Here is a 71,701-nt window from a genome sequence, read left to right as displayed (position 1 = left end):
AGTATACTTACATTTTTGGAACCAAGGAAAGAAAAGCTTTCTTTTCCTTCAGAGCTGAAGGTCTTTAAGCAAAGACCTTTGTCTTTTTCCACTGATGACCACTTGTCAGGGTATTCTTATGCAGGCGTGGGTTGGATTAGGGAAGAGAATACTCTTCTAGAGAGAACTAGAGAGCTGCCTTCAGGGGTTTGGAAAGTTAGCATATGTCACAGGGATCCCATTTGCTCTGTTTGGTCCCAAAGGACCGAAGCAGGGACAATAGATGGAAGTTACAATGAGGCAAATTTAGGCTTAGTATAAGGAAAAACTTCTTTTTAAAAAACAAATAGTATCTTATTTTTTCCAATTACATGTAAAGACAATTTTTAACATTCACTTAAAAAATTTTTGAGTTCCAAATTTTCTCCCTTCCTCTCTCCCCTCACTCCTCCCTAAGACAGTAAGCAATTTGATATAAGCTATATATGTGCAATCACATAAAATACATTTCTATATTAGTCATGTTGTGAAGGAAGAAATAGAACAAAAGGAAAAAACCATGAAAGAAAAATAAAGTGAAAATAGTAAACTTCGATCTGCGTTCAGGCTCCATAGTTCTTTCTCTTGGATATGGATAGAATTTTCCGTCATGAGTCTTTTGTAATTGTCTTGCATCATTGTATTATTGAGAAGAACTAAGTCATTCACAGTTGATCATCACACAATGTTGTTGTTACTATGTATGTACGATGTTCTCCTGATTCTGCTCACTTCACTTTGCATCAGTTCATGTAAGTCTTTCCCAGTTTTTCTGAGATCTGCCTGCTCATCATTTCTTATAGCACAGTAGTATTGAATTACATTCATATACCACAACTTGTTCAGCCATTCCGCAATGGATGGGCACATCCCCTCAATCTCCAATTCTAAGGAAAAACTTCTTATCAGTTAGAGGTGTCTGGGAGTGGGAAGGAAGTGGTTTATGTTCCCTCTCCGAAAGTCTTCAAGCAGGGCCCGGACGGCCACTTGTTGGGTGTGTTATAGTGGGGATACTTTTAGGTGTGAATTGGACTTGTTGGCCTCTGAGGGCCCTTCCAATTCTGAGATTCTTTATTCCTTCGCTTTTCATATTTTTTTTCAGAATTTCACTCCCTTCTGTGGCTCCTAGTGGGTGTGGAATAATTCTGAGTTATTCACATCTTCTTTCCTTTCTATTTGAAAGTCTTTCTCCCAGGTATTCGTAGAATAAGTTGTTTGTCATTGAAATTGATAAATGAGAGTTGAGAAAAGACCATTAGCATTGACAATTAAGAGATCATTGGTAACTCTGGAGAGAGCAGTGTCAGTTAGTGATGAGGTCAGAAACCAGATTGTAGAGGGTTTAGAAGAGAATAATAATAAATAACTAGCTTTTACACAGAAATTTCAGGTTATCAAAGCATTTTACATATATAATTTCATTTGATCCTCATAACAAACCTGTGATCCTCAGCACAAACCTGTGCTGTTATTATTTCCATTTTGCAGATGAAGAAACTGAGGCACAAAGAGGTTAGGTGACTGGACCAGGGTCACACAGCTTGTGAGTCTCTAAGACTTGATTCCAAATCTAGCACTCTATCCACTAGCTATCTCACTTCCTCTGTAAGAAGAAAGGAAGCTAAGGTAAGTATGGACGGCTCTTTTGATAAGTTGGCTGAGAAAGAGGGGAGAAATAGAGGGCGATGGCTAGTGAATCTATGAGTAACCAGATTATAGAAAGAACTAGTGAATAGACAGGAACCAAAGATTAGTGAAGTGTTGGATGAGATTGTAGTAATCTACTAGAGAAGGTGGGAGAGGGTGGGATTAAGGGTGCATGTAGAGACATTGTTCTTGGTAAGCAGGGGCTGCTCTTCAGTGGCTGGATAAAGGAGGAGGTGGAGCGGGATTGTTTTGGAAGGGCATGAGAGAGGCAGCTGGGGAGAAGGTGTTCACAGCAAATGGCCTGAATTTTCTTGCTAAACTATGAGGCAAGGTCTTTATCTGATAGGGTAGGTAGAAAGGGTGCCATACGAGGTTTGAGGAGAGAAGAAAAGATTTGGAACAGCTGCTGTGGTGAGTGGGCTAGAATATCAGGGAGGAATAGAAGGATTGCCTTGGTGTGGTGAGGGTTCAGTTGAGGTTAGATAGCACACATTTGTAGTGAACTTACATGTTTGTGTGATTTCCTCTAGCTCCATTCAGGAGCACGTGAGTAAGAGAAGAGCAGGTAGATAATAGGAGTAATTCAGTGTTGGAGATGACAAGGTATGAGTGTTGAAAGAACAAGAGAGCAAGGGATTTGAGAGTAATAATAATGACAGCAAACATTTATATAGGTGTTTTAAAAGCTGGGCCTGGAGTCAGGAAGACCTGAGTTCACATCTGGACTTAGACACTTACTAGGTGAATGACCCTGGGTAAGTCGTTTAACCTCTGTGTTTCTCAGTTTCCTCAACTGTAAATTGGAGATAATAATAGCACCTACCTCTGAGGGTTGTTATGAAAATCAAATGAGATAATATTTGGGAAGAGCTTAGCACATAATAGGTACCTAATAAATTCTTGTTTCCTTTCCTAAGGTTTCAAGTTTTACATATATTATCTCATATAATCCTTACAAGAACCCCGGGAAATAGGTACTATTATTATCCTTGTTTTACAGATGAGGAAGCCAACACTCAGAAAGATTATGTAACTTGTCTAGGGTCACACAACTAATATAATATATGAGAAAGGATTTGAACTCAGATATTATGACTCCAAATCATAATGGATATTTTGATAAAAACAACAACAATAACAATAATAGATGACATTTATATATTGCTTTAAGGTTTGCAAAGCATTTTGCAAATTTTATCCTCACAATAACCCTGCAAAGTAGGTATCTTTTAAAAAAATATTCTGCATTAGCCATGTTGCAAAAGATAGCACACAAAAAGCAAGAAATATTAAGAAAGTGAAAACAGTGTTCTTCAATCTGCACTCGAAGTTCATCAGTTCTCTCTCTGGAGGTGGATGGCATTTTTTTATCATGGGTCCTTTGGAACTGTCATGATCAGAGTAGCTAAGTCTTTCACAGTTGATCATTATTCCAATATTGTTATTACTGTGGTACTATTATTATCTTCATTTTAAAGATGAGGAAACTGAGGCAATCAGAAGCCAAGTGACTTGCCCAGGGTAACAAAGCTAGTAAAGGACTGAGGCAAGATTTAAAATCAAGACTTTCTGACTCCATGTCTAATGCTCTACCCACTGTAGCATCTAGCTACCTGGTTAATATGTTAAGTCCTTGCAAGATTCCTCGACTGAGGCAACAACAGAGATAGCTTTGTTCAATGATCCCTTTCTTGTTCATCATCTTGCTCCAAATATAGCTTAAAAATCCCTTTGTGTTACCTATATCATATTTCAAAAGACTTAGCTCTTGTACATTTTAACCTTCCTGATATGGTTCTTATAGGTTCATGCTGTTCTTTTGTACTTATTCCTGCTTCTGTTCCTGGTAAAGAAGTGATGTTTCTTTGCGAGAATCAGATGAATTGGTAATGGATATTGTCAGCAATACCCTTTTGTGGAAGGTTTGTGTGCCTAGGAGGTGTCCTTTTTCCCCCTTCACATCTTCTTAAAGAGATATGACGTTTCCTTGACAACGTTAACTTCTTAAGAATGTCAGCATAGAAAACTTTATCCTGGCATTGCTAATTACTGATTTGTCTCTTTGTTAAAGTATCAACTTGCCTTGTTGTGAGTATCACTGAGTTACCTCAACCTTCATAATGAAGTTCACAATGTCCCAGTAGTTGGAGCAGTTTGGGGTAACAGAGGCTTTGACCCAATAGTGATTTTAAAATCAATGGCCTTCATTATGAGTGCATTTTAACTTGGTTAAGCTAAAATGTGAAGCCCAAAATGTGATACCCAGGGGGATGAGGGGATGAGGAAAGGAAGTGGGGTTCAGGGTCAAGAATGTTCTGGGTCTCAATCACTAGAGGATAATCAATAATTGTCAGGCCACAGCAGTTAGTTAAGCATTTATTAAGAGCTTATTGTTGTTGTTGTTGTTCATTTTTAATTTTCAAATAAGATCAATGATATCATGAATGAGTGATGTCTTGACTTGCTCATGAGGTAGTTAAGCAAATCTCTTCAGTCTTCAGTCATTGAAGTCCAGTGGCAAGACAAAAGTCGAGGTGACTGGTGATGCTCTGGGATGCAGTGAAGGACTTTGGCGTCTTTGTTGTCTGACCAAGCTCTAAGCGCTCCATAGCATCTGCTTCAGCTGCCTTCATGGTCATTGGAACAAATTGTTTTCATCTGCCCATTCTATTGGGAAAAGTCTTCCCATGCTTGGGGTAGACACCCCATTAACTCACCAACAGGTTTGAGGCCAGTAGGTCACCTTCAATTTGGTTTAGCCCATCTGCTGAGATGGTTTTACCTGACTGTGGCTGCTGGCCATGCTACAGCATCTTGGAGCCACAGGTGAGAGTTGGGTGGAGGTGGACACCAAAGGTGGGTGAGCAGCCCTGAAAGGGCTCTGCAAACCTTCACACCACAAGTGCTACTCCTCCCTGAACACCCCATATACCTCATTAAGTACTTACTATGTGCTAGGTAATGTGCTAAGTACTGAGCATACAAAGGCAAAAACAGTTCCTGCCATCAAGGAGGTCACATTCTAACGAAGGTCAAAACATGTAAACAACTATATACATATATGTAATATATGTGTCGTATGTTACAGACATGCATATGTATATAATATATAGAAAGTAATCTCAGAGGGAAGCTTAGTACTGGGGATACAAAGAAAAGCAAGAACACAGTCCCTGCTGGGGTGTGTTGGTAAATGTTTAACAATTGACTTTCCTTTTTAAAAAAATGTATACATGCTGCATGTTAAAATTTTAATTTGTATTATTAACATTTTCTCCATCACTTTCTTAGGTCTAGACAATCAATAAATCAACCCCTAATTTGTAGTGCGTGCTGATTCTTAAGTGAGAAATGCTCACACTGAAAATTTAACAATCAGCTACCTGTTTGAGCTCCATTGGTCCCTCAAGGAGCTCATAGTCTAATGGGGGAGACAATATGCCAAAAATTATACTCAAAAGATATATACAGTGTATATAGAATGCAATCTCAGAGGGAAGCCTCTAGCAAGGGCAGGAAGAACTGGGAAAGGCCTTTTGCAAAAGGTGAGATTTGGGCTGAATCTTGAAACAGGCCAGGGAAGCCAGAAGGCAGTTGATTTTATAGACAGAGAGATCCCAGGTATTGTCTAGGTGGTCCCCGCTATAGAAGTTTCTAGCACAGAAGACTATCATGGAGATGAAGAGAAAGAGTGTGTCAAGCATAGGGACAGTCGGTGAAAAGAAACTGAATGGGAAGATGGAACATCAGAGAAACATGAAGATCAGTGTCCCTCTATCATATAGTATGGAGAGGGGAGTAAAAGAGTAAGGAAAATTGGAAAGGTGGGAAAGGGCCAGGTTTTGGAGGGCTTTAAGAGTCAAAACAAAGGATTTCACATTTGATGCTACTGGCGTCAGTGGGAAGGTAATAGGGAGCTACTGGCATTTCTTGAATGGAAGAGGGGGGAGTGTGGTAACATGGTCAGATTTGCACAGCAGGAAAAGGAAAGGGCTCTATGATTCTGCAAGAAACTTTTTTTTAGACTTGAGGCCCCCAGGCTATACTCAACTTTAATCCATTTTTCCTAGTTGTTAATGGGGGTTGCCTGGATTCAGTCCTTCCAGTATCAAGACAATGGGTTTATAGAGAAAAGTAAGGTCTTACTCAGTTGCACCTGATTGGTTTCCCACATCTGATGTCACAGATTGGGAGATTCCAGGGACTGTAGATGGCTCCCATTGTAGAAGTTTTCAGCACAGAAGAATCTTGCATGGAGGATTGTGGGAAAGGGATGAAGTAGGGATGCTTGCTAGGACAGGGGGCACATCTAGGACGTAGGTAACCTGTTGCACATGAGCCCGATGGATCTTAAAGTAACCCAAGAAACCAGAGGTTTTTCAGACTACTACATGCAGCTTATATGTTGCTGCTGATCAGTCCATACCCTCATTTTATAGATAGAGAAACTGACTCCCATAGAGATGAGGTGATTTGCCCAAGGTTATACAAGTATCAGTGGTAAAGCCCAGAATTTGAAGCCCACTGATTCTAAATCTTTGGACTTTGTATTTAAGTGGGAGAGCACAGACAGATGGGAGAAAAATCGAGCTGAGAGAGACAGAGCCAAGTCTATCAGGCATACACAGACTTTGGCTCCCTGGGGGAGGCTGCACATTGATATATCCCATCTAGGGAATCATGTGACCTTAAAGATGGCTGTGGGTGGAGGCAATAATGGAGGAATGAGTAGTTTCTGGGTCAAATTGAGAGCTGCAGGAAGGTAAGATGGCAGCAGGACAGCAGCAATGGAACAGTGATGGAAGAGTTCTTGGACCAAGACTTCTGGACCCAGAGGAGTAGTTGCTACTTTACACCAAGGTCCTGGATCAAGCAGCAAAAACGTGAACCATGATGTGGAAGAGCAAACCTGCACCTTGCCCTCACTGGTATTGTGAGTTATGTGGATTGTGCAGGTCTGAGGAAAAGGCAATAATACTGTAGTATACATTACAGTATATACCAGGGACAGTTTTGAGAGCAGAAGAGCTCCCTAGGGGAGGGGAGGCTTGCTAAAGTAGCAGTTTCATAGACCATCTAACAATCCTGGGTGCTTTCCTTTCATGTTTTTGGGTTCAACCTAGGGTAGTACTATGAGTTGGGAAGATTATCTAGGCTTCTTGGGATGTGGGGCTTACCGAGTTGGGAAGAAGAAACATTTTGGCTATTTATGGGTTTGGATAGGTGTCCTTTGTTTTTACGTTTTTTTAATTTTTGTCAGGTTAAATAAAGCTTGTCAAATATTCAAAGTGTTGTTAGACTGGGTGCCTACATGGCAGCTATGGGTCTTTTTCCTTTTGTTGTGCAAACTGGGACATGATGTTCCCAGGGGAAACCATAGGTGAGCACACAGCCAAAGAAAGATTTGTGAAGAAACCTCTCTAGATTGAACTTGAGCCATGTAAACCCAGAGTTGTAGTTCTGGGCTTTGGGTTATATCTATATGTTGTACCATTGCTACAATGATACCTCCCTGTTATGGGAAGTCCGAGATCATGAAGTAATAATTATAGTAGGGACATGTGGGTGATACCAGGGTGGAGCCAGGCATTGTTGACCCTTACTGATGATATGCTCATTAATATTATATTAATGTGTTAGGTAATGGCACAAGGGAGGAGGGTGGAAGGAATTTAAAGCTTTCTGGAAAGAAGAGGCCATTTTGGTTTGGAGGCCATGTTGAAGGCGCTTGCAGGTGATATGAGCCCTGATTTGATCTTGGCAATGCCACTTGGATGCCCGGATTGGGCTTTGGAGTAATCTAGGTAAAGGATTAGTTTAGGTTAAGAAAGTCAGTGTTAGCCAGATTTATTGATTCATAATTATTTAGCACTCTGATAATTTTTATACCCTGTTGTCTGTGTTTTGTAGGCTTGGTGGCAACTTGGGATTGAGATGGGGAGAAAGATCATGAGTACTCAAAAACAGATGGCATCCAGAGCAAATGAAAATCTAGGGAAGTGTATAGAGGAAAGGATGAAAGTGTGATAAGTTCTAGTTTTCAGAGTTGTTCAGATTGGTAGAACTGAAAAAGGGACCAGGATTAGGACACCCTAGACCAAGAGCAAGGAGGAGATTTAGGGGGATCTTGTGTGGTTCTTCACATGCTCCTTTGATCTGAGTTCACCAGAGAGCTTCCCTGTAAAGAAACATTAGTTTTCTTTCCATCCTGTCTTTCATGCAAGGTATGTGCTGTCCCAGTAGATTATGTCTATCCACATGGGATTTGTAAATGTATAGACAAGAGGCTCGAGGGGAGGCACTGAACCTGGAACCTGCTCTTCTGGGGACACTGTATAGTTCCAACCTTCTGGCTGTTCCATGAACGAGATACTCCATCTCTTAGCTCTGGGCATTTTCTCTGACTATCTCTCATGCCTGGAGCATTCTCCCTCCTCAGATTCACCTACTGTCTTCCCTGGCTTCCTTTTAAATACCAACTAAGATCTCATCTTTTATTAGAAGCCTTCCTTAACCCCTTTTAATTCTAGGGCTTTTACTCTGTTAATTATTTCCTATTTATCCTGTATATAGTTTACTGCATGTTTATCTATCTATATATGTATCTATCTATCTTTGCATGTTGTCTCCTTCATTAGATTATAAACTTCTTGAGGGCAGGGACTATATTTTGCCTCTTTGTGTTTTCCCAGTACTTATCACAGTGCCTGGCACATAGTAGGAACTTAATAAATGTTTATTGATCGATTGTCTTGAGGGTATCAAGAGAAGGGTCCATGAATCTGGTTTCTTTGTTCTCCTCTGAAAGAGGGGTACTGGAATAGAATCACATCTCTCTGCTCCCCTAAATACTACTGGTCTGAAGGCACAATTGGTTCAGAACAAAAAGGGTGCTAGCTTTCCTGGTGGCTAACCCTGAAAGGATGGGAAAGGATAGCTCTTGGTTTATACTCACCACTTTGATTTCTTCCCACCAAATACTAGTTATAGTAAAGACAATTACAGATAGTGAATTGTGAGCAAACCATTTATCCAAGAAAACAGATGAGAAAAATTATATAGATTAGAATATACCAGAAAATACGCTGAGTGAATGGTTCTCCAAAAGGGGAAAATGATAGCAGCTCAAACCTGATCTCACCCAAGGGGAAACTCCCCCAAATCTCATAGGAAGCAAGCTGGAAATCAGTGACATCATATTGGAAGAGCCAGCTTCCCCCTACGTGTCTGCCACGTGCAAAATTTGTCTTTCTGTCTGTCTGTCTCTCCACATATCTGGAGTATGTTCCCAAAAGAGTCTGGAACTGCATGTCTCCCCCCCCCAAGAAAAAAAGGGATATCTCTCCTCTCCTAAGCTCTTCACCAAATCCTCCCTCTCAGAGTCACGGGGTGTTGTGTTGTATTATATCATAGTTAAATCATGTTCTCACCAACTTCCCTTGCAAAATTCCTTAGACTTGACTGGAAGGATATAAGAGCTGTGATCATAATTCTTTATTATTGTATATAATGTGATTTCATTCTCAGATCCTTCCTTCCCTTTCAGGAGTTGGGCAGAGAGATGAGAGAAATCCCAGGAGTGGGGCTCTTAACACTTTTGGAGTGCAAGACATTATGACCAAAGAGACACAAGTAGGAACAAGGAGTAGCATAGGAAGAGGATCCCGAGGAGGACAGCCAGGACAGTGAAAGATGTCTAGATCTTGCCATACGGGAATTGTTTGTGAGGAGGAGGGATGTTTAGCCTAGAGAACAGAAGAGGGAGGAGGGGTAAGAGCATGATAATTGCTCCTCAGTGTTTGCAGGGCTAGCCTGTGGAAGAGGGATTAGATGCGTCCTGCTCAGCCCCAGAGGTCAGAACGAGATGGAAAGTGCAAAAAATTTGGCAGACTTAGTCTTGATATAAAGACTTTCTAATGAAGACAACTGGGATAATCTGGTTCAGGAGGTAGCGGGTCACCCCTCACTAGACGCTTTCAAGCAAAAGCTGTTTGTTATATTGTAGCTCAGTTTCTTATTTGCTACGGTTTAGGTTGGACTAGATGGGCTTTTGAAGTCCTTTCCAGCTCTGAAATTCTATGATTCTATAACTTTGTGGAGAAGACCCCAGTAGATCTACAAGAATTCCATTATCTTCCAAGTGGGATGGGATAGTCCACAGGCGGCCTTTGTCCCCACCCTCCTCTCTCCTTGCTGTTTACCTTTCTCTTCTCAAAGCTTGCCTTACTGCCTAGTCATCTGCCGATGCCCTTGAAGACTGTCACAAGGGCGTTCCTGCTGACTGGGCAGCCCACACATGGCTTTTTTGGTCCCAGGCCCCAGGAGGTTCATTTATAGCACCGGCTTCTCCTCCTACCACCTCCCAGGGCCCCTCCAGACACCTTCTGAGCCTGCTTTCTGAGGTTCAGGGAAATCCCAGAGGAAATGTTCTGTTTCCCCAGAGGATTTCAGGTGCCTGAAAGTGAGGCTAGTTGTTCCTGGGTTTGTGTGATGGAGAAAGGGGGAATGGGGGTGTTCCTGGTATTAGATAGTCTACCAAGTCTGTGGAGATTAGAGAAGCTGGGAAGCAGGGCTCTTGGATTCTCTTCCTTGTTTGGTCACTGACCTTAGGGCAAGTCTCTGCACAACTTCATGCATCAATATCCCCCCATCCATCAAATGGCAAGATCTCTGCCTAGTTCCTCCCAGTGCTCCCCCACCCCCTCCACCCAGGAATGCTGCAGAAGGCCAGAGATCACATTTGTAAACCATGCTTTGAGTTCTGGTGAAAGGAATCTTCAAAGCACAAAGTGTCATTAGTGCAGAGCTTCTAAAAACAATAGCACTACTAATTGTCCTAATTATAACATTGCAAGTAAAAAGAAGGGCCATATGTGCATCTGAAGCCAGTTTCCTAAAGGCTTAGATGCATTTTCCAGGGCCTCATGGATCAAATTATGAACTTAAACTCCTTCCAACTCCTATAATCCAGAAAAGTCAGAAAATACAATGGAAATCAAAACAGGGACATGGCTATTACTAATTATTCTATAAATGGATTATAGAATGCCTAGGAAGAGGCTATTTACAATTTTTGGGCTGGGAAGACAAGGACTAAAGTTAGAAAGTCATCTATACAGGGGTAATTTTCTCTTAACAAGCTGATTGGGGGTGGAGGAGTGGAAGAACTGCCCTGAATTCTGCTCTTGTAGACAAGGGGGAGGAGATCAGAGCTGACTAGCCTGGCCAAGGGAGGGCCATGGAAAGACAAGGTAGAATAAGAAGAGAGACCTGGGCCACTAATGGTCAAGATAACCAAGCTCCATGTGGTGGGAAGTCCCTCCCAGTGCCTACATCTGGGAGGAGGTGACAGATCTGAAAGTAGTTTGAGCTCCCCAGGTACAAATGTAACACAAGGAGGTAAAGAGGGTGGGGATTGTGGCATGTAACTGCTGGGTCCAAGCAACACAATCAATGTTTGTCTATTTATTAACAGATGTGGACACAAAGTGGGGAATGTGAATGCTAGGGAGAGAAATATGGACTGGCATGGGCCTCCAGGATCCTTATTTTCAAAAGGATGAAGTTGAGGTGATATGCAGATATAGGGAAAACCTTTTTCCAGTGTACCTGCTGAGGGCTCAGGAAGGGACTTTAAGGACAAAAGTGGTTCAATGTAAAAGACACTATTTCGGGGGCCAGAGACCTGGGTTATATACTCTCTTCTATGTCTTCTCCCGGATCTCAGTTTCCTCATCTGTGAAATGAGAGGATTGGATTAGTTGGGCCCTAAAGTTCTTTCCTGCTCCTACAATCTATGGTCACCAAGAATAGCTCATTATGGTTCCTAATGCCCATGACCTGAAGGAACCTAGGGAGGAAACTTAGCTGGACCTCTTTAAGACTAGAGTAAGGCTAGAGACTGGGGCAGGAGGGGAAGGATCCCACAGAGAGTTTCTACTGGGAGCCTTTCCTAATCCCTCTTCATTCTAGTTCTTCCCTTTGTTTTATTTCCTATTTATCCATTTATAGCTTACTTAAACATAGTTGTTGCATGTTGTCTCCCCCACTGGATTGTGAGTTGAATTGCTCAAAGGCTGGGACTGTCTTTTGTATTTCTTCATATCCCCAGCGTTTAGAACAATATTTGGCAAATAGAGTAGGTGCTTAATAAATGCTTATTGACCAACTGAGGGGAACAGTCAACTCTGTCACTTGGCTTAGGGCACCATCTACTTCCAGCCCCTACTGCTTTTCTTCTCAGTCCCAGTTTTGTCCATGGTCCCCTAACATCCAAGGATCTCACAGCCTTCTCCCCTCCGTTCAAAGCAATTACATTTCCTCTATTTTCCAGAAGGGCAGATTAACATAGAGTGAGGGAGGGAAGAGGGTCCTGAGTGGTAGAGCAGTTCAAATTAGGGGCCAAGTAGCAAAGGAAAAGCTAACCACTGAAGGACCTACTCCTCTCCTTTCTATCTCCTCCCCTTTTTCCATCCTCCCTAGCCCAGACTGAGGTTCTGAGATCATAGCCTGCCAAGGACAAGGGGGAAGCTGTCCTTTGTTTCACTGATTTTCCTAGTTACAAGGGAGAGTGAAATTCAGGGGGTGGGGATGGGTGCCTATGAACAGGAATGACTGATGACATTAATAAGACATTTTAAAAATAAACCGAGAGACAAACATGCTTGGGAATGCATTTACAGAATCATTCTCTCTTTCTTTCCCTCTGGGTCTGTCTGCCTGTCTGTTTTTCTTTACTCCCATCTCCAACTCCCTTCCCCCAATTCTCTTCCTCCTCCCCAAGTGGGCAGAAATTCCTTCCCATTAGTCTCATAGAATTAAAAACTTGAAGGGGCCTAAATAGTCATCGGAGCAGCAAGGTGGCCAAGTACGGATAAAGCTCTGGGCTTGGAATCAGGAAGACATCTTCCTGAGTTCAAATCTAGCTTTAGATACTTACTAACTGTGTGACCCTGGGCAAGTCACTTAACCTCTGATTGCCTCAGTTTCCTCATCTGTAACATGAGGTGGAGAAGGAAATGGCAAGTCATTCCAGCATCTTTGCTAAGAAAACCTCAAATGAAGTCATGAAATGTTGGACATGACTGAACAACAAATGGTCATCTGGTTCAATTTTTTTTTTTAAACAAATGAACAAATGGAAGCTCAGGAAAGTCAAGGGTTGTGTCCAAATAGCATCAGGACAAAAATGTTACCCAATCCTTGGATTCCAAATACAATGCTTTTGTCTCTATACCACATTGACAATGCTATCCAAAGAGATTGAGAAGACATTCTGAGGCTCAATTTTCTCTTCTATAAAATGAAAGGATTTGTAGCATTTAGAACTGGAAGGGACCACCTCATTTTACAGATAAAGAAACTGAGGAAGGCTGAGAGAGTTGAAATGGCTTGCCTAAGGTCATACACATAGTGAATGGCTTTGAACTGAGCTCTTGACTCCAGATGTGGGGTTCTTCCCACTATAGCACAACCGCCTCATGGTCTAGATTGGCCTAGACTAGGTCTATTCTTATTTTAATACTCTGTGATTTCCTGAGCGCTCTCTTCTCATCTCTTCCTCAAGGTATCCTTTACCCATGTGAGATGCTCTGACCCACTGACCTTCCTACCCTGCTCCTGGCCTGTTGATAATTTCCTTCTTTCTTCCTTGCGGCCCTGATCCCCATCTCTGAGTCACCCCCTTCTGATGAGTTCTCATTTCCGGACAGAACCAGTTATTAACTGAGGTCTTTGCTTCTCCCTCATCTTACTCCCCTATCTGGAGGCCTCTTGGGGAGGAGGAGGAAGAGGGATAAAGATTGTGAACCTTCATCTTTGGGAATTAGGTGGGGGTGGAAAGAGAGCAAGGGTGGGAGAAGGCTATGGCCACCCCTACCTTCTCCACTCCAGAGAGACTTTAAGAGAAGCCTTGCATGGCTGGGGGCTTTGAGTCACCTTAAGTCTCAGGGCTGGGAGGAAGGGAATATGGAGGGATGCCATGAGTTCCATCCAGGGCTATCCTCTCTTAGTAGTAGAGGGCGGCACCTAGAACTCAACCCCGTCCCCTGCCCCTCCCCCTCCCCCTCCCCCTCCCCCTCCCGAATGCCTATTCCCTTCCCGGTCCTCAGGCACTGAAGGGAGCCAGATCTGGAAGTAGCAAACCAGTTGGGCCGGTTTTAGAAACTCCAGTGAGCGGAGGACTAGAGAGAAGGATGTATGTCCTGCCCTCTCCTCCTTGCCTGCACACAGAACAGTTGAAACACCCCCTGCCCCAGCTCCTGCTGTCTGTCTCCAGGACTGCTGGGTCCCTTTCCTGATGAGGCACCCCAGAAGCCTGGGCCCTATCGCCCTCCTGCTGGGGCTGGAGCTGGCCCTATGCAGGGGCCAGGCAACTTCGCAGTACTGCGGGCCTCAGGGCCAGGCGGAGAGATTGCATTTTACGCGGTTGGGCAAAGGCCGCTGGCTGGATCTTCAGGCCCGGCCACCTGGGTCCCTGGATCCCCTCTACAGGATGGTGCGGGGCTTTCTGGATATGGTGCAGCTTAACCCCTTCCCAGAAGGTGAGAATGAGGGATTTGGGGGAAAGGGCAAAGTCCTCTGACCATCACAGAGCCTTGTCACTCTCTCCACCCATGAGGCTACTCATTTTCTATCGGGGTCCCTGCCTATGTGGTGCTTATGCTGGCCCAGAACAAGAGGGACCCAGACATCTTTGGCCCTGGCGCCATCAGGGAGAGAGCTCCCAATAGCTCCCTCTTCCAGGATTGGCAGCATTCCTAGGAGAACTAGGACAGCAGCGTTGGTGGCAGGGGGAGTGTCAGGAAGTGTCTGGGAAAGCCTCGAGAGTGGAGGGCACAGGGTCAGGGTGGAAGGGCTGGGGGTTCAGCAGGTGCCAGTCTTGAGGGTAGTAGGAGGCAGAGTGAAGAGTTTCAGGGCTGTGGTCTCAGGGATAGGCTGCCCTCTCCATCTCTGTTCTTTCTCTTTGGGTGGAGGGGAGGAAACGTTAGACTGGGCTGGGCCTTTTGCTCTGGATCCCTACATCTTGCTCACCTTTGCAACCTAGTAGGTATGGGGCCCCCGTATGGCAGAGCCTCTGAGAATCAGAAATTGTGGGTCCCTGACCACTCTTAAGTAGTGTCTGCCCCATTGTGCAGATTGGGGAGGCCTAGGTGGGGTTGGGGAGCAAGGTGCTGGGAAGAATAGGGTGTGGGTAACTTGGAGTGTTCTCTCCTGAGTTCTACCTCCCCCACTCCCTCATCAAACCCAGCTCCCTGTAGCAGGTCTGGGCAGGAGATGGGGCAAGGTGTCCTTTCCATGGCATATAGGGTGTGTATGGGGGAGGAGTTCCCTGCACCCTCCCTCCTGAATTGCCAAAGCTCCTGTTCATTTAAAAATATGAAATATCTCCGTGATGGCTCCAGATTGGCTACTGGCAATCCAGGTAGGGGTTGGGAAGGCAAAGTAGGTAGCAAGATGAGGTGGTAGTGATGGTAGTGATGTCACCTTTTTCTGTAGGGTTGGTTCGAGTGGCACTGAATGAACCCTCTTCCGTTCGAACCTCAGATGTGAGTATCAAGATGCCAGATTCTTTTTGGTGGGGATGGTATATAAATTTCAAGGGATAGGAGGAACAGAGTTGGGGGGATAGAACTTTATAGAATCATAGGATACTGGAACTAGAATGAACCTTTGAGATTTGTGAGGCTGGGTGCTATAGTGAAAAGAAGGCTGGATTTGGTGTCAGGAGAGATCTGGGTTTGAATCTCATTTCCCACAGGCACACTAGCTGTATAATTATGGGCAAGTCTCATTTTCTTTATCTGTAAAAGAAGGCCATTAATGCCCGTACACCCATCTCACAGGATAGTGAATCAAACAAAAGATCGTGTGTAAAGCACTTTACAAACCTCAAAACACTAAAGCAAATGTCAGTTATTAGCTAGGTGGTGCAGTGGTTAGAGCCCTGGACCTGGAGTCAGGAAGACTTGAGTTCTTGCTGGCTTGCGTCTGGGCAAGTCACTTAACCTCTGCTTGCCTCAGTTTCCTCATCTGTAAAAGAAGGATAAGTTTAGCACTTAACTCATGGGGTGGTAGTGAGGATAAAAACTTTAAAACATCTCTGAAATATACCCCTTTCTGTCCTCTGACACTGCCACCCCCCTGGTATAGGGGTCATGTCTAGACTATTACAATAACCTGCCTGCTGGGCTGCCTGCTCCTAGTCTCTCTGGGCTCCAACCCACCTTTATTCAGTCACCAAAGTGATTTTCCTAAAGTGCAAATTCGACCACAGCACTCCCCTATTCAGGAAACTCCAGCGGTTCCCTGTCTCCTCCAGGATCAGCTATGAGGTCTGTTTAGTGTTCAGAGTCCTCCATAACCTAAGCCGCCTCCACCTTCCCAGTCTTCTCCTAGCACCCCGGACCCCCACCTCACACGCTTCGATCAAGCAACATCGGCCTCCTTGCTGTTCCTCAAACAAGACACTCTATCTCTTAACTGCAGGCATTAATTTTGTGTAGGGGGGAGATGGAGAAGATAGAACCGGCCAGAGGTCCTGGCTGACATCTTCCTTCCCTCCCTTCCTCACTCCCTACCCACTGTAGGTGGTCCGGTATGAGGCTGGCTACGTGGTGTGTGCTGTGATTGCCAGCCTCTTCCTTCTTATCGTGCCCACCGTCGGGGTCTGCTTCTGCTGTTGCCGTTGCCGCCGGCGCTGTGGGGGCCGGGTCAAGGTTGAGCACAAGTCTATGGCCTGTGAGAGGGGCAGCCTCATGACTTTCCTGCTGCTCATCACTCTTCTCCTCCTGTAATCAAGGACCCTCCATTAGGGGACCCTGGGAGGGAGGGGTGGCCAGGAGGGACAGAGGCAGCCAAATTGGTATGGCATGGAATTAGGAGATCTAGGAGGCTCAAGGGCATTTCACCATTTTTTGCTGGGAGGGGAAGCAGAGGATTTCTGGCTCCCTTAATCCCTGGTAAGAGCCTTGGGGGCATCCCTTTGCCTACTGTGGATGCTGACCACAGTTCTCTCTCCCTTCTGCAATAGGACTGGTGTGATCTGCGCTTTCATTACCAACCAAAGGACACATGATGAGGTAGGCCCTGGTGTCCGGGCTGTGCCTGGCATGCTGAATTCCCTACAAGGTCTGGTCTCTGATGTCCCCCAGGTGAGCACTAATCCTTCCCCTCCTTCCCCCCCCCCCCCCACAGCAGCAGGTTGGCAGGGAAGCAAACAGATTGTAGATGGTCAGGGAGGCAGCCAGCTGCTGCTTAGGAGCTAGTTGGGGCCTGTGGGTAGATCCAGTGGATAGGAATTGCCTAGAGAAAGACAATGCTCCAGGGGCTTTCTGGGTAGACCTGGAGGAGGTAAAGGCACCAGCCTGGACTTGGGATTCCCTTTGCCTCTACAGGAGCTGAAGGCAGTGGCTGAGCAGTTCTCCATCCCCCAGAATCGAGTCTTGGAGGAATTGGATGGTGAGAGCTTGAGGGCCCCAGAACTCCTTGGAACCTGCAGGCATGGGCTGCTTAGGAGCCCAGCACCTCCTCAGAGGCTGAGCTCATAAAGTCCAGTAACTCCCTGGGAGGAAGCCTCCACTCACTCCCTCAGCCCCCACGCTGCTGTTGGGAAGCTCCCACAAAGGTGGGGTTTAGATCTGGGCACTTACTGCCTCCTGGCACTGAGCAAGGGCCTGCTACATGCAGATCCCTAGGCTGCAGCTGGCAGATGATATCAAGCCCCTGTCCTTTGGGAGCCTTGAGTTCTGATGCCCATCTAACCTCTACGAAGCTGTCTTGGTCCCTGGACCTGCCAGGTCTGTCCTCCCCTCCTCTCCCCACTCCTTCACTGGCCTTGATTGTTCCAAGATCTGTCTCTTCCATAAAATTGTTCACTGTCTCCTGCCCCCAGCTGTTGGTGTAAACCTTGGCAGCACCATCCATACCCAGCTCAGGGGCACAGTGTATCCTGTGCTAGCCTCCCTGCAGAGAGTGGGCCAAGGTAAGAGGGGCCCTGAATCCATGGGTGCATGGCATGTGAGTGTGAATGTGTGTGAATGTATTGGGGTGTGTGTATGGGTGTGGAACTGGGTGTGTGTGTGTGTGTGTGTGTGTGTGTGTGTGTGTGTGTGAATATGGATGGGTGTGGATAGTATGGATGTATTGGTGTATATGAGAAATTTGTGGAGGAAGAAGGGAGTCGAGTGAGGGCGAGAAAGACCGAAAGGGCTTTGTTCATAAGACAGTTAGGTAGCACAGTGTTGGAATCAGTAAGTTCGGGGTTCTTATCCAGATTCAGACAATTACTAGCTATGTGACCCTGGGCAAGTCACTTAACCTCTCAGCCTCGGTTTTCTCTTCTGTAAAATCAGGCTAATAACAGTACTTACCTCCCAGGACTGTTGTGAAGATCAAATAAAATACATAAATTTGTGCTGCAAGCTTAGGAAGTTTTATGTAAATGTTAGCTGTTTGATGATGATGATGATGATGATGATGATGTTAATTGGGTTTTAAATTCAACCCCTTGGCTTAATCTGTCCCACCCCTCTCAGACTTGCAGATTTCTTTGGACCACCTTCAGCTACTCAACTCCAGCACAGTCTATCTACAGGGTCAGCAAGAGCCTCTGGGTTCCTCTTTGCGGGACCATAGGCACAAGCTTCGATACTTGCTCCAGGATGCCCAGTGCCAGGGCTGTGCCAGTGCCCTGAGTCACAGCCAGCTCTTGGAGCTGGGGGCCAATTTCAGCCAGGTGGGTACCCAGGGGCCAGCTGGCATCATAGCAATGTGGCTTGGACCTCATGGTGGCGGGTGGGGCGGGAGATGGGGACAGTGGGTGAAGTGAGAGGAGTAGGAGCAGAACAAAGGGAGCTCAGAACTCAGGACTCTCAGGATTGAGGTGGGACTTCGAGTGGAACCAGAAAGAGGACCGAGGAGGTAGAGACTTAACTCTGCTCTCTGCCTTTGGGTTTCCCCATTACCCTGTAACATAAAGAAAAGACATTTCAGAGACAGCGAGATGGTGAAGTGGATAGGGCTCTGGGCCTGGTGTCAGGAAGACCTGAATTTAAATTTGACCTCAGACATTTACTGTGTGACCCTGCACAAGTCACTTGACCTCTGTGTGCCTCATTTCCTCCACTGTAAAATGGAGGTAATAGTGGCACCTACTTCCCAGAGTTGTATCAAAGGAGATAACAATGGACAGTGCCTGGAACATAGTAGGGGCTTAATCAATTCTCGTTCCCTTCCTCCCTAAAGAAATTCTAGATGGGAATTGGGTGCAGGAAAATTGGTGCATGTGTGGTGTTTCTAGAAGGAGTGAATATTTTGTCCTCCTTCCCTCTCTTCTCTTTCCTACTGCTGTTTAGTATTCTCAATGCTTTTTCCTTCCTCTGCTTTCTCTCTCTCCTCCCATGCTATCCCCAACTCACATGTCTTCCCGGTTGGGTTTAATGACTCAAATCAGCTAAACTCCAACCCTTCATCTACCTTTCTTTATTTCTAAAACAGCTTAATCACAGTGGATAGAATGGTGGACTTGGAGTCAGAAAGTTCAAATCCCTGCCTCAGACACTTACTCATTGTGTACACTTGGACAAGTCACTTAACCTCACTCAGCCTCAGTTTGCTCATCTGTAAAATTGATATAATAATAGCACTTATCTCATGGTATTGTGTTGGGATAATCAAATGAGGTAATTGTATTTAAAGTGATTTATAACCCTTAAAATGCTAGATAAAGGGTTAGGGACTGGACCCATGATTTCATTGATATAAGTAACTCCTGGATATACCTTTTCTGCACCATATAGTCCCATAGAAACACGAGCTGTTAATTATTCTTCTGTTCTGGGCAGTTTCTTCCTGCCACTCTCTGCCATGCCCAGCTCTAGAAACTTTGAATGAGAAGATTTGTAGCTAAAAGAGATCATAGAAGTCATCTGTCCAAACCCCTCATTTTTAGAGATGAAGAAAAGAAATGACTTACCCAAGGTCATACCAAGCAATAAATAGCAGAGGGAGACCAGAACTCAGTTTTTCTAAACCCAGATCAAGTGTTCTTTCAGTGACTTCTCACTGCCTCATAGGTTGGACTCAAGACAGCCCATCTCAGTCTTTTTGGTCTTAGGACCCCTTTTACTCTATTAAAAATTATTGAGGCTCCCTCCCAATAGCTTTTATTTATTTGGGTTATATCTATCAATATTTATCACATTTGAAATTAAAATGTCTTAGTATTATTATGAAGATAGTTTTAACCTTGTGGACCCCCTGGAAGAGTGTTGGGGACCCCCAGGGTACCCCAGGGTCCATACTTTGAGAACTGCTGGACTAGGTAATATGTTTGAAGATTTAGGTACCTGGTTTTAAATAAACATCTTCTGATTCTCAATCCCATTTCTTTCTACTAGGTCAAGGTCATGTAGGAAAAATGTCTGGACCTTGGGATCATAGGTTCTAGACTGGCAGGATTTCCAAGTCCAGTGTCCTGACCAGGACTGAGTTAGTTTGGGGAGGGAGGTAGATTTATCTCTATGGATTTTTGAACACTGTGATTTCAGGTACCTTCTGTGAAGAGTGTCCTCCAGAAGTTGAAGGGTGTCCCAGAGGCCAATTTTTCCAACATGGTTCAGAAGGTGTGTATCCTGGGGGACGAGAAGTGGGGTTAGACTTGAGGAAAATGGAATTCCTGTATTTTTTCTTGGTTCTGGATTTTTTTTTCTTGGTTTGGGGTTCACTTCCCAGCAAGCCATCTCACCTTCTCACTTCTGGGGAGAAGCTTCCAGACTTGGACAAGACCTTCTCCAAAATATGTTAAGATCCTCCGATCCAGCTAAGAACCCCTCTTAGAACTATGGACAGGGATGATTTTCTCTGATCTAGAGGGTGTGACCTCCTCTTCTGCTCCTCTCCAGGATAACAGCACATTCAATACACTCCCAGTTCTAACAGCTATGGAGACAGCAAACATAGTTCAAGGTGAGTTGTCCTCTGCCAGCAGGAACCCCGGGAAGGCTCTTTTTCCTAGCTTCCTAATGCAAGCATGAATTTCTGTAAGCTGTGGTAACCAGCTAGCAATGGAGCCATAGGTCACGGGATCTCCTGTGAGAAGTTTCTCTTGAGGAAAGGATCAGCCAGGGGTGGAGTAATAATGTCTGATGGTGGAAAGGACACTGGGCTTGGGTTTTGTTCCTAGCTGCTTCACCCTACTAGCTGTGTGACCTTGAACAAGTGTGACCTCTCTGAACTTTGGCGTCCTCATCTATAAAATGGGGATAATACCCATCCTGCTTACCTTGAAGGGATTTTATCAGGTTTAAGTGGGACAGTGCATATGAAAATACCTAGTAAACTATAAAGCACTGTACTTATTCAAGGTGGGAGGTGGAGGCTTTCCCTTCACAACTTCAGGGTAATATCAAGAACAGTAAGAAGAGAAACATCTACATAGGCTCTAGGGTAAACGAAGATAGAAATGTGAGTCCATAATTGTTATTGCTACCTCACCCCTCCCCTTGCAGAGCTGAAGGAGGAGGTGGCTCAGATCCCAGAGGAAGTGAGGACCCTGTCTGAAGGCTTTCCAGGCTCTGAGGCCGCTGACCGTTGGAGGCAGGCTCTTGCACAGGCAGAGAACAGTAGCAGGCCTTACCTACATATGATCCAGAGATATGAGAGATACAGGTATTGGGTGAGTTGGGGGAGGGCAGACCCAGGGAGTAGAGAGAAAATATAGGTACCCCCCCCCCCCGCCTACTCCCTTCACTATGTACTTAGGACTCAGATTTCTGAGTGCTTGCTCCCAACATCCAGTATTTAGCTACTCTCACCCTCCAGTGCTTAATTATTCCTCCTCCCAACTTAGCCTTGACCCCTGGTATTTCAGCCCTCAAACCCAGTGAATCCTATGCTCTATTCATTTTTTCTTCAGCCCTTGAAAGAAGGGGTATCAGTTTCCAGTTTCTTCCCATCAGTAGGATGAGGGGGTTGGAGCGGTCGATGACTTCTAAGGTTTTTTTGAGCCCTAAAATCCTATGTTCTTATGGTCCCAAGTGTTTCCAGATCAGTAACCAAAAGCTTAAGATTAATTCTGTTCTTGTACTTAAATGTTCGTGTACTATTCACGTACATCCAGCCTTAGGGTTAGTGTCTTTTTCTTCTTCCTCTGGCACCGTACCCTTAGCATTGTTCTATATTTTTGTTCCTCCAAGGCCTGTGAAAGAGCTAGGAAAAGTTCATTTTCTTCCTGACCTCTCAAATCTTGACTCTCCCCATCCATTTCCTCCCTATTCCACCATTATAGGTGGATTGCAGGTTATGTGCTGTCCTCTGTGATCCTACTGGTGGTCATCTGTAACTTTCTGGGCCTCAGCCTGGGCCTCTGGGGCATATCTGCCCGAGAAGACTCCGGCCACACAGAAGCCAAGGGCGAGGCTGGGGCTCAATTTCTCATGGCGTAAGGATGAGGTGGGGCAGGGGGACTGAGAGGGGCAAGACAGGACAACAAATGGAGTTGAGCTATAAGGGCTTGGGGTGAAGGGTGCTGGCCCCAGCTGGCCCCTGCTGTTCCTCCTGTGTCCTAGGAGTGGCTTCCATACTCCACAAGCTGACCTGTATGAGGTAAGGGGTCACCTGGCCTCAGCATGGCTCCTATTGTGGGTGACCATCTAGGTCTGGCAACTCATACATGGACAATCCAGGTCTGTACCATCTCCATGGCCTTAGTATTTATTTGGTCCCATCTGGCCCATGGAGCTGACCAGATGGTAGGAAAGGGGCCAGCAGTCCCAAGGATGGCTCTGTCCTCTGCCCTGCCCTTCCCTCCCCACCCAGTAGTGAAAGCTGCCCCCTTTCCTGCTCCTTCAGACCCTCCATTCTTCCCTTTCCTCTTCCTCAGCACCTGCTTAGCATGGTTCTTTCTCCCCTACGAAACAAAGAAACAGCACCTTGTAGACAGTCACTGACCCCTGTCTTAGCTTGACCCTAGGTGGATCCAATTAGGTTTGCTGGGAGGTTACCCATGGTCATCCTGAGGCTGGTTCAGTATCCCAGGCAGTCCTGAGCAGTTCCCAACTCCATGGTTGCTTGAGGACGGATAGAAAGAGAGATATTTGGGTCAGGGATGGGGGCGGGGCAAGCCAGGACCACCCTCCTTTTCACCCTCTTGATCCCCTGACCTGTCTTTTCCACAGGGGTGTGGGCTTAAGCTTCCTTTTCTCTGGACCCTTCATCCTCCTTATCTTTGCCACCTTCCTCCTGGGGGGCAACATCCAGACGCTGGTGTGCCGAAGCTGGGAGAACCAGGAGCTGTACCAGGTGACGCCTGGCCCAGGGCCTGTGGGCTAGCCCTCGTCTCACTGGATAAATAGAGACATAGGCTACCAAAGCTTCTGTCCCAAGGGTTGGGCTTAAGAGAAGCAAGGGGGGAGACCAATAGAAACACAGAATGGAAGAGACAGTGAAAAACAAACACAGAAACCCTAGGGACAGGGAAAGACAAAGAGATATCAGCAGCAGGTGGGAGTGAGAGAGACCGTGAACTCCCTGTCATATTACTGTTGAAAACAAAGATAAGAAGTGGTTTCATTATACCCATAATACTCCATTCTTGAAACTGAGAACAGAAACCAGGAGGCCTGACACTCAGTTTGTCCCCAGTTTGTAAGTCCAGGAATTGGTGGGAATTTCATTATCTATAGCTAAGACCACTTTCCTGTATCCTGGGAAGCTACCTGTTGCAGAAGTCTCTTGATTTGGGTACATGACTAGGGGCATTGCTGTGTGTTATCCAATCACCAGGCCAAGAGAGGCCAGGGCCCTGGGAGAACAGGGGGCTGTCTTAATCATTGCTCTAGACTTCCTTTCCCCACTTCATATGTAGTTTGCTGACACCCCAGGGAACTTGCCCCCATCCGTGAACCTGTCCCACCTCCTGGGCCTCAAGAAGGACGTCAGCATCCTTTCTGCCTATCAGTGAGTGTCTCCATCAGCATCTTGGCCTTCTCAGGGCTGGGAAGGGGGAGATGTAAGAAATGGGGTGAGAGCTCAATGGGAAGGTTGGCCCCATGCTGATTCCTTGCTGCTCTCCTAGGCAGTGTAAGGAGGGTGCTGCTCTCTGGAAGGTCCTACAGCTTAATGGCTCCTATGACCCAGAAAAGCACCTGGGCATTAATAAGGTAAGAAACTTGAAAAGAATCACAAGTTGGCCACCTCTAAAAACCGGCATGGCAGGATTTTGACCCTCTCTGTCCTGGAGACTGAGCTCCTACTGGCTTCCGGCTCTTAGGTCAGGCGGTTAGTAGCCAAGGGGGCAGCATTGGGGCCCCATTCAGAGAGGACCTCTCTGAATTCAGCCCTCGAGTCTGAGATAGCACCTGTGCCATAGGTTCCCAGTCCCCTGGCAGCAACGCGACTAGGGTGAGGACTGGATAGCCAGAGGTTGGCTGTGGTTAGGGCAAGGGGAGGGGGACATAAGGGGCAGAAGAATAAGAAAGGCAACGGCTGTAGTAGAATAAGTACTGAGGTATGAGTCAGTCTAACCCAGCTTTTATCAATTAATTACAGTCTGTGGGACCTTGGGCAATTCTCCTTCTCTGAACCTAATTCTCCTCATTTATAAAATGAAAGGATTGGAGTAGATGATCTCTAAAGATCAAAGGAAATAATATATGTAAAGCCCTTTGTAAATTCTAAAGCACCATATATATGCTAGCTAGCATTTTATCTAAGGTCCTTTCATGCAATCATGTCATATGACTTCAGTGATGTGGCTAGGGACCGGGTGCAGAATGGAGAGCAAAGGGGGCATTGTGCTTTCTTCCTATGAGTTTCCTTCTGTGTTTAGGGGGCCAATCTCCTAAAAGAACAGGGGGATACAAACTACCAGTCAGGGCCCAAGAAAGGGCCCTGAGAGTCCTTGTAGATGACTAATCTGAGAGTCAGAAGTCCTGAATTCTTTTTCCTGCCCTGTTCTGGCTGTGTGATATTAGGCAAATGACTTAACCTCTCTAGGCCTCTGTTGTCCATCTGTTAACTGAGAGATTTAGGCTAGTTCCTCCCAGCTTGGCGGCTTAGTGGGTAGAGTGCTGGTCCTCGAGTCAAACCTGAGTTCAAATCCAGCTTCAGATACTTACTAGCTGTGTGACCCTGGGCAAGTCACTTAACCTCTGTTTGCCCTACCCTAATACACTGCAGAAGGAAATGGCCAACTGCTCCAGAATCTTTTCCAAGAAAACCCCATGGACAGCATTGGCTTAAGAGTGACTGAACAACGGGGATCTGTTCTCCATCTGTTAACAGAGATTTAAGCTGGCTCCTTCCAGTTCTTAGATTATATGATTCTATAAAAATTAATTAACATGTGAAGTGCTTTGTGGGCCATAAAGCAATAAATAAATGTTAGTTATTGTTATTACTACTAATAATAAATGCTTATTCACCTGCGATATGAATACTTTGTTACCTCCTCTGAGCTTTGGTTTCCTCATCTGTAACATGGATGATAACGCTTGTAGTATCTCACCTCCCAGGGTTATTTTGAAGCTCAAAATGGAGGTGAGATGTATAAAGAACTTCATAAACTCAAAGTGCTATGTAATAGTCAATGCTTTGGGCAAACTGGGGGTGATGGAGGAGGAGGTTAGAGGGGACATTTCTTTCCCCGGTTGCCTGTGGGTTGGTCCTGGCTCAACATGCCTGTTTCTCCTTATCCTAGTATACTGCCAAGCTGCAGGAGCAGGTGGAGAACTTTAATGTAGATATGAAGGATCTGGACCTATTGAATGCAGCTGCTAAGAGAGATCTGGAGGCCTTCAGGAGCAGCGGGATAGAGAGGATTGACTACCCCAGCTTCCTCACTCAGGTCAGCCTGCTGCCTTCCCTGCACGCTCCAAACCCCTGGGGCTGCCTCCTTAGCTCCTTAGTACCCGGGTCTGTTCACTCCCATCTTGGACCAAAGATCTCTGGTCCTCCACTTCCTCCTCTATAAAATAAAGGGGTTGGACCAGACGATCTCCTGTGGTCCCTTCCACTTCTAGAGCTTATAACCTCATGCACCTGTGACATTCTCATCTAGTCCGAGGTGCCCCTGCATAGACTCCTAGAATATGGGAGCTTCATGTCAGAGAGGCAACCCTGATTCAGAGGTCCCTGGGATAAGAGAAAGAACTTGGAGTCATGAAAGCTTGGGCTGGAATCCCACTTCAGATCCTTACCTTGCCTAGTGTGGCCCTGTGCAAATCTGAATATGTCTCAGACCGCCCACCCCACCCCATTTACTCATCTGTAGAGTGCGGTTAATAAAAATTGCAAAACCAACCTCACAGGGTTATTGTGCTTTGTAAACCCCAAAGCCCTGCAAATACCAGCTGTTACTATTAGCTGTCCCCTTTGCCTCATTTTAGAGATGAGAAAATTGAGGCCCAGGGATCCTTTTCAGCTGCATTCATAGAGACCTGAAAGCTCTTTCGACTAAATTCTCTCCTGTTACTGGCTACTGAACTGAATCAAAGAATGTCAGCACTGAGAGGAACCTTAGAGTCATCTACTCTATATAGGGGTTACCCTATCTGAACAAGCATCTTCTCTTGACCTTTGAAAAATACTCAATCTGCCTCCTCTTGAAGACTTGGGAGACTTCTTGAAGTCCCAGGGAGAGGGAGGCAAACCCATTACTTCGGGGGGAGGGGGGGAGGGGAGGGGGAGGAGAAACAGTGAGAAAGGGGTAGCCTATTACACTTTGGGATAGCTCTAATTGTTAATAAGTTTTTCCTTATGTCAAGCCTAAGCAATCTACTTTTCTGAAACAAATATTGGAGATAAAATGATTCTACACCATTAATACAGATAAGTAAATTAAAAATATATGGTTAGTAATTTGTGGGAGAGAGAACACTAGACACTTGAGGGTGATCAGGCCTCCCTCCCTTCTCCCCTCCTCTCCCCCCATTGCAGCTGAGCCTCGAAGGAAGTTAGGAATCAGAGGCAGGGAGGGGAGGGAATGCATTCCAGACGTAGGGGACAGACTGTTCAAAGGCATGGCGATGGGAGATGCATTGTTGTATACAGAGAACAAAGTCCTCCAGTTTGCTTGGAACATAGTGTGCTAAAGAAAATAACGTTGGGAAAACCTGAAAAGACAGGCTGCAGCCAGATTGTAAAGATCTTTAAATGCTAGAGGTATTTAATGCATTTTATCTTCAAGACAATTAGAAACCAACAGAGACTGGTTAGGAGGCTATCGCACAGCCTGGTGACAGATGACAAAGGCCTGAACTGGTACGGTGTCTGTGTGAGTGGAGAGAAAGGAACAGATGAGAGAGATATGGAAGAGATAGAATCAATAAGGCTTGGCCACCCTCTACTTGGATGTGGGCCTAAGGGGGAGTGAAGAGTCAAGGATGACCCTGAGGGGTTGTAAATCTGGGTGAGTACCTGGAAGGAGAGTGGCCTACTTAACAGAAGCAAAGAAATTAGGAAGAAAGGGAGGGTTTGGGGTTTTTTTTGAGGGGAGTGTGAAAAAAATTATTTTTGTTTGGGATATATTGAGAGTTTCAGATGCCTATGGGACATCCAGGCACCCTGAGGGAGAGATTGGAGGCAGCATGTACTGGACAGGTCACCCTACTGCCCGCTCCTCTACCATTACTTCCTTTTGGATCCCACTGGAGACAGCCCAGGAACCAGAGTCCAAGAGCCCTGGGAATTTCATCTGACTTGTAACTCAAACCTTTTTGATATGTTGTCTTCCCCATTAGAGGGGAATCCCCTTCCCTTATGAGCTCTTTGGGAGCTTTTCTATTTGCATCCTTAATTCTTTGAAGGAAAGTGCTTAATAAATGCTTTTTATTCATTCATGCGTACATGCAGGACTGGGCCTCAGGAGAGCAATTCAGGCTAAATATACAGATCTTGGGAGTCATCCACATAAAGATAAAAGTTGAACCCATGAGAGCTGATGAGATCACTCATTGAGAGAGCCTAGACAGAAGAGGACCCAGGGTAGAGTCCTGGGGTGTTCAAACACAGACTTGGATGATGATCACTCAGTATTAGAGACTCATGAGGAGTGGCAGAGAATAACTAGAAGATAATAGGGCTGCGAAAACCTATGGCAGAGAGAAGATCCAGGGGAGAAGGTCATCAACAGTGTAGAATCATGAAGAAAGGTCAAAGAGACGTCATGACTCTCATGAGAGACTGAGAAAAAGCCATTAGAATTATGCAAGTAAGAGAAGCAGTGTCACCTAATGGATGGAGGTTGGCTTGTGGTCAGAAAGACCTGGCCTTTTTCTTTTATTATCCAAGGCTTCTTAAACTTTTTCCACTCACGACTTCTTTTTGCCTGAGAAATTTTTACGTGACCCTGGGTATATAGGTATATAAAATGGGTATACAAATCAAATATTTACTGATAATAAATCATAAAGAAATTTATTTTAAAACAGATCTTTTAGTATACATAGAATTTTTACCATTTATTAAAGACAATAGTCTCAGGGCAGCTAGGTATCGCAGTGGATAGAGCACTGGCCCTGGAATCAGGAGGATCTGAGTTCAAATCCAGCCTCAGACATATAATACTCGCTAGCTATGTGACTCTGGGCAAGTCACTTAACCCCAGTGGTCTCACCAAAGAAAGAAAGAAAGAAAGAAAGAAAGACAATAGTCCCGAATCTGAGCTGAGGTGTTTCCGGTAGCATTCATTGGCGTTGTGTGGGATGATGGCGTGCACAGTGCAAAGTGCACATGCTTTGTGTTCAGAACCAACACTGCCGTGAAGTTGCACAATGCAACATGGGCAAACGCTGCCAGAAACACACATTTGATTTTGAATTAATTTTTGGTCGGGTGTTCAGAAACCTCTTACTGTTGCCAAATTTTTCGTGACCCCCACATTCAGTACCACAACCCCATATGAGGTCACACTCCACAATTTAAAAAGCACTGTTAGTTCTACTAGCTATGTGATCATGGCTCAGTCACAGTTTCTCAGAGTCCAACAATTCCTAAAGACTGTAAGTTAACAGACAAGTTGACAATCTGTATCAGTGAAAGGAATTTTCTATTTTATTTTATTTTATTTTTAATTTATGGAATAAAACAAGCATTTCCACAACATAGTACAATAAAAAGGATGGATTGCACATGAAACTGCCAATCTACTATGCACAGCTTGCCTTTCAAATATACAACAAAATTATCATGTAAATTTCTTTCTTTACCCTTTTTTTTCCTTCCCTATTTTCATACCAGAATTTCCTTATATTAATGGTCCAGGCACAGGTTTTTCATTTTTAAAGGAAGAATGAATAAATATTGATACATTTTTATTTCTGGGGAGGAAGGATAGGGGACAGGAATATATTTAGTAATAGAGGTGGTCTAAGAAAAAACCCTCAAAGAGATGAATGATTTTTTTTTTTTTAAGAGGGGGCATTGGTAACCTTGGAGAAAGCAGTCTCAGTTATATGAAGTTTGGAGGCTAGATTGCAAGGGCTTGAGAAGTAAGTGAGAGAGGAGGGAGTGGAATCGGTGGAATGTTGACAGCTTTGTCACAGCTAGGAGTTTGGCTATGAGAGGGAGGAAAAAGCCTTCAAGCCATCGTCCCTAGTTCTTTCCTCCGAGACCAAGAGGAAAAAGTTTGATGTCTCTTTCAAGCAAGAAGTCTGCAAATATTGGAAGACAGTTGCCCTGTTTCTTTTAGCCTTCTCTTTTTCTTTTGTTTGTTTGTTTGTTTTTTTGATGAGGCAATTGGATTAAGTGAATCACAATGCTAGTGAATGTTATATGTCTGAGGCTGGATTTGAACTCAGGTCCTCCTGACTCCAGGGCCGATGCTCTAGTCACTGCGTCACCTAGCTGCCCACCCTCCCCTCCAGTCTTTTATTTTTCAAGCTACACAACTTCTTAGTCTGTCCCAGAGCAACATGTTAGCCCCATACATTTTGCTATGCCCCTATCCCAGACCTCCACACATCTCTCTTGCCTGCTTGGCCTACAGAAGCTGGGAGATCTCTAACACTAGAGATGCCTAAGTGTTAGAGTAGAATGTCCCAGAGAGACTAGATGTGGTAGCAGGGGAGAAGGTAGCATGGGAACCTCTCCCCAGGGTTAAACTGCTGCTCTGTCCCTTCAGGTCCAGAAGCCAGTGGTGAAAGTCGACATCTTGAAGCTAGTCAAGGAGTTGGAGAAGTTGGGTCAAGCCCAGGTAAACCAGGGAGAACAGAGGATTGGGTAGGGCCAAGAGGAGGCTTAGGAGGTGGGTATGTGGGGAGAATTCCCTAACCAGGGAGACCTGGCTTGGGGCCATGGAGCTTGCTGGGGGAAAGTGAGATGGCAGAAAGAACCCTGTATTTGGGGCCAGAAGACTCAAATTTTAATCCCAATTCTTTACTTCTACTGGTATAACCTCGAATAAGCCACTTACCTCTCTGGCTTCAACTGTTCTGTCTATAAGAGGAGAGGTGGTATGTTAGATGATCTCTTGTGTCCCCAGGTCTAAATCCTATCATACTATGGTACACTGACCACTAGGGACCAAGAGGAAGAAAATAATTCCCCAGGGGGTGGAGTGGTAGAAGGGAACCCACGGGTTTAAGGCCACATGTGGCCTTAAGGCTGAAGGTTGCCCATCCCTGAAATAATATATCTTTCTTACGGGAGGTGGGGAGAAGCCTCTTAAAAGGTAGGGGCTGAGTGAGACCTTTCAATGTACCTTCCTAAGAATGCTATGAGTCTAATCTTGGGTCTACCCAGATAGCTGTGTAACCTTGGGCAAGTCTTCTACTGTCTCTGAGCCTCAGTTCCTTCATCTATCAAATGGGGTTTCTATTCCCTGGTTAACCTAAGGATCAGACAAAATAATAGGCTTGAAAGTGGTTTGAAAAAGGGAAAAAAATTTACAATATTGCTATTATTAAGGGCAGCTGGTTAGTGCAGTGGATAGAGCACTGGGCTTGGAATCAGGAAGATATCTTCTGAGTTCCAATCTGCCCTCAGACACTTACTAGGTGTGTAACTCTGGGCAAGTCATTTAACCCTGTTTGCCTCAGTTCCTCATCTGTAAAATGAGCTGGAGAAGGAAATGACAAACCATCTCCAGTATCTTTCTCAAGAAATCCTCAAAATGGAGTCATGAAGAGTCAGACATGACTGCAAACAACTGAACAACAACAACACTGCTGTTCTTTCTTTCTTGATGTTCTGGGTCTATCCCACTCCTCCCACTTCGGCCCCTGATCTGTTTAGACTGAGTCTGCCCTGGGGCAGCAGCTGAAGCAGGAGGCTCAGGCCCTACGGGCCCTTTACCAGGAGAAGATCCTCCCTCAGCAGACCCATGTGGTGAGTTCAGGGTCCTGGGGAGATGAGGGAAACGGGAGGGAGGCAAGAGGCATGAAGCAGGGCCCAAATGGCCAGGAATCTAAGAACCCTTAGGAACAAATATAGAATCTTCTATCTGGCATTTAAGGCCCCTCAGAATCTGGCCCTTTTCTATGTTTCCAGCCTCTCGCACTTGACCCTGCTCCTTGAGCTCTACATCCAGTTACAGCAGGCTTGTTGTTTCTTGAGCATTCTAAATTTCATCTCTGGATTCTGTGCCTTTGAATAGGCTGTCCCTTCTGTCTGGAATGCTTTTCTTCCAATCTCTTCTATCTCCTGCTTCCCCGGCTCCCTCTGCTCAAATCCCACCTTCTGCTGGAGGCCTTTCTGAGTCCTTTCTGAATTCTTGGTGACTTGCTTCTGAGATTACCCTTCATCTACTTTATATAATATTTTGTTGTTTGCAAATTGCAATTGTCTCCCCCATTAGAAAGCAAGCTTCTTGAGGGAAGGGATTGTCTTCCTTTCTTTGTAGCCCCTGCACTTAGCTGGCACATAGTAAGTGCTTAATCAATGCTTGTCAGTTGACTTTTCACCTTTGTTTCCCCTTTCTAATGTATCACCCCTGTTCTCTCCTAAACAGGTGACACTGAATCGAAGTGTCCGTGCCCTGTCAGCATCTGCCTCAAACCTCCAGGTGCTGGGTCTGGGGTGGGGAGGTGGAGGCCATGGGTTGGGGCACCTACTGTCCCTAAGACAACTGAGGGGAATGACTGTGAGAAATATCAGAAAGGAACTCCAAGATTTCAGATGCTAGCAGGCAAAGCCAAGAAAGGAACCTGGAATTGCCCACATGCCTTCCTAGGAGTAGACAGTGAGGGATGTGAAGGAGATGTCACCTGAGGAGCAAGGTCTCTAGGTCAGCATTTTGAAACCAGACCTGCAATGCTCCTTGCCCTCAATTTGCACTCCTCTGCCGTCCTTCAGCTGGTGGTTTCAGAAACTCTGGTCAATGCGAGCTCCTGGAAAACTGAGCTGCCCATCTGGGCTCACTGGATCTTGAAGAATGTGAGTGAGAAGGAAAGGGCAGGAGCTGGGGATCTGAAGCAGAGAGTGGGGGTGGGGAGCGAGAAGAGGAGAAGGGCAAGCTGGGGTCTCATCCTGGTGCTGGGCATACAATTTATAGATTCTAGTTTCTTCCTGTCACTCTGAAGTCTAGTGTCCCTACTTCAGAACCAGCTCTTGAGGGCAGCTCCTGGGAAGTTTGAGAAGATGGGTCCTTCTCAGTCTATTCTTTCAGGTCTTTCTAAGAAATGGGTATCCTCTCTTCTTCATAGGAAAGTGAGTGCTTCCTGAATAGAGAAATGGCATACTTCATCCAATATGTGAACTGGGCGAGAGAGACGGTGAGTGATAGGGACCCAGGCAGCTTGTGATCATTTCGAAGTAATCTTTTCATTTCCATTTCCTCATCCACCAATCCTCTCTTCATGTGCTGCTATCAGATTATTCTTTGAGCAGAAAATGAATCGGTCAATAAGCATTTATTAAGGAGGCCGCTAGGTGGCGCAGTGGATAGAGCGCTGGCCCTGAAATCAGGAGGACCTGAGTTCAAATGTGGCCTCAGACCAAACATTTGACACTTACTAGCTGTGTGACCCTGGGCAAGTCACTTAACCCCAATTGCCCCCCCCCCAAAAAAAAGCATTTGTGAAGTGTTTACCATGTGTCAGGTACTGTGCTAAATAAACACTGGGGATACAAAAAAGAAAAAAAAGCACAAAAAAAAAATCTCACAAAAGCCCTTGCCTTTAAGGAATTCACATTCTAATGGAGGAGAAAACATGCAAAAAAGTGTCCACATAAGATATATACAGTGTAGATGGAAGTCAATCTCAAACACAGGGAACTAGCAGTGTGGGAAGGGTCTCCTGAGGAAGGTGATACTGGAGCATGCCCACAAACCCTCTGTGGATCCTCACTGTCTGCAGGATCAAGTCCATGCTCCTTAGCTTGGCACTCCCGTTTGTCCCCAAGGTTTCGGTGCAATCTTATTCCCTACCACTCTGTATACTGTATACCTTCGCTGAGTCATTGCCCCTAAAGCACACCTTGGGCCTTCACATCTCTTTGCCTTCAACCTCTGGAAGGAGCCCTGGATTCAGAAACGGAGCACTTGGGTTTGAATCTATGCTCTGATACTGCCCGTGGGACTTCAGACAAGTCACCTGACTTGTATTGACGTCTCATTATCTTTTTTTTTTTTTCAAGGCAATTGGGGTTAAGTGACTTGCCCAGGGTCACACAGCTAGTAAGTGTCAAATGTTTGGTCTGAGGCTGGATTTGAACTCAGGTCCTCCTGACTTCAGGGCTGGCCCTCTATCCACCGCGCCACCTAGCTGCCCCGACGTCTCATTTTCTTTCCAGAGTGAAAGAAGGGTCAGACAAAAGGACCTCTGAGGTCCTTCTAGCTCTAAATATTATGATTTTAGTCCCATTTTCTCATTTTATAGCTGAGGAAACTGAAGTCCAGAGAAATGGGAAATTATTTGCCAAAAGTCATACAAGTACAGAGTACTTATAAATGCATAAGCCAGAACTAGAAAGTAGGGGAGAGGGAGTGGGAGTAGGGGATGGGGGTGGGTGGGTGAGTTGAGGGGAGGGTCTTCTGATTTCCAGCTTAGCGCTCTTTCCCTCAAATCATACTGTGTCTGGTTGTTGCCTCACTGTTTGATAGAAGGATGACTTGTCACCTCAGCCAGCACTGTGAGCTCCTGGGGCACAGAAACAGTGTGTGTTTATCTTTTTTATTTCCCATACATAGCACCTGACACAGTGATGGGCAGACGGGAGATGCCCAACAGATATTGTTTTGAGCAGAAAACGAGGCAGTGTGCCCGCTTGCATATGTTTATGCATGAGGGACAATCTGGCATGTCAGAAAGCACATGGGAGTGGGAGTCAGGAGAAATCTGGGTTCATGTCTTGTCTCTGACACTTACTAGTTGTGTGACTATGGGAAAATGACTTCATCTCTTAGCCTCAGTTTCCTCATCTGTAAAATGAGGACAATAATATCAATAGAATGTACCTATAAGGTTGCAATATCAAATGCAATAAAGGATGGCAAGTGTTTTGTAAACCTTAAAATTACATATAAATGTTAGTTATTATCATATGTTATATAATCTACGTATGTCTTTATCTGTAGACACATCCATATTTATGTGTGTATACCTATCTATGTCTAAATGAATGTTCTTCCCCTATGAATCCTCCTATTCTTATATATATGTGTGTGCTTATGGTCATTCTCTTGCCCAACAAATATGCAAAGGAGTAGCTACTGTGTGCCAGGACCTGTCTGTGATACAAGATGAATGGTTTCTGTCCTTGTCTAATAGTTGAGAGAAGATAATTATACAATTAACTACAATATTAAGCAGTGTAAGATAAATGCTGTGTGTGAGTGGCACAGAGTGGTTTAGGGACTCAGAAATGGGAGGGATCACTTCTGGCTTGGGAAGACTCCTGAAAGAAGTGATGTTTGACATGGGCCTTGGGGGATGGATTAGAATTTTGACAGGTGAAGATTTGAGGTGTAAGAGTATAATATTTGATAGTAGTAGCATAATTCTTGAGAGCAAGGATGGTTTCATTTTTGTTTTTGTCTTTCCAACCACTAGCATCAGCGTCTGGTAGGAGCTTAATAATTATTTGTGGAATGGAATTGAATTGGAATGGGGAAGTTATTCCTCTCTCTCTCTCTCTCTCTCTCTCTCTCTCTCTCTCTCTTTCTCTCTCCTCTCTTTCTCTCTCTCTCTCTCTCTTACTCTCCTCACCCCTCCAATGCATTTGCATTTTGCTTATATGTGGTGGTATGCTGTTGTTTGTCAAGGAGTAGAGGTGGAAGGAGACAGAGAGACCTCTTGGAGGTTGCTGCGATGCACAGTCTTTGGACTAGGGTCCCAGAACAGGAATGGTCCTGGGAAGGGAGATGAAATCCCTATCCCCAGCCAATGTAATCTATGCCAAGGACCCCTTAGGGTATTCCTGGCACTGACTGAGTGCTTCTGCCTGATCTTAGAATGGCTTCTGGACATTTCTTAGGGAATCTTCCCTCCCTTCTCAATGGGACACTTTTCTGTGGAGACCCTAGGGTTTTTGTTGTTGTTGCTGTTGTTGTTTTTCCTGTGGGAGCATTAGAGAGGGAGAAGAGGAGGAGAATGGGGCCCTGGGGATCCAGGTCCCCCCACAACCTCTCCCTAGTAGCCTTGCCTCCACAGGTCACTGAGCACATCGCCACCTGCCAACCCCTGTCTGGGGCACTGGACAACAGCCGGGTGATCCTGTGTGACCTTATCGCTAATCCCTGGGTAAGTGGCCCTCTTCCTCATAAAATCAAATCAGCAAGTAGGATGTCTGTTGTGTGGAAAGCACAGTGGGAATGCAAAAATCGTGTAAAGTAGCTCCTGCTCTTTAAGAGCTTATATTCCAGGTCTCCCTTCTCACCTGGTATGACACTTGTCCATCCTTGGTCCTCTGTCCCAGAACCACTCCCCCTCTCCCTCTCCTTCTAGGAGGGGATAGAACCAAGCCTGTGCCCAGGGCCTGCCAGCCAAGGCAGCTGCCTTGGGCATAAAACAAGAGAGTGGCAAGGTAATAGGAGCACAGAATCTCTGAGAAGGAAAGTACCCCAGAAGCCACATAGCCCAACTTGTAATGGCTATTTGGCCTCCACTCCAAGCCCTGCCTCCTCTGTCCCTTCTCCCGGGGCTCCTCATGAATTTGGAGATTTTTCTCTGTGGTATCTGCATACAGGAAGAGCTCACATCAGCTCTCCCACCAGGCAGGCAGAGTTGTTCTTGGTTGGGCCCTGGGGTGAAGTGGACACCTTTCACTTGTCTGAGCCTGTGTATTTCAGAATGCCTTCTGGTTCTGCCTGGCCTGGTGCACCTTCTTGCTTATACCCAGCATTATCTTTGCAATCAAAACCACTAAGCACTTCCGACCCATCAGGAAACGCTTAAGGTAAGGTCCCAGGATCACAGAGGGTCACTAGGAATCATTTTGTCTGACCACCAATACCTCCTAGTCATGGAAGGTGGTCACGGTCCTAAGACATCCCAGGAAGAAGCGCAGGTCTTACTCTTAAAGACCAAAACCCGCTCTGAGCTTCAGGGTCACAAAGGTTTTTCATAGGTCTGGCCCATTTGGCCTCCTGCTGTACCTACCCCACCCCAGGGCAAGGTCTGCCATTCTGAGGGTTCTTGGGGAGGAAGCGGGCTGGCTTAGCTTCTTGTCCCTAGGCTCCCAGAGATGAAGGGAGGGGAATGAAACTCCCTAACATCCTTCTCCTGGCCACAGCTCTACCAGCTCTGAGGAGACTCAGCTTTTTCACATCCCCAGAGTCACGTCACTGAAACTGTAGGATCCAGGGTAAGGAGAAAGGATTGCTCTGTATCTGAGGGAGAGGAGCCTGGGAGAATGAGGCCGCCGAGTAGTAGGGATCACAGGAAACATGCCTCCCTGGCACTGAAGTCCCATGGGGGGAGGGAGGAGGGAAGGAGTCCAGGGGTCTGGTGCTCCAGGGAAGCTTGAGTTTGTCTTCCCCAGCCTTGTGTAACCATTGCTACGGAGCCTCCATCACAAGATAGCTTGACTCAGCCGCTCACCTCCTCCTTCAGTCTTTAGCCCTTAATAAAATACTTGTTTGCATTTTTGTGAGTGAAATCAAACCACATTCCCTTGGCCCAGCTTTATCACCCCCCCCCCCCAGTGTACCATTGTGAATCCCTCAGCTGTCCAGTGTACCATATTAGTTGGGCCTAGAGATTTCCCCAAGCTAGAAATGTCTACCCTTTTCGGTTCCTAGACTTGTGCCCGCTCACTACCCTCTTCATCTTCATGTTGCTGCCCCTCCATCTTCCTTCAGCAATACCCTTCCCGCTTTGGCTCCCTTGTGTTCTTCTCCCTTTCCCACACCAGCCCTGTAATCTACCCCCATTCATTTATTCATTCATCCATTCAAACGTTTATTAAACATCAACTGTGTTGCAAGGTGCTATGCTAGGCTCTGTGATACAAAGATGAATATGGTACAGTCCTTGCCCCTGTGGCATTGAAAATCTATTAGGGGAGACAAGGCATGTACACACCCAAAGTACAAAGATACAAACAAAATGCGAAGAGAAGTTTCATGGAGGAAATGGCAAGAGTTGAACCTTGAAGAATAGATAGGGTTTCAACGGCCTCCCTGGCCCTTCACCTCTCCCCCTTCCTCCATGTATAACCTCATCACCCCTGTCCTTTTCTCTGCTCCTCACCCTGGGTCCTCTTGCTGTCTCTCTCAATCTCTCTCTCTCTCTCTCTCTCTCTCATTCTCTCATTTACTCACTCCTGTTTTCTTTTCAATTGATTCCCAGTAGACATACCTCTCCCCCAGTCCCAAAGCCCTCTCTCCTCTCCCCTGTACTTTTAATCTGCTCAGTTGTCCAGATTTACAGAACCAGTCCCTAGGCAGGAGACTCTTTCCCTTTCAGACTAAGGGAAAATAACCTAGGAGGTTCAGGGCTTTCATCATGGAAAGAGTAGGCTGAGTGGAGGACAGTGACATCCAATTTAGCCTCCCCTGCCCAGGCCTCTAGGATTAGGTAGTACAGCCTTGTCCAGCCTTGATGATTCTGTGTTCTCTTTGCAGCTTCTGGGAAAGCCTGAATTTTTGCCCAGACTACCCTCGCCTGCCCACTGCTAGAGGGTGAGGTCCAAGCTGCTGATCTCAGAGGCGAGGAGCCTTGCCATCTATGATTCCTCTAACCCCTGCCAAGATGCTGCCAGTCTTTGGGTTGCCAAGATAAATCTTTACTACTCCCTCAGTATTGCTGTAAGCACTTCCTAGGAAGGAGACCCAGACTTGGGGTGAAGGGGCTTCTGTGGACTGGCTTCCTCCAAGGCTGCTCAAGAGTGAAAGGGACCTGATGGGTTTGAAATGGGGCTCAGGCCCTTTGGCTCTTTTTGGTTATTGTTTTTCTCTTGCTGTGTGACCCAGGGCCACTCCCTTCCTTTTCTCCCTTTCCTTTTTCCCTTTCTCCCCTCCCCTTCCTCTTCTCCCCCTTTCCTTTCTTTTTCTTTCCTCTTCCCTTTCCCCTTCCTATGCCCCCCCTGCGTGTGACTCTGTATGAAGCTGGAATGTAGAGGAGGAGGGTAGTGGGTGTACCTCTGAACCATTAAAGTGTTTCCACTTTCCTAAGTCTCTGTCTCCCATCCTTGGAGCCATGCCTCTTACTCTCATGCTCTGTACATAGGAAGTTGTTCAAGCAAGTGTTTGCTGAGTTCAGAATCTCAGGACTGTGCCAAGGCCCTGGAGTCCACCTAATGCTGGCATCTTGGGATGATCAAGTTTTGTGTCATGGAAAGAGCGCAGAGTTAAAAGACTCAGGTTTGAGTCCTGGCTTTGACATTTACTTGCTGTGTGATCTTGGGCAAGCTGTGTGCCACACTTTCCTCTTCTGTAAAATGAAAGCCCTGGTGTTAGATGATCTCTAAGGTTCTTTCCAGCTTGAAAATTCTAGCATCCTTGTCATCCATTATCAAATGCCATACAAACACTATAGGTAAAGCTCTGTGCCAGGTCCCCACATGAGGTATACAGAGAAGAAAAAGACTTGTTCCCTGCCCTCCTGAAGCTTATAGTCTAGTTGAGAAGACAAAATAGAAAATGATTGTGTTTTCAAACCTCCAAATCAGAACCCACAATTATCTCTTTTGTCTTTGTTGTCATAATCGTGTGGGCTTTTATATTAGCATGTGCAGTGAAGCCTCTGGGAACTTTATTCCTAGGAATGTTGTAGCTCATCGTGACCACCATTGCATAGCCTGCGCTAAGCTAGAACTAGCATGGAGAAGATGGGACTTTGTCCCAGGCAATGACACGAATAATGCATGCTTACTCCCAGAGAGGACTTGCACCCTTCTTCCCCAAGAGGAGTGTTGTGTCTTTGTCCCCCAAAGATTCAGTGCTGCTACCCCTACTCCAGCTATGCCACAGGCCCCTCCCCCCCCACTCCCCATGCTGAATTTGCCCTGGGTGAAGTTTCACACGTTCCAGTTCCACACTTGCCTTGCTCACTGAAATGCCTCCTACAAGGCCCTTGCCCCCTATCTCATGGGCTAATATTGATATTCCTTCAGCCTGTGAGTCTCTAACTTTTGTGTGGCTCTCGATATTGTCTGAATTGTGTATTTTCTTACTGAAATATTTCCTGACTTGGATTTATTCATTTATCATTTACCCAAATACTGGAATTTCTGGGACATTTGGATGGGTTAAGGGGAAAATAGGACAGAACTTTTATTAAACACATTGGAGACAGCTAAGTGCTGCAGTGGATAATGCACTGGGTCTAGAGTCAGGAAGACCTGATTTCAAATCTCATCTCATGCATTTACAAGCTGTAAGCTAGGCAAGTTTATTTGCCTCAATTTCCTCAACTATAAAATGAGGATTATAACATCTTCCAAGGATGTTGTGAGGACCAAATGAGATATTTATAAAGTGCTTAGCACACTGCCTGGCACATAATAGGTGCTTAATAAATGCTTATTCCTTTCCCCCTTATTAAGTATCTACCGTATGCAAAGCATTGATAAAAATTGGTAAAAGCTGCCTATTGGGAGAAATGCAGGATTTGGACAATATACAATCTCTTCACTCTTGAACGTTACAGTTTAGTAAAGGGAGAAGATTTTTTTGTTTGTTTGTTTTTGCTAGGCAATTGGGGTTAAGTGACTTGCCCAAAGTCACACAGCTAGTTAAGTGTCAAGTGTCTGAGGCCAGATTTGAACTCAGGTCCTCCTGATTCCAAGGTTGGAGCTCTATCCACTGTACCACCTAGCTGCCCCAATGGATTAGATTCTAACACAGTCATAGGATCATAGATTTAGAGCTAGAAGGGCCCTCAAAGACCATTAAATCTAACCCCTTCATTTTATACATGAGTAAACTGAAGCACAGAGAAGTTCATGCTCATAAAGTTGTCAATAATCAATAAACATGTTTTAGCACCTACTCTGTGCCAGACATTGTGCTAAGTGCTGGGAATACAAAAAAAGGCAAAAGATTGTTCCTGCCCTCAAGGAGCTTATAATGTAATAGAAAGGTATCAAAATGTGCATATCTTTTGATACAGCTATACCACTACTAGGTCTGTATTCCTCAAAGAAATCAGAGAAAGGGAAAGAATTTATAAAAAAAAAATGTTTATAGAAGCCTTTTTCCTGGTAGTGAAAAATTAGAAACTAAGGGAACGTTCTTCTAGTGGGGAATGGCTAAGCAAATTGTGCTAATGAATATAATGAATGATTATTGTGAATAATTTTAGGGGAAACTGGGAAGATTTCCATGAACTAACGCAGAGTAAAGTAAGCAGAACTAGATCAATTTATACAATGTTAATATTAAAGAGAAAACAATTTTGAAAGACTTTTGAACTCTGAAAATTATAATGATAAACTTTGAGTCCAAAAGAATGAAAATGAAACATCACTCACTTCCTGGCAGAAATGATGAACTTAAAATGTAGAAAAAGACATGTATTTTCAGACTAATGTGAGGTTTTGCTTTGCTGGACAATGCAGCAATGAATTGGGGGTTTTATTTAATTTTTTTTTTTTTTGCTTAATTGGGAGGGAAAAGCTGGAGCAGAATCTATTATACCTCAGCTGAAGTAAAAAAGGCAGGGGTAGCAATCATGTTCTCAGACACAGCAAAAGCAAAAATAGACCCAATTAAAAGGGATAAGCAGGGAAACTACTTCTTACTAAAAGGAACCACAGATGATGAAGTAATATTGATATTAAATATATACATATCAAATGGCATAGCATCCAAATTCTTAAAGGAAAAGTTAAATGAATTACAGGAGGAAATGGTAAAACTATGCTAGAGGGGGGACCGCAACTTTCCCTTCTCAGAGCTAGATAAATCTAACTATAAAATAAGAAAGAAGTAAAGGAAATGAATAGAATCATAGAAAAGTTAGATATGATAGAACCCTGGAAAAAACTGAATGGAAATAGAAAAGAGTTTACCTTTTTCTCAGATGTGCATGGTACCTTCACAAAAACTGACCATGTATTAGGACATAAAACCTCACAACAAAATGCAGAAAAGCAGAAATATTCAATGCATTCCTTTCAGACCATAATGCAATAAAATTACATTTAATAAAGGGAAACAGAAGCATAGATTAAAAGCTAATTGGAAACTAAATAATCTAATCCTAAAGAATTAGTGGTTCAAAGAACAAATCATAGAAATAATAATTTCATTAAAGCGAATGACAGCAATGTGACAACATTCCAAAATTTGTGGGATGCAGCAAAGCAGTACTTAGGTGAAAATTTTTATCTCTAAATGTGCATATCAATAAAAGGAAGAAAGAACAGGTCAATGAATTGGGCATGCAAATAAAAAACTAGAAAAAGAACAAATTAAAAGTCTCCAATTAAATACCAAAATAGAAATCCTGAAAATCAAAATTGAAAGTTTAAAAAAAATTGAACTAATAAATAAAACTAGGAGCTGGTTTTATGGGGAAAAACAACAAAATAGATAAATCATTAATTTAATTTGATTTAACAAAAGAAAAAAGAAAACCAAACTATTAGTATCAAAAATGAAAAAGGTGAATGCATCACTAATGAAGATGAAATTAAAGCAATTATTAGGAGTTATTTTGCCCAATTATATGCCAACAAAACTGACAATCTAAGTGAAATGGATGAATATTTACAAAAAGCATAAACTGCTCAGATTAACAGAAGAGGAAATCGAGTACTTAAATAACATTCTCTTAGGAAAAAAAAATTGAACGAGCTATCAATGAGCTTCCTAGGAAAAAATCCTCAGGACTAAATGGATTTACAAGTGAATTCTACCAAACATTTAAGGAACAATTAATCCTAGTACTGTATGAACTATTTGAAAAAACAGGTAAAGAAGGAGTTCTATCAAATTCTTTTTATGATACAAATATAGCGTTGATACCTAAACCAGGAAGAGCAAAAGCAGACAGAAAACTATAAACCAATTTCCCTGATGAATATTGATGCAGAAATTTTGAATAAAATACTAGCAAGAAAACTACAGCAACATATCTCAAAGATTTTATACTATGACCAGGTGGGATTTATATTAGGAATGCAGGGCTGGTTCAGTATTAGGAAAATTATCAGCATGTTTGACCATATCAATAATAACAACAAAAAAAATTATTCTATTAATAGATGCAGAAAAAACCTTTGATAAAATACAGTACCTATTCCTATTGAAAACACTAGAAAGCATTGTAATCAATGGAACCTCTCTTAAAATGATAAATAGTATTTGTCTAAAACCAAGAGCAAGCATTATCTGTAACAGGGATAAGCTAGAAGCCTTCCCAGTAAGATCAGGGGTGATGCAAGGATGTCCTTTATCAGCACTATTATTCAATATAATACTAGAAATTCTAGGTATAGCAGTAAGACAAGAAAAAGAAATTGAAGGAATGAAAAAGGGAATGAGGAAAGGAAACTTTCACTTTGCAGTTTATAATCCTAGAGAATCAACTAAAAACCTAGTTGAAACAATGAACAACTTCAACAAAGTTACAGGATATAAAATAAACCCTCATAAATCATCAGTATTGCCATATACTACCAACAAAATCCCACAGGAAGATATAGAGAAATTCCATTTAAAATAATTGCAGACAATATAAAATACTTGGGAGTCCACCTGCCAAAATAAACCCAGGGATTATATAAACACAATTATAGAACACTTTTCACACAAATAAAGACAGATCCAAACAATTAGAGAAATGCTAATTGTTCATGGGTAGGTTGAGCTAATACCATAAATATGACAATTCTACTTAATTTATTTATTCATTACCATACCAATCAAACTACCAAGTAGTTATTTTATTGAGGTAGGAAAAATAGTAACAAAATTCATCTGGAAGAATAGAAAGATAAGAATATCAAGGGAATCAATGAAAAAAATATTAAGGGAGGTGGTCTAGCAATTCTAGATTTCAAACTATATTACAATGCAATAGTCATCAAAACAATCTGGTACTGGCTAAGAAATAGAATAGTGGATCAGTGGAATAGATTAGGAATACAATACACAGCAGTAAATGACTAGAGTAATGTAGTATTTGACAAGTCAAAGAATCCCAATTATTGGGGCAAGAACTCACCATTTGATAAATATTGCTGGGAAAATTGGAAGCAGTATGGCAAAAACTAAGTACAGACCATCATCTCATACCATATATGAAGATAAGGTCAAAATGGATAAATGATTAAGACATAAAGGGGAATATAATAAATAAACTAAGGGACTATGGAAAAATATACTTGTCAGATCTATGAATAAGAGAAGAGTTTTTGACCAAACAGTAGATATAGGAGATTACGTGAAGTAAAATGGATAATTTTGATTACATGCAATGAAAAAGCTTTTGCACAAACAAAATGAATGCAGCCAAAATGAGAAGGAAAACAGGAAACCGGAAAAAAAATTTTGCAACAAGTTTCTCTGATAAAGGCCTTGTTTCTCAAATATATAGGGAACTGAATCAAATTTATAAAAATAAGAGCCATTACCCAGATGATAAATGGCCAAAGCATATGAACAAGCAGTTTTCAGAAGAGGAAATCAATGGTTACATGAAAAGATGCTCTAACTCACTACTGATTGGAGAAATTTGCATTAAAACAGCTCTGATATCTGATATACCTATCAGATTGGCTAACATAACAGAAAAGGAAAATGACAAATTCTGAAGGGGATGTGGAAAAATTGAGACACTAATTCACTGTTGGTGGAGTTGTAAACTGATCCAATTATTCTGGTGAGTAATTTGAAACTATGCCCAAACGGCGTATCCTTTGACTCAGCAATAGCACTGCTAGGTCTGTACCCCAAAGAGATCAAAGAAAAGGGGAAATGACTTATTTGTAAAAATAAATAAATACACATATATACATATATACACACACATACATATGTAAATGGTATATGTGTGTGCATATATATATATATATATAGATAGATTTATTGATTGATTGCAGCTCTTTTTGTGATGGCAAAGAATTGAAAATTAAGAGGATGCCTATCAATTGGGGAATGGTTGAACAAGTTTGTGGTGTATGATTGGAATACTATTGTGCTATAAGAAATGACAAGCAGGATGCTTCCAGCAAAACCTGAGAAGATTTGTATGAACTGATGCAAAATAAAGCGAGCAGAACCAGGAAAACATTGTATACAGTAATAATAATATTATAAGGATGATCAACTGTGAAAGACTTAGCTACTCTGATCAAGATAATGATCCAAGACAATTCCAAAGGACTTACAATAAAAAATTCTATCCACCTCTAGAGAGAAAACTGTTCTGAATACAGATTAAAGCATCCTTTTTTTAAACTTTATTATCTCTTTTTTGTTGTGTGTTTTCTTTTTCAACCTGGTTAATAGGGAAATATGTTTGGAATGAAATCAAAGTGCTTACCTTCTTAGTATAGGAGGTTTGGGAGGGAAGTAGAGAATTTGGAACTCAAAATTTAAAAAAAGATTGTCAATTTTTTTTTTAACATATAATTGGGAAATATTTAATGAAACAAATATAATTATTAAAATTTTGCTTAGTTGGGAGGGATGGGTAGTAAGAGGGACAGATTAATAAAAAATGCTTATTAATTGAAAAAACTAAAATGTTTAATACTACAAAAGCTACAGCAATGCAACCAACATGTAGCATTCATTTAAAAAAAGCAGAAGTTTGCAAAATACCCTGGCTTTAAGATGCTGGCAGTTTGAGGGCTTTGGGATTCCCCCATGGAGATTAGGCCAGGAACTCCTTGGGGAATTGCCCTCTCTAGGAGCTAGTTGAAGTTTTGGTCATCTCCCTCCCTGGTGGAGTAGGGGAGGGGGAAGAAAGCTTCTCCTAGAGGATAGTTGCCTAAAGTGCCTTTGCTAGCCCCTGCTCTGGGGAGAAAGAAAAGCCATATGGCAGGAGGAAGAGCAGAATGAAGGCCCCAGAGGCACTGAGAGTTAACTCTTCCCAGCTGTACCCCTGGCTTGCAATGCTTTGCCTCTAAAGAGATGGACTAGCCCTAGCCATTCCCAGCTTCTGACAAGGCTGGGCAAGTGCAGTGTGGGTCTGGAGAGAGTCATGGGACCCAGGTGGCTTGTCAGGAGTTGCTCCCAGGACAGGGAGAGGTAGCATGTGGATGCCAGCCATGGCAGGAACACATGGATGGGAGTATGCCAGGGTTGCTGGGCAGAGCTGGGCATGTCACATGCGGGGAGGTGGGGCATTTCAAGCGGGTAGAAGGGTGAATCCTGCTAAATCTGGAGTTCAAGGTGACCCCTTAGAGCTGAGTCTGACACTAGCCTAGACATCTTGATTTCCAGCATTCTTTGGCTCATCTTGAATTGGGTCGACTGTAAACAGGAACAAGCCGTGTGCCCTGGCTCTACTCCAGAGACTGGAGCTTACATAACAGCTCATGAGAAGAGACCATCTCTGATCCTCCCCATCAGCTGGGTGACTGAGCAGTTATTGCCACACCCTACCCCTTCATCCAACAGTGCACATACACCTGGCAGCTAATTCAGCCTTTGTCCTTGCTCAGGCCCTATTCTCCTCCTACCTACGAAGGCCTACCTTCTCTTCAGGGCAAGCACAGACTTTTGGGGAGGGGGAATGGTATTTGCCCTCTTGGGGTTTCCAGTGGAGAGAGAGAGAGAGATCTATTGAGACGGCACCATAGCAGGTTTTACTTTGATCCTGAAACATTAGAGCTGGAAGGGACCTTTGAGGTCATTGAATCCCACTGCCTTCCTTATTTGACAGGTGAGGAACCTCAGGCCTGGAAAAGTAAGGTGACTTGACTAAGGTCACAGAGCAAGTGAGCAGCAGAGTTAGGACTCAAATCCAAGAACACCAGTCCAGTGCCCTTTCCAATACACCACAGTAACCCTTGGCAGAGCTGTGAAGATTGCCTTGAGGCTTCCTGGTTTCCCCTTCTGGAGGTGATTCCACTTTGCCCTTCAGCTGCCTCCTTGCCAGGTTCTCAGGACTTCATTTAATCTGAGAGGAAAGCATTTCATAAACTCATTCACAGTGAGGTATTATGGATGATCAGGTTACCCCTCTTGGGGACACTTAAGAGGCAGCAAAAAAAGAGGAAGGGACTGGGAATCAGTCAGACCACCGCTCAGATCTCAGTCTCTGTAGCTTACTAGGTGAGTGTGGCTTGGGATAAATCACTTCATTCATTTAATAAGCTTTTATCCGGTATCTACTATGTGCCTGGTATTGTGCTAGATGCTGGGAGTGTGAAAGCAGTCCCCTGTCCTCCTCAAGCTTACAGTCTTTCAAGGGGAAACAATGTATACACAAATAGCTAAATCCAAAATAAATATATAAATTATTATGAGGTAGGGGAAGCCCTAACTAGCAAGATTTGGGAAAACCTGTGCGTGGGAGGTATTACATGAGATGACCCTTAAACAAAGCTGGGGACTCTAATGGGGAGGAGTTGGGAGGACGTGGATTCTAATAATAGGGTGTAGTCTTCGAATCTCTTGAGGTCTCAGTTTCCTCATCTGTCATATGAGGAGGTTGGATGGAACAGTCTTTTAGGCGGGGGTGTGTTGGAGCCAACTCAGACTGGACCACAAGATCCTATTGTTAAATTTCCAGAGTGAGCATTTACATCATGGAAATTGCAAAGTTCTAAATCAGGGCTTGATTTATTATTTTGTTGATTGTCTGGAACTAAGAAAGTAGAGGAGAAAATATTAATAATGCAAATTAAACCTAAAAGTGCATTGTGAAAACACTCCCAGACCTCTTAGAGAGTCAGTTGTTTAATATTTATCAGCACATCCCTGCTTTCAGGTCCCTTCCAGTTCAAGCTTCTTTGAATTCTATATGAAAAGAGAACTGAGCAGAGGATGATGCTTAACTCATAGGTGTAAATTGCTAGTGAAGGAAATTCAGGCATCAGTCGGAGACTCAGTGGGTAGGGGGAGGAGTCTTTTTCCTCTAGCTTCTCAAATCAATACATACCATGAATATACTGACACTTTCTCTACATAAGAAAAATCTCCATAATTATCTTAATCCTCTGACTTTACAGCCTAAGTCTCCATTCCTAAGGTTAATTAGCTTCCAGTCTCATAGCTCCACAGCTAATCTCCTTTCTATTTTTATTTTTTTTAAGTGTTTTATTGATGGATTTTGTCTTTATAGGGGGCAGCTAGGTGGTGCAGTGGGTAGAATGCCATGTCTGGAGTCAGGAAGACCTAGACTCAAATCCAACCCCAGATACTTACTAGCAGTGTGACCCTAAGCAAGTCACTTAACCCAGTTTGCCTCAGTTTCCTTATCTGTAAAATGAGCTGGAGAAGGAAATGGCAAATGACTGCAGTGTCTTTGCCAAGAAAACCCCAAATGGGATCATAAAGAGTCAGACACAACTGAAACGACTAAACAACAATATTTGTTTCTATAGCATGGTCACTTCTAGGGGTGGGGGTGGAGTAAGGAATCTTCCTTCCCTCCTAATCATGCATTAATATTGTTTAAGGCAGCATGGGGTAGTCCAGTGGTGCCAAACTCAAATAGAAACAGGACTGCTAGACCAGACTTAAGGATCCTTGTGGTCTGCATGGTGACTTAGAAAATCATACGTTAACATTATCTATGTTCTATTGTATTTTTGTTTATTTTGTCAACTATTTCCCAATTACATTTTAATCTGGTTCAGGCTGTACTGAGGCATGTTGCCGGCGGCATTTGGCTGTGTGTTTGACACCTGTAGCACAGTGGATACGGCTGGGAGTCTGGAGACCTTGGTTTCAAATCTCCTCAGAGACACTTACTAGCTATAAATCATGAGCCTTGGTTTCCTCACCTACCAGAATGGCAATGATTCTTGAATTGCCTAAATCATTTGGAAGAAAGTGATTTGCAAACTTTAAAGCTCTGCATAAAGTTTACTTATTATCATAAGGAGGCAACTGTGTGACAGAAAGAGCATTGAATTAGTTGTCATTGAAGGCCCGGGTTCTCATCTCAACTCAGCTATTAACTAGCTGCGTGACCTTATTCAAATCATTACACTTCTCTGACCCTTGATTTTCTTTTCAGATGAGCAACTCATCATTGAACAAACATAGTGATGGCTAACATTTACATGACGCTTTCTATGTGTCAGACCCTTTACTAAGTGCTTTACAATTATTATCTCATTTGATCTTCACAACAACTCTGGGAAAGAGGTACTATTATTTTATCTGTTTTACAGATGAGGAAACTGAGGCAAATAGGGGGTGACTTGCCCAGGGTTGCACAGCTAGGAAGTATTTGAGGCTAGATTTGAACTCGGGTTTTCCTAACTCAAAGTTTGGTGCTTCATCCACTGAGCCATATGGGCAAGGCAATATAAATGAGAAAGTTGGGTGAAATCAGGGCTTCCTTCACCATTTTTTTGTATGGTGGACCCCTTTAGCAGTCTGATGAAGCCTCCAGACCCCTTTTCAGAATCATGTTTTTACATGCATAAGATAAAATACATAAGATTACAAAGGACACTAATTATATTAAACTTAAAAAAAGTTTATAGATCCCAGGTTAAAAATTCCTGACTAGATGATATCTGATATTGTTTTCAGTTTCTACATTTCTACTTTACTGCAAAAGGACACTGGTTGGAAAGAGTTTTATGTGGAATGCCACTAAATACCACAGTTTCTATGGATTGAGCATTGGATCAGTAGTTAGGAAGACCTGAGTTCAAATCCTGTTTCAGACATTTACTTAGCTGTGTGAGCCTGGACAAGTCACTTACCCTTTGTCTCCCTCGGTTTCCTCATGTGTTAAATATAGACTGGGTAGACAGAGGCTGCACTGATTATGGTGTCGGGACCATCAGTGGGAAGAGGAGAAGGGGAGGTTTAGCAGCTGACCTTTCCCTCACCCTGACAAACCCCAGACTACACCAGTTCTAGGAAAGAAGGTAAGCTTTTCCCTCTTTCCCAATTTTGGACCTTGCCCCGAAGCATTTGTTGCTCTCATGCATCCTACTGGAGTGACCAGCAGAATCCTGCCCACCTCAGACATAGAGTTGTCATGTCATCTTCAACAACATCATGGTCCATATTTGCACAGAAACACTATTGTAATTGATCTTCATTACCCTTGTGAGGAATGTGGGGCATTTATTATTATCTCTATTTTAGAGAGGAAGCAACCATGACTCAGAGATGTTAAGTGATAATTTACCAAATTATCACAGAGCTAGTAAGTGATAGAGGTAGGATTTGAACCCAGGTCTTCTGATTCCATATCTAATCTTTCCATTAAACCAGACTAATTCTCAAAAATTATCTATCCCACTCTCTCCTTCCCCACTCCCCACCTTCATTAAAATTTCTATTCCCTTAATGCTTGATGCTCAGATAGTGATCAAGGAGGAAGAATTCAGATAAACTAAGTCGAATGGAGTCAGTAAGCATTTATTAAGTGCCTACTATATGCTAGGCACTGTGCTAAGTGGTGGAGATGCAAATAAAGGAAAAACATGGTTCCTACCCTCAAAGAGCTCACATTCTAATGGAGGAGAGAAGATGTGAATAACCATGCCACTGGCCTTCGATGACTCTGGAGGAGAGAGTGAGGCTGATAACTTTGCACAGCCCTGCCTCACTTAAATCCAATTCATATTTGAGCCTAGACATCACCCTTCTGGTGTCACTGGTTCTCTTTGAGGACAAAGACAAACAACAATAAAGAAGTTGGAAATAATCAGTAGAAGGAAGTTACTAACATTGAGGGAGATCAGGAAGACTTCTTGTAAAAACTAGCTGAGACTTGGAGAAAGCCAAGCAAGTTTGGAGATAAGGATGAAGAGGGAGAGAATTCCAAGTATTGGAAGATGACTGGTGTAAACCTTTGTAGTTGGGAGACCAAGTGTTTTGTATAAGAAACAAAAGGAAAGGGGCAGCTAGGTGGCGCAGTGGATAGAACCCTGAAGTCAGGAGGACCTGAGTTCAAATCCAGCCTCAGACCAAACACTTGACACTAGCTGTGTGACCCTGGGCAAGTCACTTAACCCCAATTGCCTAAAAAAATAAAAAAAGAAATTAAGTAAATAACAGGAAGGCCCAGGTCACTGCATTGCAGAGAATGTGGGGGAAGTAAGGTGTAAGAAGACTGGATAGGTAGGAAGGGGCCAGGTTATAAAAGGCTTTGAAAGCCAAACAAGGATTTTATATTAGATCCTGCAGGTAATCGGGAGCCACTGGAGTTTGTTGAATAGAAGGTGGGGTCACATGGTCAGACCTGTGCTTTGGGAAGATCAGTTTGACACCTGAGTGGAGGTTGGATTGAAGTAGGGAGAGACACGGAGACCAACCACCAGGCTATCACAATAGTCTATGTGTGAAGTGATAAGGTTCTAGACCAAGGTGGTGGCAGTGTCAGAAGAGAGAAGGACGCATAGAAGAAAGATAATATTATGAAGGTGGAAATGACAGAACTTGACCACTGATTGAATATGGAGGTTGAGAGAGGGTGAAGAGTAGAGGATAATACTTAGGATATGAGTCTGGATGACTGGAAGGTTAGTGGTGCCCTTGACCATAATAGAAATATTAGAAAGATGGGAAGATGTGGGCAGAGAAAAGATAGAAATAGTGAGTTCAACTTTGGACACGGTGAGTTTAAGATGTCTATGAGACCTCTGGTTCGAAATGTCTAATCAGCGGTTGTCGATGTGAAACTAGAGGTGAGGAGAGGTTAGAGTTGGATAAGCTGATTTGAAATTCATTAGTGTAGAGATGATAGTTAAATCTATGGGAGTTTGTGAGTTCAAGTGAAATGATATAGAAGGAGAAGGACAGAAACTTGGGACATACCTAGGGTTAGTGCATTCTCCTCTACTTTCCAAACTCTGTAGGATGACAGAACCCATCCAGGTAGGCTAGACTGAGGAAAGACCAGCTTTCCCAGTAATGGGCCATCTTTTTCCTTTGTCCCTTTCCCAACTCTTGGCCAGAACCTATCTGGGATAGCTGGAAGGCAGGAAAATCTGCCACTATAGAGGGTGCACTCCTCCACTGCATTACTTTCACTCCATCCATGGGCTATTCAGATCCAAGGCCGTTTGCTCTCATGGCTTAGATGGGATGGGAGTCACCAACTCTATTATTCCTTCTGGAGAGGTAGAAGATCACCAGATCTTACCATCGGTACTGCCCCTATGTTCCCAGACCCTTCGCCCCATCTTTGACTCATTGATATAAACTAAGGACCCTGAGACTTTGCCATCTATGGCTGAACCCTGCAAAATTCAAAGCATTTTCACCTGTCCTGCAGCTGAAGGGTAGCTTCTTTTATGTGCTGTCTCCCTACTTGAGAGTAGGGAAAGTCTGGCTTTTTCTATTTGTATCCACAACCCCTAGTAGAGTGCTCTTCACTTAGTAAGAATTTAATAGATACTTTTTTGTTTATTTATTCACTCACTCCTTTAAAGTGTTAATGACTAGCAGAGACTTAATGTGTTATTTCTCCTAGGGCTTTTTATCTTTTAAAGAACAGAGTAGATTCAAGTAGGTGGGTGGTGGCTGACAGGCCAAATCCTTTACTGGACCTGTGATCTCATTGATGGCATTACTCCCTCCTACTGTGCAGACGTAACCCATCGCCACCCTCTCTGCCAGTGGGCTCCAGTCCACTTCTACAGTAAAATCCTTCCCACTTTTTCCACCCTAGGTAGGCCGGGGACCTGACCCATGATCTCTTGCTATTACCTGAGTACTGTGGAGCTTTTCTCCATTTCCCTTTGGCGACCCAAAACTTGAAATCTTTAGAATCTGTGATATTATGAGAGCCATTGTGGATGACACACTCCTGTCCTGCTTTTCTTGGCTCCAGTTCCTTTTTCCCACTCTGGACTCTCTTCGTCAAATACTCTGTTTTCTCTCACTTGCTCTGCTTTTCCCCAATTTGTTATTCTGGCTGCCACTTCACTGCCTAGATTCCTTAGGTCTTATGTCTGTTCACACTTCCGGATTTCTCTTATAGGGTATGCTGACTCATCTCCCACCTCCTTTCTCCTCTGTCTCTCCACCCCCAACATATGTCCAGGTATGGTAAAGACTATCCCTACTATCTGGGTCAATGTCCTGATAGTTACCCATTGGCCATATCTTTGGCCATTCTCTGCCTATGTAACCAGTATCTATCAGACAGGAGTAATCATAATATGAACTGAGTTTTAGAAATGCCAGTGTTTTGTATTTGAGCCAGGATAATTCATTCATTTGAGGCAGCCAAGTGGAAAAGTGGATAGGGGAAGGGAATAGTGCCAGGTACTGTATTCAATATTTTTTTCAATACATCTTATTTGGTCCTCACAACAACCCTGGGAGGTAGGTGCTGTTATTATTTCCATTTTACAGTTGAGGAAACTGAGGCAGTCAGTAGTTAAGTGACTTGCCCAGGGCCACACAGCTACTAAGTAAATCCAGGCCCAGTGTCCTGTCCACTGAGCCACCAGCTGCTTCAGAGTGTTGGATGTGGGTTCAGGAGGACCTGAGTTCAAATCCAGTCTCAGACACTTACTAGCTGTGTGACCACTTATCTTACCTCAGTTTCCTCAACTGCAAAATAGAGATAATAATAACACCTACTTCTCAGGGTTATGTGAGGATCAAATGAAATTATATTTGTAAAGCACTTTATAAAACTTAAATTGCTATTTAAATACTAGCTATTGTTATTATGTGAGTCTTGAGCTGTGATTCTGGGATGAAGAGATGGGTGTTTAAAAGGAATAGGAGTTCAGAAAGCAGGAGAAATTGGAAAGGAGACAGACATCACTGTGATTTGATTTAGGGCAGCCAGAAAGGATTACATTAATTGACGAGGGGAGAGTCAGCTAGTTTAGGCTTGAAGCAGGCAGCAGCTGCTTAGGGAATTTTTTCCCTAGCACTGATGGAAAGAAAGGTCCTGGAAAAGAAGAACATGATAGTTACTAGACTGAATCCAGGGGGGGAAGGCACCACTAAGTGGGGTTTCAGGTGTCTGAGTAAGAAAGAATATCTAGGCCTGCATGTAAAGTCCTGTCCAGTTAGATGAGCTACATTTATGTCCCATGATGGAGTAACCCTAGGATGGAAGTTAGGTATACAGACCGTCTGAGTGCATGGACAGTTGATAGAGTGTTGGGCCTGGAGTCAATAAGACCTGAGTTTCAATTTTGCCTCATATACTTAGTAGCTGTGTGACCCTTGGCAAGTCACTTAACTTTTCTGAGCCTCCCTTTTCTCATCTGTAAATTGGGATAATAATAGCACCTACCTCATAGGTTTGTGGGGAGGATTAAATGAGATAAGATATGTAAAGCACTTTGCAAACACTATATAGATGTTAGTTATTATTAATGACAACTTATTAACCCATTACTTGCCAAAGTTGGTTGTTACATATTCTTTGTGATTCATAGATGGTTCTGTGTTCTCATCTGTGTGGGTTTTCTCATTGGGATAGCCCTTTGTCCCTTCTTGCCCTTCAAGAATCTCACCTGTATCTTTCTATATGTTCTCAATAGAATAAGGGCTCTTAATCTGGAGTCTATGAACTTTGTTGTTGTTGTTCTGTCATGTCTGACTTTGTGATCCCATTTGTTTTTGTTTTGTTTTTTGTTTTTTTTTCAAAGATACTAAAGTCGTTTGCCATTTCCTTCTCCAATAGATCCATTTTGTCAGGCAATCAGAGGTTAAATGACTTGTCCAGGGTCACACAGCCAAGAAGTATCTGAGGCTAGATTTGAACTCAGGTCTTCTTGACTCCAGGCCCAGTGCTCTATCCACTGAGCCACCAGCTGCCTTTTCGACATGAATAGCTAGCATTTTTATAGTGCTTTAAAGCTTACAAAATGCTTTATAAATATGCTATTTTATCCTCACTACAATTCTAGGAGGTAAGTACTACTATCATCCTCATTTTACAGATGAGGAAACTGAGGCAGGCAGCAGTTAAGTGACTTGCCCAGGGTCACAGAGCTAGTCAGTGTCTGAGGCTGGATTTGAGTCAAGGTCTTTCTGACTCTAGGTTGAGCACTCTATCTACTGCCCAATCCATATGCATTTACCTTGTTCCTAGTTCTTTGCTACTACAAAAAAGTACTGCTATGAGTATTTTGGTGCATATGAGATGTTTCTTTCTGTCTTTCCCTTCTTTAGGTATATACCTAGCAGTGAAATGTTGGGATCAAATGCTATAAAAACGAGTCATTTGTTATACATAATTCCACATTGAAATCCAGAATGGCAGCATTAATTCACAGCTCTACCAATAGTCTGTTAGTGTGTTTGTCTTTCCAAAACCCATCCAACATCGACTATTTCACTTTTTTTTTTTAATCATCTTTGCCAACTTTCTGTGTATCAGATAAAACCCTGGAGTTATTTTGATTTGTATTTCCCTTATTGTTTGTCATTTGGAGCATTTTGTTATGTAGCTGTTAATAATTTGCAATTCTTTAAAAGACTGTTCATCCATAACCTTCGACTAAGTCTTCCAATTCTGGTCCTCCTTAGATGGTGGTGTTCCATGGTTTGCAACCCTGTATCGCAGCTAGGAGGGTACTGGAAAGAGTTGGGCTTCAATGGCAGCTAGTGACACGAGGTTGTTGAAAGCATTGCAGTTTCCCAAAAGCAATCCAGTTGAACTTGTCTCTGACTCGATTCTGGACACAGTGACAGTGCTTGTGCAAAATATTTAGCCCTATGACTCTGCAAACATTCACTGTTTATTGGGTTTGAAGAGCTATTTAAGGTAATCATTTATCCAAATCTATGGCTCACAAGTCCCTGCCTGACGGTTACTCTAAGAACACAATTCAACTAAACTCATAGCTGGGTGTTAGGATAGTTGGGAGTACTAGCAAACGCTTATTACTTAGTCATCTTTTCAATATCATAGCAGCAGCTAGCATTTACTGTGCCATTAGCCACTAGAGTTCCAAACATGACTGGGGTGGGAGGTGGAGATCTACTACTCTGCTTCTTTTATCCTTCCCTGGCCTTGGTCTGCACTTCTCTACACTGTGGCCCATACTACCAATTAACCTATTTAGTCCAGGCTACCCATCTCCATTTTTTTTTTTTTGGTTGCTACTATCCCGTACTGTGTATGCCCCAAGGAGATTTCCTCCATCCTTTTAAATATATGCTGAACGCTGCTGAGTTGGATTACAGACATTTTTCTCCTGGACCTGGCTTCCTTATTGCTATATGATTATGAGTAATTCAATGAGCTGCCTATCTAATTACATGTCAATCTGGGCATAAGTGTTTTTCATTCACTTTGTTTTTCTGATTTGAGTAGTACTGATTTCATGCATATTTTCCTGGATTTCACTGAAAAGGATTCGTAGTATTTCAGGGATCAATGCAATTAATACAATATAATTTATGAATATAGCATTTGGAAAACCTTTTTGTTCACAGGGAATACTACTACTGCTACTAAAAATAGTCCCCATTTATATTGTACTTTACATTTTACAAAGCACTTTTATCATCACAATTCTGTGAAAGGTAGTGCAAGCATTATTTTCCCCATTCTTGCTTTGTTTAAATTCTTTATAGGGCATCCTTGATGACCCTGGAAAACTCTTTAGTATGCATCTGTCTCTTTTTATATATGACTGAATGTTAACACAGTCATCTCCATAGAAGTGTTTATCATAGACTTTTTTTGGGGGGGGTTGCTTTTTAATGTTTTATTGATGTTCCTTTCTTTATTTTACATCTCAGCACTTCTCTATGATTTCACATCTATACAACCTACAACAGAATCTCCCATGATAGAAATTTCCCTTGTAACAACTAAGTAGAGTCAAGCAAAACAAATGAACAAACTGACCACAGCTGAAAATGCACGTCTCCTTTTGTGTCTATAATCTATTGTCTCTCTGCCAAAAGGAGAGAGTCCTGCCTCACTCTCTGAAGTCCTGATTGGTCATTGTGTTCATCAGAGCTCTGAAGTCTTTCCGTGTTATTTCCCTGGACATTATTGTGACCACCATGTAAAGTGCTGACCTAGTTCACCTTGTTTCATTCTGCATTAGTTCATATGTCTTCCCAAATTTCTTCAAATTCCCATTACTAATCATTTCTTATAGCATAATAATCATCTAGTCCATTCATACACCACAATTTGTTCAATTGTTACCCATTTGTTGGGGTACCTACTTTCCTTCCAGTGATTTGTTACTACAAAAAGTACTGCTATAGATATTTTTGTCTATAGGAATTTTTTTTTTACTTCCTTGGGATGTGTTTATGCATATACATGGTGTTCCAAAATTCTTAGCGGAGTCTTAAACTATGAAAGCTTAAAGCTATTTAAACTACCAAAGCTTAAAACTGTGTTGACTTTTGGGGAGCCATGTATATTATATCTAGATAGATACATATAAATATATGTTTAAATACATATGGATATATAGATACATAGAAATACACATATATAGAAATAGGTATATAGATACTTGTAAATATGTGTCTCTATACATAGAGATGTATCTATGTATCTAAATCTATAGAAAAATGGAATCATTGAATCAAAAGGGATATACAGTTTAATGATTTCTCTAAACTATTTCTTAGAATGATTGGATTAATTTACAGCTCCATCAACAATGCAATAGTGTGCTAGCACAGATTCTAGTTTAATAGATGAGAGCATATGCAAGCACAAATGTAACCAGAAGACTCCCTCGATTAGGTTCAGTGCAATTCATAATAACCTCAGCCAATCAGATCATATATAGTTACTGATGCTTATTCCAGCACTTAGCACAGTGCCTGGTGCATAGTATGGGGCTTAATATATGTTTATTGAATAGAATTGAATTTGCTGAATTATTACTCCCTCTTAATGAAGTGTGAATTGACAAGTACCCTAGCCCTGGAGATTTCTTTAATCTTCTCAATGATGTGTGATGGGCATTTCTGCAGTCTCCAAAAGGAAGATACAGTCAAAGACCTGAATGCTTACCGTCCAGTAATCTTAGTCAAATTGATCGGGCTCTTTCACTTCCCTGTAAAGTCAACCTCACTCTAGATGATGTGGTAAATAAGTGAAGATCTGCCAGTTAAAACTAATTGGGCTGCAGGGGAATCTCCATCAGAAGCCAGCTTCCTTACATGCTGCTGCTAGAGTATAGATGCTGTGCACTAGCCATCACTATCACTACCTCTCCTGCTTTGATACTGACAAGGCTAGGACTCTGGTGGTATGGCATTTGATGCTGATAAAGCTTAACATGGAAGCGTCTGGTCAAATCTGCAGATTTCCGGGTAATCTCCTGGATTACTCCTTCAGTGAGGTAAGACTCCAGGATTTGGTACTTTCCCCTCTGTGAAGAGCTCTCTCTTGACAATTCATACGACAGTTTTTGTCGGGGGAATCATAGAAGTTTAGCCCTGGAATAAACCTAAGAGACCATCTATTCTAACCTTTCGGATGAGGAAACTGAGACCCGAGGAGGTCAAATGACTTGTCCAAGTTCATACCAGGCAGTTGTAGCAGAGACTCAAACCCAGGTCTCCTGACTTGGTTTGATGCCCTTTTCTGGGAATTCAAGATTGAAGCTGTGGGCAGCTCCGTCCGATGGATAGTTCCATCTCTAAGATTCTCCCCTCTGGTGACAAGTATCCAGCAATCGTCCCCTTTAAATCCTCCCTAGGGCCTGAAGAGAAGCTGACAGCTCCCTGACTATTTTTTCCCCTGAGGCTCTGTAAGTTAGAGCTAATTGGCTGCCTCAAAAGAAAGAAAAAGAAGATGAAGGAGAAGAGCGTGTGTGTCTGTGTGCAGGGGAGGGACAAGTTGGGGGGGTGGGAGTTCCGAGGACCAGTTTCCATGGGAACACTTAGCGAGGCTGGTGCTACGTTGATGTCAAGAGGAAATAATGGATGTAAAGGTAAACTTTGCTGGTCAGAGGCTGTTCCTGTTAGGACTGTTTGTGGAGGGATCCAGACTCCCAGTGGGGGCTGCCTTAAGAGCCTGAGAGAGACTGAAATGATTCTTTGGACTGTCTATCTCCCAAATTATTCTCATTTTTCAAACAATAATGATGAGAGTACCAGCCATGAATAACAGAAACTGACCTTGGTCCATATCTGGGACTATTCTCCCTGGAGATCACAAGATCTCATTCATTTACTATCTTACTATTACATGTGGTCTAGTGGAAAGTAAATAGTTGACCTTGACTCATCCACTAACCAGCTATATAACCACATACGGTCCATTTAACCTCTCTTAGCCTTTTTCCTAATGTGGAAAAAAAAAAATGAGGATGACAACGGATCAGTGGAAAGAGCTAGGTTTAGAGCTGGAAGACCTGAGTTTAAAAGTCTGGCTTTGCCACATATTGCCAGTGTGACCTTAAATTAAGCTAAGCATTTAATCTCCACTGGGATAGTTAGGTGGCACAGGGAATAGAGAGCTAGACCCAGAGCAAGGAAGACCTAAGTTCAAATTTGACCTCAGACCCTTCCTCCTGTGTGACCCTGGGCAAGTCACTTATTCTCGCCTGCCTCAGTTTTCTCAACTGCAAAATGGGGATAATAGCACCTACCTTCTAGGGCCACTATGAGGATTAAATGAGATAATATTTGTAAAGCACCTAGCACAGTGCCTGGTACATAGTAGACACTTAAATACTTGTTTTCTTCTTCCACTGTAAAATGAGGGTCATGGCTTAGATTTCCTCAAAGGTCTCTTCTATCTCTAAATTTATGCCTGCCTTATTTCACAGGCTTATTGTGAGACATGTAATGAAGTAGCTTAAAGAAAGTAATGCATAAGAGAGTGCTTTGTAAATTGTAAATGGTTATGCAAATATGAGGTATTATTAGTCTCCTACATTAAAGCCCTACTTCAGTGGATGCCTTATCATGGTGTGGGAATGGTCTTAGGTTCTCAGAGGCTATGTTTTCTGAGAATAAACTCTGGTGTTGTTCAGTAGTTTCAGTCATGTCCAACTCTTTGTTAACCCCATTTGGGGTTTTCTTGGCAAAGAGACTGGAGTGGTTTGCCTTTTCCTTCTCTAGCTCATTTTACAGAAGAGGAAACTGAGGCAAACAGGGTTGAGTGATTTATCCAGGGTCACATAACTAGCAAGTGTCTAAGGCTGGATTTGAACTCAGGTCTTCCTGACTCTAGGCCTGGTGCTGTAGCTGGGTACTACCTAGCTACCCTGGTCGTTCTTACCAATTTGGAAGTATTTTTATTATGGGGCCCAGAAAAAGACTGTATCATTCAACAATTTAGCTTGATTTGGAGAGGTTCACCAATAGAGTGGTGATCACTGCACCAAATGATGGCTTTCTGGGGAAGGGCACAGCAATTCTTGAATCCATCTACTAAAATGGAGGGGACAATGACCTGCATTAAGGCCAGGGGTATACCAGGGATTATACCTGGAATTTCAATAGTATAGGGAACTTCCAGGTGAGAAAACTCTCTCTATTAATGTAGGTCAGCATCCTCTTTGCAACTTATAATCTTAGAGAATTGTCTAGAGCAGTGAGAGGTTGTGACTTGGCCAGGGTCACATAGCCAGCATGTATCAGAGGCTAAACTTGAAACCTGCTCCTTCTTGCTTCAAGACCAGTTCTCTATCCTTTAACCCACAATGCCTCCTGTGATCTAAAGTGGTGAAAAGAAATATTGAAAAGTGATTGTTATCATAATTTAGTAGAATGTGAACTTCTTAAGGAGACCTGGGTTTGAGTCTCTGCTACAACTACTGCTATGACTTTGGACAAGTCATTTGACCTCCTCGGGTCTCAGTTTCCTAATCTGAAAGGTTAGGATAGATGGTCTCTTAGGTTTATTCCAGGACTTTGCATCCTTGCACATAGTGGATACTTAATAAGTGCTTTTTGGCTTGGCTTAGATCTTTGGGATATTCTATTCCATTCAACGAGTACTTATTGAGAATGTGCTATGTTCAAAGTATTGTGCTAGATGCTGGATCATAAAAAGACAAAAATGAAATAGTCCCTGGCCTCAAGGAACTTACATTCTGGATGGAAATAATATGTACACTGACAAGCAAAGACAAAATGCATGCAATTAAATACTAAATTTTGGGAGTAAGGAAAGAGAGTGCTAAGAACTAGGGGGATCAAAAAAAGCCTAGTGGTTCTTGAGTTTAACCTTAAAAGGAGCTAGGGATTCTAAGAGTTGGAGATGGAGAGGGAAAACATTCTTGGATTAGAGTGGGAAGGGGTCATGCTAACCAGTACTGAACTAAATCCCCTTACAGTTTATTTAGATAGGACTTCATAGTTTCAAAATGTTTTGTGTAATTATCTCATTGCATTATCACAGAAACCCATAGGAAGTAGGTAGTGCTAGTGTTTGTTACCAGGTAATCAGTCAATCAACAAGCATTTATTAAACACCTACTATGTCTAGATACTAGGCTAGGTTCTGGGGGTATGAGTACAAAGAATGAAGGAAGAACTCACATTCTAATGGAGGAGACAAGAACACATAGTATATATGTGTATCCATCCACCCATCCATCCATCCATCCATCCATCTGTAGTGTGCGTGCACACATATAGTGTATGTGCACTATATAGTATGTATACTACATAATTCTGTATATAATATATACGTGATATATATAAACTATGTATCATATAGCATATATACAATATATGCGATATACATACTATAAACTATGTGTGCTATATAGGATATATATATACAGTATATATATAATGCATATATTATATGTATATGTGTATACATGTATGTGTGTATATACAGATACATATATGTATATAGATACATGTATACATATATGTGTATATTTGTGTATGTATGTATATATGTTTGTAAATGTGTGTGTGTGTTAAATACAAGGTTGTTGGGAGGAGGGACCAGGAACTATTATCCCTATTTTACAGAAGAGGGAGCTGAGGTTCATTGAAGCTAGATTATGAGATTTAGAGGTGAAAGGGACATTTAAGTATACTTACTTCTTCATACTACATATGAGGAAAATGAGGCCCAGAGAAGTGAATTGATTTATCCAGCTTCACAAAAGCAGTAAGTGGTGAACCTTGGATTAAAGCCCAGGTCCTTTGGCTCCAAGTCCAGGGGTTTCTCCCAAGACTGCCCAGCTAGTACTTGGCCTAGGAATTCAGAATGTCAAGTCTCCTTTTTTCTTTTATTATCCTACCCTACTCTCAGCTAAACTAAGGGAACTCCTTGCCCCCAGAGGTAAAACAGCCTGAAAGTATCAAGAAAGAGGAGCTAGGTTAACTGATGAGTAATCGATTTATCAAAGGTTATTAAGGGGAATTTAGGGATGTTTGGAGGGTACCTGCAGAAACTTTTGAGGTGAAATTCACTAGCAGCAGCCATCTCCATCCTCAAACTGTTTTTCAGACAGAAATCTGGGCTAAATGATTCACAGGATTTCCCCAGGATGGCATTTTTGACATCTTTATGACCTCCAGGCTATGACAGTCCCTTCCATCAAGGGAAAGGTCTACTGACAGAAACATGGTTCCTCACCAATGCTCCCTTGCCCATCTTCCAAACTTAGAGGATATTCCCAGATGACATGTCGCTGGAATGACTGTCCACATATCTCCATGCAATCTGAGCCCATGAAAGTTGCTGGGATATTAGTGACAGAAACTGTGGGGGTAGCCATATGGCCATGAAGTTCTGTTCATTCAGACCCAGGGGAATTAAGATGGGAATGTGAATCTTTTGCCTGAGGCACAGGCTCATTATAAACAGAGCGGCCACAATCTTGGGTCCTGCTGAGAAGCAGGAGGACAGACCAGATAACTTCTTAGGGCCCCTTGGGGTAAGAGATTTTAGAGTCTGAACTCTGCTTTTCACTTCCATATAGAATGGTTCCCTGAGATTAGGGTGTTGTTGCATAAGAATGAGGGAGAGAAGTAGGGAGTGGGGGTGATGTGTATTCCCCCACCTCTTTTTTTTCTTTAGGTCAGCTACACTAAATTAAAATGTTGATAATTTGGACGTGTTTATAACTCAGTCCCTTTGGCTCATCACCCAAACTTGTTGACCTTAGCAGGATCCTAGCCCTGAGGTTGCACCCCAGAGCAGAAGCCAAGCTGCAGCTCCCCAGGAAATTCACTGACTGAGGGGGGGAAGGGCAAACAGGAGAGAGGAAAGCAGGGCACCATTACAAATACTCTCATTTTACCATTCAGACCAGAGAGGAGGATGGCGGAGAGAGGTAGGGAGGAAGGTTGAGTTACAGGAGTGGGAGGATGAAAAAAAGAGGGAAAGAGAGGGAAAATGGATAACAGAAGAGATGAAGAAGAGAGATGAGAATCTGAAGAGAGGGTGGAAAGAGAGGGAAAGAGAGAAGGAGGAGAGAGAATGGGTGAGGAAATGAAAGAGGTGAGAGAGAGAGAGAGGAGAGGGTGGGGAGAGGGGAGAAAAGAGAGGAAAAGAGAGAAGGAAAAGGGAAAATAGGTCATGGAAAGGAAGAAATGTGAAGAGAAAGAGGGAAAGAAAAAGAGAAAAAAGAGGGAAAAGGATGAGACAGAAGAGAGAGGGAGTGAGGGAAGAGAGTTCAATGAGGAGATAGAGGGAGAGAGGGAGGAGTAGGGGAGGGAGGGTCGGGGAGAGATGCAAATTAAAATCATGTCTCAGTCCAAGCAAACATGATGCTGATGCCAAGGGGGCCCGTGGCTGTCCCAATGTTCTTGAGCGCCAGCTCCAGAGCTTTATCATCTGTTCCAAGAGCGTCCTAGGCAACAAGGCTTCCAGCAGCCAGGGAGATGCAGCGAGCAAAGGTGTGTTGTTTCTTTTCCTTAGGGTCAAGGTGGAGGGTTCCCTGGGTGAGCTGCATTGCGAAGGAAGAGATTCCAGCGGCTGCTTGTGCAGACCCTCTCTGTCAGTGCCCCCATGTGACTTGGCCCCCTACTTTTGACATCTATCCTTGTCTGGCTAGAGATGAGAGGGAAGGAATATTTTGTAATTCTGTAGCATCATTTGATTTGGATCTCTGAGTTGCCAGGGGGCTGGAAACATGACTTCTGGGTTTTTAGGGCATTATTCTGTGGCCAGGATTTTTTTGCTGGGGTGAGGGAGGGATAAGCTTTCTAATCTCTTTGAGAGTCTGGGATTGGGGGAACAGAAGGTTGCAGGCATAATCTGAGGCAAGACATTATGGGTTCTTGTGTTCTTCTGAGGCTCCCTGTGAGCCTTGATCATTTGCAGGGTCTGGGACCAGGCATATTGGTCTATAAGACTCAGATAAAAACTGGAGGGTCATTCAATGCCGTCACAATTCAGAAAAGAGGCAAAGCGGTGGTAAGAACCCTCTGGTAGGGCACTGGAAGTGTTTGTCTGGGGAAAGATCTGCTGACTGGCATAGAGGAGGGAGACAAAAGTTTTTTTTCCAGAATTTGGGAAGTATTGTTTTCTGGGAGAGTTTGGCCACACACATTTGGCAACTTGGGAGAACAGTTCAGGCTCTTGGTTCTTATGCCCTTTTGTTCTGTAGGGACTGACGACCCTGTCTTTGGGCACTTAGCAGAAATGAAGGAGGGTAATTTTTTCTGCTTTCCCTTTTCCTTCAAGGAAATGAGAATAGAATATTAGAGCTAAAAAGACCTTAGAATTTATTTGATCCCAATTCCTCATTTTACAGAGGCAGAAACTGAGGCTCAGAGAGGTTGAGATTTCCCCAAAGTCATACACTAATCAGTGTCAGAGCCAGGACCAGAATTAAAGCCTCTCAAGGGAGCTTTCCATTAGAGCCCATTGGCGTTTTTTGAAGATCAGAAACCACAACTCTTAAATGGGCTCAGGTTTAGGTTTATGTTGAGATCTAGGGTTAAAAGTAGAGCTCTCTCATTACTGGGAGATATTGGTATGGTTTGGCATAAACAAAGGACAAATGAAAAATCTGAGGATTTATAGGCACCCAGGCTGAGGGATGAAGACAGGTCTTGTTAATGGGGACCCAAAGGAACACCTGGGAAAACTGGGCCGACCCTCTTTCATGGAACCCTGATAGGACCTTCTCAACATCCCCTCCAAACCTCCAAGACTCGGAAAGTTCAGGTCCGAGTGGCAAAGAGCCAGTGAAGACTTAGAGCCCTAAGAATTCAGCGGGGCTAGAAAGGCAGAGGAGGAAGAAGGGAGGATGTGGAAGGGACCATAAGACAGGGACCCTGCAGAATCGCCAGGCTGAAAGCAGTAGGGGTTGGGTGGAGCTCAGGATCTAAAGTTAAAATGAACCTGGAAAGACGAGGGAAAATGAAAGGGTTAAGGCCGAGGCTGTGAGCTGCTGGGGGTCTAGGAGAAAGGGGGGGGAGCAATCTTCTAAATGAGGGGGAAGGGAGGAATAAGGAAAGATGCAATAAAAGGGTGGTTGATGGCCAATAGCCCACCAGGCAAGGAGGGGTTAACAGAGGCTCTGGAGAGGCTGGGCTGGGAACATGGGAGGAGAATCCAGCTCAACCCATTGTTCCCTCAGCTACATCAGACTTCGCTTAGACAGCTCCACCTGCCGTGTTCTACGGACACCTCCTCAGCCTCACCCACCCTGCAGGTAAGACTGGCCCCATCTGGCTGGAAGGGGAGGGAACGGGCGGGAGGGGCAGGGGTTGACTTGGCGGGGTGGGGTAATGCCTAACCCCGAAAGGGGTTGGGGGAAGGTAGAAGGAGGAGGAAACTTTCACCCTCCCTCTTCTGCTTTCTCTCCGCCTGGAGTTAAGGCTGGGAGGAGCTCAAGGAAAAGAAGGAGGGGTCTCTCTCTGGAGCTCCTTATCAATCTCCTTTAGAAGGCACCAGGGCTTGGAAGAGGCACTGCTGGAAACTTGGCTGTGACCAGGTGCCACAGAACCGCCATGGAACCGAGGCTGGAGGGAAGGTTCTGTCCTGGTCCTTGGGGGCACCCAGAGCTTACTCTTTATGTTGGCTCTCTGTCTCCTTCCCCCACTTCCTGACCATTTTGGGGGCTCCCGCCTCCCATCCCCTATTCCCTGCTTTCTTCTCAGACAATGCGTCCTGGACATCTGCTTGCCGAGTGCTGGATGTTGGACCCATCTACCTTCTTCTTTCCCTGGGGATGAGAGTAAGGGTGACATTTTAGAATTCACCTGGTGCCTCTCCCTATCACCTCTTCAGCTACCCCCTCATTGTTGTTCAGTCATTTGTGACCCCATTCCGGTTTTTCTTGGCAAAGATAGGGGAGTGGTTTGCTGTTTCCTTCTCTAGCTCATTTAACAGATGAAAAAAAAAATTGAGGTAAACAGGGTTAAGTGGCTTACCCAAGGTCACACAATTAGTATGTGTCTGAGGCCAGATTTAAACTCAGGAAGATGTCTTCCCAACTCCAGGCCTGTCACTTTATCCACTGGCCACCTAGTTTTCCCCCAACCTATCCCCCTTATTCAACCCAGTTCAACAAACATGTCCAGATCCTCATTTCATGGTTCAGACCCTCATTTCTGTCTACCCTTTAGGAGTTTATGGACTAGTATTTCTACATAAATAACTGCAATGCCACTTAGAATGTGAAGGTGTCTTGAGAGACTAGTCAACTAAGTGCTCTGAGATCCCAGATATGAGAGAAGTTAATTCTGATTGGGGGGAATAAGTGGTAGCAGCTTCATAGGACAGGTGACATTTGAATCCTTTGTAAAGATCTTGGCCTCAATCTCCTGCTCTGGGTGAAGGTTGGGGAAGGAAGTGGTGGTATTAGTTCTTTGTGGAAGTTCTGAACTGGGACTTGAAGGATGGGCAAAATATCCACAGACAGAGCTAGGTGGTTGGGGAGAGGGAAAGGTATTGAACAGGGAGGGGAAAGTTCTGGCTTCTTTGCTGAACAAATTCAGTTTAACTAGAACTTAAGAGGTGTAGTGAGAGGGAAGAGCTCTAAAGGGAGGTTGGAGCCAGCTCTTTCCTACTGAGGTAAGCTAGCTTTCAAAGCTTCTAAAAGGGAGGGAAAGTGTCTGATTTGCAGGCTCTGATTGTATGCCTGAACCCTTGCTCTGTGTGACTTCTTGATCTAGACAAAGCTTTGAGGGAAACGAGTATGACATAGTTACATCTCCTTTATAAATTTAGGACTGGGATATACCTTGGCATAATCCATCATAAGCCCTTGTCTCACCCATTGACCCATCTTATGAAGAGGAGGATCCCAGGTTTCTGATTCAGGGGGTGGAAAGAATGAGGCTAGGAATGAGCACTCCCTTTTGCTTGGAATCAGGTAGAGGTGTGTGTATGTGTCTGGGGTGGAGAGGAGGTGCTGCAGTGGGTGGGGCACTCTGGACAGGTGGGAGTACTGGTTTGGGCAAGTACTCTGCTCACCTAGTGACTGAATCTTCTGGTGCTGAAATCAGCTAGAAGTCTTCAATACAGCCTCCTAATCATAGACCTTAGGAAGGAGAAGAGGCAGCCAAAAACTAGGTTAAATGTTTATATGTTTCAGAGATTAGAAGCTCGGGGTAGACACTGACCAAGCATCCTTTGTATTGTAAGAACGAGGAACACGAAAGGAAGGTATTCCTAGTGTGGGTTTTTTGTTTGTTTGTTTTTGCATTTAACAAAGATTTTGGAACCTTATTTGAAATCATTCAAGAAGCATTTACTTATTTATTTATTTTTAAATTTTTAATTAATTTATTTTGAATTATCAACAATCACTTCCATAAGCTTTTGAGTTTTAAATTTTTCTCCCCTTCCTTCCCAACCTCCTTCCCCAAGACATTGTACAATCTGATATAGGCTATACATCTATATTCCTATCAAACATATTTTCACATTAGTGATTTTTCTTTTTTAGGCAATTGGGTTTAAGTGACTTGCCCAGGGTCACACAGCTAGTAAGAGTCATGTGTTTGGTCTGAGGTTGAATTTGAACTCAGGTCCTCCTGACTTTAGAGCCGGTGCTCTATCCACTGCGCCACCTAGCTGCCCCCACATTAGTGATGTCGTAGGTAAGAATTAGAACCAATAGGAGGAACCATCAGAAAGAGGGAACAAAACACAACAGAAGAAAAAAATAGCAGATAGTATGCTTCAATCTGCATTCAAACTCCATAGTTCTTTCTTTGGATGTGGGTAGCATTTTCCATCACTAGGCCTTTGGAGATGTCTTAGATCCTTGTATTGCTGAGAAGGGTTAAGTCTATCAATATTAGTCATTTCAGGGCAGCTAGGTGGATAGAGAACTGGTCTTGAAGTCAGGAGGACCTGAGTTCAAATCTGGCCTCAGACACGTAATACTTACTAGCTGTGTGACCCTGGGCAAGTCATTTAACCCCATTGCCTAACCAAAAAAAAAAAAAAAAGAAAAGAAAAGAAAAAAAGAGAGAAAAAATATTAGTCATCTCACAATGTGGCTGTTACTGTGTACAATGTTCTCCTGATTCTGCTCACTTAACTCAGCATTGGACCATACAAGTCTTTCCAGGTTTTTCTGAAGTCAGCCTGTTCATCATTTCTTATAGCACAATAGTATTTCATTACATTCATATACCACAACTTGTTCAGCCAGTCCCCAACTGATGGGCATCCTCTCAATTGCCAATTCTTTGCCACCCCAAAAAGAGCTGCTATAAATATTTTTGTACATGTAGGTCCTTTTCTCATTTGTATGATCTCTCTGGGATATAGCCCTAGAAGTGCTATTGCTGGGTCAAAGGGTATGCACATTTTTATAGCCCTTTGGGCATAGTTCCAAATTGCTCTTCAAAGTGGTTGGATCATTTCACAACTCCACCAACAATGCATTAGTGTTCCAATTTTCCCACATCTTCTCCAACATTTATCATTTTCCTGTTTTATCATCTTGGCCAATCTGATAGATGTGATGTGGTACCTCAGAGTTGTTTTGATTTGCATTTCTCTAATCAATAGTGATTTAGAGCATTTTTCATATGACTATAGATGGCTTTAATTTCTTCAAGAAGTTTTTGTTGAAACCCTACTACAAGCCAGCCTTGTACTAGGCACCAGAGCAGTGGAAATATTTAACTGGATTGTGGGTAATCACTCAAATGGTACTGATTACAACCTCAACCTATGAGGATCTGTCCAGTTCCCTGGAATTTTTTCTCTGATTCTTCTAATATTTTTGTGGATTCCAGTTCATTTTGCCAGGAGGCATTATGGAATGTAGATCTGGAAAGAAACTTAGGGGTCCCCAGCTCCTCAATTTACAGAGGTGAAAACTAGAGCCTAGAGAAGTTAAGATGTGAAGCCTGAGGTCTCACAGGTAGAGCTGGGATCTGGACAAAGGTGCTCAGACTCCAAATACAGTGAAAACATGTATCACTCTGCTGCCTCCCAGAAAGTGGAAGTTTATGCAACACTTCCTCATAACAAGCGGGGTAATATGAATATTCTCCTGATTTTAATAGATATGGAAACTGAGGTGCAGGGCGGGGTAAAGTGACAGAGTGATTTGCTCAAGGTCATACAGCTCATGAGTGGCAGGACCATAACTTAAACCTAAGTTTTCTGAGGTTCCAAGTTCAAGGTCCCTCCTTCCCTTTCCCAACCAAATGTTCAGGTGATAATCGTTAAAGGTGTTCAAAGAGTGGGGAGGAGATTTTCCCACCTGGACTGCAGGAGAAATTTCACAGAAAAGGGAATTGAGCTAGACCTTGAAGGATGGGAAGGATTTAGATTTGGTGGAAAGAAAGGGGAGGTGTTCATAGGTTCTCAGCTAGTGGTGATAACTAGAGTGATTTAGAGTCACTTTTCATGTATTTTGTATCACCAAGGCTGAGTACAGTGCCTTGCACATAGTAGGTGCTTAATAAATGTCTGCTGATGAACTTTTCCGAGCTTCAGGCAATCTTCGAAGTGGAAGAAATCAGACATTTGTCATCTCAAGAGGCAGATTCCTGCCCCCCCCGAATATCGCCCCCCCAAGGACCCTCAATTTCATTGGTATGGGAACTCCCTCCACAGAAATAGCCTTGCCTCTCTGTGCCTTAGTAGACAAGAGTTTTGATGAATTTTTTTAAAAAAGTCTTGTCACTTTCTAGCCACACCTCTTCTCTGTGTACATATACAAATAAATCTGATGTCCAAAGGATATGAACAGTTTTCAAAAGCAGAAACCCAATCTATTCAGTAACCATATGGGAAAATGCTCTAAAACACTAATAATATAAGAAATGCAAATTAAAACAACTTTGAGATGTCACCTCCCACCTGTTAACTTGGCAAAGATGGTAAAAGATGGAAACATTTAATGCTGGAAAGATAGTGGGAAGGCAGACACACTAATAGTCTGTTAGTGGAGCTGTGAATTGGTCCAGCCATTTGGGAAAGCATTTTGGAATTAAACATAGGGGAGTTGATCTTTTATCTACCCAGGAAACCCAGAATATAATCACAAGGTGTTAATGAGGTGTTAAAGGAACAGAAAAGATGAATCTAATCCCTTTATGAGGTGTGATCACCTTTTCCTGAGTGAATGAGAAAGGTCAATCCCTTGGGCAGATGAAAATGGACACCCCCCACCCAACCAGGTGCCCTTTACAGGGGTCCTTGAGTTGGTGGAGGCAGCCAAGGCTGGGGCAGTTATAGGGTGAGAGGGTTTCTTTTTTTCTTCCACCCTATTAGGCATGCCACATAGCAGCATATGTACTCACCCAGAAAGAGGCTCCCCATCTAGCATTTAGAGAGTAAGTCTGCACAAGTTCAAGACCCAGTTGAGAGATCAGAGGCACATATAGTCACCCAAAGGAGGAAACAGATTCGAGGAGCATGACCCCATATGTGCAAAAGAGACACAACTATGGACTTCAGAGAGAACCAGTCCTGTCAAGTGGGAGCCAGGTCATAGAGAAGATTGCACAAAGACAAAAAAGATAGCTAAGACTTGAAGTTCTGAAGTGGTCCATTGCCTTTGCTTATGTATTCCAGACATAGGCGCATCTCTCTTGTTATACTTTAAGTTTGTGCCCGCTCTTTCACTGGAAAGATGTTGTGGATGTGTGGAGAGTGCACACAGTTGTATGGGGAGATTTTGTAGTCATTTTTCTTTCTATATTATCTTAGTAAATGCCTCTGCTAAGAACTAATTATGACTACTAGCTGTTAGTGAGAGGCACACCAGTCAGGGCTCATGAGCTATAGGTTTAGAGGTGAGTACTCACTAAGGTATCTCCCCAAAACATGACAGTAGTCACCCCTATGGGGAATCCAACTCAGGAGCGTGAGAACAAGTTGTGAGAGGAGCCCAGAGGAGAGGTATGTGCTACACTAAATAATTCATATTCTTTGATCCAGATGTGTACTATAAGGAAGTAAAAAAAAACCAAACCCATATTCACCAAAATATTTATAGTAGCTATTTGCATTAGGGGAAAACTGGAAGCAAAGTGAGTGCCCGTTGAGGGAGGAGTGGTTGAGCAAATTGTGGCATATGAATGTAATGAAATATTATTGTGCTGTGAGTAAAAATAAGTACAAGAAGGTCACCAAAATATGGGGAAGATTTGCCTGAACTGATTCAGGGTAAAGTAAACAGAACCAGGAGAACAATATACAATAACAGCAACAGTATTTTTTAAAAAACAAACAAAAAAGGCAAATGAACCCAGAATAAATGCAATGATCAATATTGAATCCAGAAAACAGACGCACTACTGCAGAAGCCCAATGTGTCTAACAAAGACAGACACTGCTTTTGAATTGGTCAGTTTGGGTTTATTATTTTTCTTTATTACAAAGAGGAATTCAGCAGGGAGGTGAGGGGATGGGGAGAGTAGGAATGTTATGTAGAAAATTGTGGTATAATAAAGAATATACATTTTTTTAAAGTATCCAAAATATCAGATGGCCCATCATGCTCACCTCCCAGCCAATGCCATGGCTTTGTCCTCCTTGTCTGGGAGGCATTTCCTCCTCACTTCCACCTCTTAGAATTCCTATCTCCCCTCAAATCATAGCTCAGGTGCCACTTCCTTACCTGATACCTCCCTTCATTCCCCCCTTTTGGGGTCTCTCCCTCTTTCAATTACTTTGTATTGCTTGTTATATACTTATCTGTGCACATGTTGAACACCCTACCCCAATAGAATGTAAACTCTTTCCAAAGGACTTAAATTTTTGTCTTTGTAACCCTGGTACCCTATTACAGTGCCAGATCCTAGCACGTAACTGTTAAACTAACATTTGTTTGATTGAATTGAGTTCATGAATGACAGGGCTATGGTAGGTTATTAAGAGAAAATAGAAAGTTTAGGGCAAGTCCCTGGACCTTTGGAGGTGACTTCAGGAAGACAGCCCTGAGTCCCTCAGTACCAAGGTAAGAGTTAGAATCCAGTCGATAGAGCTGGCCCGGGGAGGTAAGTCTAAGGTAGTGCAATAGGGCACTGGATCTGGAATCAGGAAGACCTGAGTTCAAATTTGATCTCAGATACTTACCAGCTTTATTACCTTGGCAAGTCACTGAACCTTTATTTGCCTCAGTTTCCTTAACTGTAAAATGGAGATATCAACAGTATCTATCTCCAGGGTTGTTGTGAAGATCAAAATGAAATACCCGTAAAGTGCTTAGCACAGTGTCTGACACAGAGTAGGTGCTATATAAATGT

General features: G+C 43.4%; 1 protein-coding gene across 3 annotated transcripts; it reads left to right on the top strand.

The window, feature by feature from the left end:
- Positions 1 to 13,807: 13,807 nt before the first annotated feature.
- PROM2 (prominin 2) lies at positions 13,808 to 38,058 on the top strand. Of its 3 annotated transcripts, XM_027853930.1 has the most exons (24): positions 13,809 to 14,207; positions 15,163 to 15,212; positions 16,254 to 16,456; positions 16,697 to 16,817; positions 17,061 to 17,124; positions 17,558 to 17,647; positions 18,201 to 18,400; positions 20,214 to 20,288; positions 20,568 to 20,631; positions 21,174 to 21,333; positions 21,953 to 22,105; positions 22,842 to 22,965; positions 23,531 to 23,622; positions 23,741 to 23,825; positions 25,364 to 25,510; positions 29,786 to 29,857; positions 30,898 to 30,990; positions 31,613 to 31,666; positions 31,957 to 32,037; positions 32,307 to 32,375; positions 35,256 to 35,345; positions 35,894 to 36,000; positions 36,337 to 36,408; positions 37,670 to 38,058. In XM_027853930.1, the coding sequence occupies exons 1-23, from the start codon at positions 13,964 to 13,966 to the stop codon at positions 36,398 to 36,400; spliced, it is 2,502 nt and encodes an 833-aa protein (XP_027709731.1). In that variant the 5' UTR covers positions 13,809 to 13,963; the 3' UTR covers positions 36,401 to 36,408; positions 37,670 to 38,058. The 3 variants fall into 3 exon arrangements, with proteins under 3 accessions (XP_027709732.1, XP_027709731.1, XP_027709733.1); XM_027853931.1 differs by lacking the exon at positions 36,337 to 36,408 and having other exon boundaries at positions 13,808 to 14,207; XM_027853932.1 differs by lacking the exon at positions 25,364 to 25,510 and having other exon boundaries at positions 13,811 to 14,207.
- The last annotated feature ends 33,643 nt before the right edge of the window (positions 38,059 to 71,701 follow it).

Source organism: Vombatus ursinus, unplaced genomic scaffold, assembly GCF_900497805.2.
Source record: "Vombatus ursinus unplaced genomic scaffold, bare-nosed wombat genome assembly UNPS02010219.1, whole genome shotgun sequence".
Classification (NCBI taxonomy): domain Eukaryota; kingdom Metazoa; phylum Chordata; class Mammalia; order Diprotodontia; family Vombatidae; genus Vombatus; species Vombatus ursinus.
This window is presented reverse-complemented; position numbering and strand designations above follow the sequence as displayed.

Excerpts from the sequence above, each read along its gene's own strand:
- PROM2 (XM_027853930.1), top strand. The coding sequence starts at position 13,964 with ATGAGGCACCCCAGAAGCCTGGGCCCTATCGCCCTCCTGCTGGGGCTG. Across the intron at positions 30,991-31,612 it reads TCCCTCAGCAGACCCATGTG|GTGACACTGAATCGAAGTGT; the intron begins GTGAGTTCAGGG and ends TCTCCTAAACAG. Across the intron at positions 32,038-32,306 it reads CTCACTGGATCTTGAAGAAT|GAAAGTGAGTGCTTCCTGAA; the intron begins GTGAGTGAGAAG and ends TCTTCTTCATAG.